The sequence below is a fragment of the Triturus cristatus genome, chromosome 5_2 (assembly GCF_964204655.1).
Source record: "Triturus cristatus chromosome 5_2, aTriCri1.1, whole genome shotgun sequence".
NCBI lineage: Eukaryota > Metazoa > Chordata > Amphibia > Caudata > Salamandridae > Triturus > Triturus cristatus.
This window is the reverse complement of record NC_140588.1, coordinates 460,744,689-460,816,777: the sequence shown is the minus strand read 5'-3', so window position 1 is coordinate 460,816,777 and position 72,089 is coordinate 460,744,689.

Below are 72,089 nucleotides of genomic sequence, written 5' to 3'. Positions count from 1 at the left end.
GGCCTCAAGCTGTTGAGGGGGGGCTTGTAATACTGCTCAGACAGACCAATTTGGAAGAGTATCATGAAGGTGTACATGTCATGGGTCATGTTGATGTTCCTGAGGAGGGAGTCCCAGGTCTGTTTGGCGAGGTGGGAGAACTATCTCCTGCATGCAGTGTTTATGTGGATGTGATGAATGGTGGCCAGGGCAAGGTGGCATGCACGGAATTAGGCCAACGGGGTGGTGGATGACAGACGTCCAAGGTTTGTTTTGGGTCTGGGGTTGTGGACTGCCTCCTGAGTGTGGTTGAGGAGTCTGAAGGTGATCCTGCAGCAGACAGTGAGCCATTCTAGCTATCTCAGGTGGACGGTGATGTGGCTGGGGATGTTGAAGATGAGGTGTGCGGATGCACCCTGGATGTGGACAACTTCTCCTGCAGTCCTGCTGTTGTTCTATGTAGAGGCCGGTGCTGTAGTTGAGCCGGCTGGTGTCATTGACCTGGGGGACGGTCTGTCTTGCCTTGTAGTGGATCTATCTGTGGATCATTTGCAGCATGCTGAGTGTGTTGCAGCATGAGGTACAGATGATGGTGAGTTGCATGGTAATTGTCAGCGATGGGTCCATGATGAACACCAGCTTGCGTGCGTGGCCACTGGGTGCTGGTGCGGTGCCCAGACCAGTGGGACACAAGGATTTGACCCAGCCGTAAGGGTACAATCCTCAGATGATGACCTCAGTCCTGTCCAAGTCCAGCCTCAGGTGGCTGATGTTCAGCCATTCGTCAATGGATCTCATGCCTTCTTGAAGTTTGGATCTGGCAATGGCTGGCTCTTTGGTGAGTTTGAGTAGCAGCTGGGTGTCAATGGCATACGAGATGATGATGAGGTCATGTGCGCATGTGATGGTGGAGAGGGGGGTCATGGAGACATTGAAGATCATCACGCTGAGAGAAGAGCCCTGGGGCATGTGCCACATGACCCCAGTGTACTACATGCTGCAGGGTGGAGGCAGACTCCCTGGGCCTTGCTCGTGAGCTACTTTCTGATTGAATCCTGGGCCCTCCTCTGGATACCAGTGTTGGAGATGTGTGAGCTGACAGTGTGGTAGCACATGGTGTACAATGCCGTTGAGAGGTCAAGGGGGATGGGCTCACCATTGTTGAGCAGGGCAAAGTTGTCGTTGGTGGTGGCAATGATGACGGTTGCAGTGGTGTGATTACTGTGGAAGATGGTCTGGTGCCGGTTGCCTGGAGCTGGTTGCGTGGAGGAAATATGTCAGTTGCTTGTTGAGTGTCTTCCGGATGACATTTGCTGGGTAGGGAAGCAGGGTGATTACCAGGAGATCCTGCGGTACTGCCGTCCGTTGTTTAAGAATGGCCTGGGTCTCTGCATGCCTCCAGCACCCATGGAATGAGGCCAACTCAAAGGAGACATTCAGGACGCGCTGGAAGTGGGCTTCAAGGATGGGGAATAATGTGGTTGAGATGTTGTGTGGGAATGGGCCTGATGGAGAGCCAGAGTGGATGGTGCACCTGAGCCAGGTGGTGTACTTGCTGCTGACGGGAGTCCAGAACCTGAGGGGGGTTTGTCCTGTGGATAATAGTGCTGTCTGCCTCTGTGTGCCAAGGCTGTTGTGTATGGCCATGAGCTAGCAGTGGTACAAAGTTGCAAGGGATGTGATCTTCCTTGTAAGGGTGGGGTGTCTTGGATGGAGATCTGCTGTCAGTTCACTCACAATGCTGATGAGCTCCTTGATGTCGTGTGTTTTGGTGTCTCAGCACTATCTGAAGGATCTCCACTTGTCCTTGCTGATGATATGGTGATGGCTGTGTGTGGTCTTTTCCAGGCCTGTAAGGTAAATGATGGCTCTTTGTGTTGCAAGGTGTGCACAGGAGTCCGGCTAGGTCTGTAGGAGTCCAGTGGGTCTGCCTTGTCCCAGGTGCCTTAACTATTGTTGTGCTTCACAGGAAAGTCTGTCAATGTGGCAAAATTGTTGGATCAGTTGCTGATCCAGTGCATGAGGTTTCAGGGTGTTGCGTTGGTGTTGTTTTGAGTGTCCCACACAGCTTGTCTGTGGTGACTTACATCAAGCATCTTTGGGGGATCGTTAGCACGGTGTGGGGCAGTGTGTTGCTTTTCGGAGATGTCAATTAAAATGTTGATGGACCAATGATGGATGGTGGTGTGGTTCTCCTCCAGCAAGAAGTTACTGGCCCCCAGCCTCATGTAGCCTGTGGAGGGGAGGGCGTGCGTGCAGATGTACTTGTTGATGGCGTAGCGCAATTGTGGATGTAGGCCTGGATATCTGTAGATGAGTGTTACTCTGAGGGTTGCCAGGGAGTTGCTGCAAACCCGGATTTGTGACTCTGAGGGTGTACTTGTGAATCAATTGCAATTCATCCTCCGGGATTGTTGGTGCCGTCCCTGCGGGTGATCTTGTATCCGTCTGAGATGGCAATGAAGAAGTTGTGTGCTGAGGATGCTTATGTCCAGGTTACTGTCATGAAGGTGATGTGTGGCCCTGTTGTGTTGAGGAGGTAACAGAGTCCAATGGCGTGCTGGTGGACGGAGTGGGTGTGGAGTAGGAGGCACATGACCTGGTTGTTCTGACAGGGTCTGGTAGGCAGGGCAGCGCTGTGTAGGCAGTTGGAGTTGCACACTCAGCATGCAAAGGTGTCGTGCGTGCGCTTAGGGGTTGCCTGATAGCAGGCTGATGATTGTCTGGAGGACATTGCTTGGAGGTTGGCTGCAGCATGAGCCTGTTGTGTGATGTGGGTCATGCAAAGACCAGAGGCTCGGGCACTGTGCACGTTGCAGGCTCACACGGTCCTGCCTTTGGCACGGTGTTGGTGCAACAGTGGCACAGACAAGCTGCTGGCTGCGTTAAGAATGGAAGGACAGAATATACATAACGGGGCCCCAGCTGGTACACATGGGAGGCCAGACAGATGGGTCTTGCAGGCGGGGGTGCACACAAACAAGGCATTTTCATGCACACCTTATGGCACTGTAGACATATTCAGGAATACTGGTGACAGACACATGAAGTCATGAGCAACACTCTGAAAATTGAGATCCAGCCAGAAGCCCCCAGATGCATCCTTAATATTTGGGAGCCAATAGACCTGAACCACCATGCCATGCAATGGGTTACACTTGGTTGCATGGTAGCAAAAAGAAATTTAGCGCAGCTCTGGGAGGCAGCACATGCACCCAAAATCATTGACTGGAAAAAAGACCTTGATTGGTGCATGCAACGTGAGAAAACCGTATACATTGCTCGATGCTGCCCCCGTAAGTGGTCCAAAGTGTGGACCCCCTGGAACGCATACCGTGGTAATATCTGTTCCCCCCCCCACACTTATTGGAGGAAGATGTCTCCCTTGAAGTGTAATTCCTACTGTATGAAATGAATGCATTCTTAGGAACTTCTGTTTTGCTGCCGCCTATGGTATGATTCAGTGATACTATGCCATGTTGTCGAATTGGTTTTAATAAAAAGATTTACAAAAAAAAGAATGGGTGGACTGGGGAAGGGAGGAGCATTTTGGAGGCATGTGGGTTGCAGAATCATGGCTCTCGGTGGGGCGGGGCCACAGGTGAGGCAGCAGCAGGCGGAAGGGGTGAGAAACTAGGCAAAAAGTAGCACACAAAGACAAGGAGGTCAGAAAGGCACAGTGCAACAGGTGTATGTAAAGGAAGGAGTGTCAGGTAACTCATGGGTCACTACGAGAATGTATGACCAATCACCAAAAATGACGGGCACAGGGTCAGGCAACAAAATGCGGAGCTGCGCACAGGAGACACACCATCAGCATGTGTTCACGTCCCGTTGTGTGGAGCAACCTGCACAAATACATACACAACAAGGGACTTCATGCACAATAGATATTATTAGCCATGAAGAACTGCATGCATGTTGCAGAAGTAGACATTCACATATGCTCAATATTTGACAAGTATGCCATGGATGACGCATGGAAACTGGGTAGAGAGCTGCAGTGACAGAGATGAGGCACTTTGGATTGTGCTGAACACCTTTATTCCACATACACACACAAAGGGAAATGTATCCATGTGAACAGACTCACATGTCAGTTGACAGAACATGTGGGACATATGCTGGACCCCTCCTTCATTACACGGATGATGTCAATCCCAAAGAACTGGCACACAATTCAAGGGATGAGCCAAACAAATCCTGCTGCACACGGAGAGGCTGCAATTCCCCATAGAGCCTGTTGTTGTGATGTCCCACACTATGTCCACCCGTACCATTCGCAATGTTTCAGAGGCAAGGTTTACACACATTGATGCCTTCATCAGACGCCACACTCCACTACAGATGACAGTCAAGAAGGGTGACTATCATGTCATGGGAGTGATGCTACATGTTATATGCTCCATGGTGAGAAGACATGTATGCATGGTACCACAACATGCACAGAAGAAGGCCCACACATTCCCAACCCGTACCACCACCAAAAAGCCTTGCTGCTATCCTTACCCAAACTGACATTTCCACATGTCCGTGCATGGAACGCTGATTCAGCACACGTTGCAATCCTCATGAGGAATAGCAGGAGGACAAAGATGACACGAGCAGACAACAGGCGCAGAAACCTGGGAATGACAGACACATAAGAAGTCACCTAAAACAATTCTCGCCGCACACATGGACATTTACAAAACATGAACAATGTTGGACACTTGTAAATTTCAAAGAAAGTCTCCCCGCAAAACTGTGTGGCATGACATCATCACTTGAGTGACACATCAGAACTCACATCAAAATCACTTTGCATTCAGTCATCTGGACACACACATTGCAACACATGCCACTCAATGCTACAAGCTTGCACACTCATACCCAGTGACTCACCATTATGAGAAGAAGTTGCATATGAGCTGACTCCGGATATCATCCTCCTCCTCCTCCTCATCACTAGCCTCGTGAGCAAGCCCTCGATCCTCCACGGGTGGATGCTTCCTGCTCATCTGCATCCAGGATGAGTGGCACTGCCTTCTCAACTGCCATGTTGTGCAGCATGCAGCACACAAGGAAGATTCGGCAGACCTTCTCATTTGTGGCACCCTGCTACGCCTCATGATGTAGGCATTGTGTGCTGGTCCTGGAAAACGTGCACAGACATGGGAAATCAGCATGTTAGCAAGACACACCACAAGGGCATTTATTGAGTGGTAATGTTTTCTATTGCGATAGGTTTGTTCCTGTGCCTGTGATGGTACCAAAACCACATGTGTACCATCAATGGACCCAATGACATGGGGCATCCCTCCCAGGGCATAGAAATCACCCTTGACATCTGTCAACTCCTCAGGAGTAGGAAATGTGATGAATTCATCAAGGTGCTCTAACATGGCTATTAAAACATCACGCAGGACACGGCTGAACATTGTCTGTGACATGCCACCAACATCAGCTATGGTGAATTGAAACGTACCTGTGGCAAAAAAATGTAGGGCTACCATCACCTTCATCTTTGGGGTCAGCGCAGTAGGATACCTGTGTCGTTGGAGGTGTGGTGCCAGCCTGTCGGTCAAGTCCTCAATCAACTGTTAAGTGAATCTGTAACGTCGGATGCAGGCACGTTCCCTCATGGCACCCAAGTCTGGCATTGGTCTTGGGACAGGCGGTGTCCTGCAAGACATGTTTGTAAGAATGAAGATTGAGAGTCTGCCAATATCAATGTCAATGAACATAGCACATGCTACACTGCTAATACACATCAGGTAACAATGGAGTCGGGTGTGTGCAATACATCCAGGACACATATGCAAGCTTGCTGGCACTCCTACAAAAAGCCAGATACACCTGTTGATTTTCAAGTCTACATGACATGCCCTGAAATGAGTTGGTGGCCAGTCTGAGTGAAGAGCCACAGATATCACCGGAGTGACACACAACCACAAAGCTGCATTGGAAGGATGTCATCTCATCCACACAGCTGACTGCAAGAGACACGCATAGTTCACAAGGAATGTCAAATGTACATATCAAACACATTGCGATGAAGGGGTACACGTGACAAGAGAAAGACACAGCCATTGAGACAACGCAGACATGTATGACTGGGAAAATATGATGTCCGATGCACACAGACCCTACAGCGGTGGGAATCCACATGTGGCATGGTGTGCGTAGATGTGTCCCATGCCCATCTCCACACAGACCCATGTTGGATGCACCAACAGCTACATGGGTGGGATCGTTGTTGATCTTTAAGAGTCCAGTAGTGGCCAGATCTTTTAGGTGAACTGTAGCATCACGGTTGAGGGCATCTTCACTATGAATGTTGAAATCCCCCAAGAGGAGGAAGTTACAAGTGGCAATAACATGAGGAGAGATAAATTCTAGCGATTGGCTTATGGAACCTAGTAGCGGGCCAGGGGGTCTGTAAACAAGAGGCCCTTTCCAGCTATTTATTTATTTAACATTTCTAAAGTGCATGGTTACGTCTCCGACGTGTCCCCGCGCTGAGACAGACTCGCTAATTAACGACAACACTGGGCATCTCACAAAAAATTTACCAACTAATACATTCCTGTGGCTCTCCCTTACTTTAGTACGCAGAGGAAAAAAGCCATGTTTTTAGCTTTTTCCTAAATTTACCTTCGCACACTTCCATTCTTATAGTTTCCGGGAGCCCGTTCCAATATTTTGCTGCGAGATAAATGAAGGACCTTGCCCCCATTCTTGCACTCCGAGCTCTAGGAATCTTCACTAGCGACCTTCCTTTTGATCGCAGATTGCGGCCTGGGATATATTGAGAGATTAAAGGATGCAGGCATCATGGTCCCTTTTTTGCAAGTTTTTTATGGCAGTAGCACATTTAATTAAAAGGACCCTTTCCTCCACCCTCAATCAATGCAAATCTTTCAGGGCTTTCCTTGTGGAAGCTCTTCTAGGGAGACTCAAAGTGAGCCGTGCAGCCGCATTTTGCACCACCTGTAATTTGGCTAGCCCCCTTTTAGGTGCTCCCAAATACAGTACATTTCTGTAGTCCAGTTGTGCTGTCACCAGGGCATGCACTATGGTTTTCCTTGCATTAGGTGGTAGCAGGTCCAAAATTTTCCTCAAGAATTTTAGGATTCCAAAACATTTACCCACTACTTTCCATATTTGGGCCTCGAAGGACAATTTTGAGTCGAACCATACTCCCAAATTTGTTACTTCCCTTTTGGGAGTAGGGACTTGTCCCATTGTTTCCGGCCACCATGCAGAGGACCATATGTTCGGTTCATTGCCCACTATCATTACCTCTGTTTTACTGCTGTTCAATTTCAGACAATGATCGGACATCCATCCTGCCACTTCTTCTAAGCACCTGGTGAAATTAAGTGCTTTCAGTTCATTATTTCCAGATAATGTCACAATTAACTGAGTATCATCAGCGTATGATACAATAGTAACATGATGTTTTTCCACTAACTCTGCCAGTGGTCCCACATACAGATTAAATAGCGTAGGACTCAAAATTGATCCTTGTTGGACTCCCTGGGGCAGCATGATACTCTTAGAAAGTTGTGACTGCTGTAAAACTTGAAAACTACGTAACGATAGGAAGGATGTCATCCATCATAAAACAGTACCATCTATACCACATTCCTCTAGTCTATGCAGAAGTAGCCCATGTGAGACGGTGTCGAACGCCGCACTCAGGTCCAGCAAGATCATTGCCGTTGTGTGCCCCTCCTCCGCACACCGTCTCATTGTGTCCGTGGCCAGGAGCAGCGCTGATTCTGTCGAGTGGGCTGCTCTGAAGCCAGACTGGGAGGGGTGTAGAAGATCATTCTCCAGGATAAAGTTAGTAAGCTGTTTATTGGCTACTTTTTCTGCGATCTTTGCTGCGAATAGAAGCAACGAAATTGGGCGCAGATTTTCTAAAACTGCTTGGTCTACTGATGTTTTTTTTTTTCAGTGGACGTACTATTGCTTGTTTCCAGCTAGTGGGGACTTCTCCCTTCTGGAAGGAGGTAGTAATAAGCTCATAAACATAAGGCATAATAAGATCTGCTCCCATCAGTAGTTGTTCTGGTCGGGCCGGATCTCGAGGGGAGCCTGATTTAATTCCTTTGGCTATTATTATTAATTCCTCTTGTTCTGGCATTTTAAATTAATTGAACCTGTCCCCTGTGGGATTCCTCTCCTTAGTTTCAGAGCTCATCTCCTGGCATACTTTGGTTGGGAAGGCATTATATATTTTCGCCACTTTCTCTGCAAAGAATTCAGAAATTTTATTGCAGTTTTCCACTGAGGCAGTACCTTCTTCCTTTTGGTTATCATAGGATTTGAGCGACTTTAATATAGCGAACATTTCTTTGGGTGAACTCCTCGCTTTTTCTATTTTCTCCATATAGAATTTACACCTTGTTTTCTTAATTAATGCATGATATTTTTTAATTTCACTTTTATATTGATCTTTGGCCTCGTTACAAAAGTTTTTACACCAAATCTGCTCCAATTTCTTGCACTCTTTCTTAGATTTGGCAAGAATTTCATTATACCAAGGAGCTGATGCCGTCTGTCTCTTAGGACTCCTAGTGGTCCAGGGGGCTATCTCATCTATGGCCCCTGTTACCCACTCCTCAAATTGATCATTGGCTGTATTTATATCCGTTCCTAATGTTGGTTTGTTTTTAGCCAATGCCTGTGAAAAGGAACTGGGATTAAAGCCGGCCCATTTCCTATATATGGCCTTTGCTCCCCGTCCTTCTATCCTTAAACTACTCACATGTACTGAGAATGGGATTAGATAATGATCTGTCCAAGGGATAGGCCACGGTGCTTACACCTCTATTTCCTTTTGGTTAGTAAAAATAGGGTCAAGAATATGGCCCTTTTGGTGCGTTGCTGATTTCACCTGTTGGATAATGTTCATTGCCATCAAATCATTGCATAGGGATTGCACTTTCTTTTTCTCATTATTATCAAAGTTCAAGTTCAAATCCCCTAATATATAGAAGTTTTTATAGCGTAAGGCTGGTTGGACAGTTCTATCTCCTAAACTTGCTATGAATTGGGCAGCTGGGCCTGGTGGACGGTATATTAGAAAGCCTGCTATGGTCATATCATCCATCACTGAGAGTTTAAAAAGGAGTGCTTCACAGTGTTCTATATTTGCTTCCCTAATACTACATTTCAAGGATGCTTTATGAATGATTGCAATTCCTCCCCCTCTTTGCTCCCTATCTTGCCTTAAAATCTCATAGCCCTCTGGGAGAGTATCTATGATATCTGCATCAGAGCTTTCATTAAGCCAGGTCTCTGTTAAAAAACAGTGTCAAGATTTTTATCTTTCAAAATGTCACGAATCTCAAATTTATGTTTGCCCATAGAACGACAATTTAGTAGCATGAGGCACATTTTCCTCTGGGGGATTCCCATTTACTAGATTATAATTACAGTGTGCACATTTTAATACCTTTCTATCAGCATTCATACTGTTTTTGCATTTTAATGGAACATGTTTATCTAGTCTTATTAGATCCTCCCCAGAATATTTAATTCTTTCCTGATGCTCCAAACCAGCAGGGGTTCTGGTCCCGAGGCCCAGTCTGGCGCCGACGGGCACAGACGGGCTTATCATTGGCGCGCCGCCGGCGCGCCCGCTGCGCATCCTGTGTAGCATCCTGTTTTTATGCAGGAAGGCTGAGCCGCTAAAACGTCAACCACCCCTGCAACCGGAAGCTGCCCAATTCCTCCACAACAAACGGAATACTCCCGCGGTGGACCGAGGACGGGCAAACTAATCCCCAAGGTAAATACGATCATACATTTTTAAAAGCACATCATTATTCATTCAAAATATTTAAAACAGGTATTCGAGCTATTCGAGCTATATTGGGGGTGAAGGTCAAGTCTGAAGATAAGGCATTCTATTTTGTCAGTGCATAGCTGCTCTAAAATAGAAACGGATATAGATTCCTTGTAAATTAAGGCTATTCCACCACCTGCTCGTCCAATCCTGTCTAGTTTTTGGATGCGGTATCCATCCGGTAATGCCAAAGCAATAGCGGGTATGAAAGAGGGATTTATCCAAGTTTCCGTGAAGAATCCAATGTCCGGTTCTTTTTCAGTTAAGAGATCCCATATATTGGTAGCATGTTTGGGGTGAGATCTGGCATTAGCTGGGAAGCAGTTCCAGCTAGTGAAATTGGGTGGTGATTGGGCACAGCTATGAGGAATATTCCTAAGTGGCCCGGGGCTCACGCTTGTAACGGACAGTTTAGGAAATAATTTGGAATCAGGGGAAGCAATGCTCTGATATCTGCCGACCTTGCAAGAAAAAGGGCCTTCAGGTAAGCAATGTGAGAGTGCTATGAGCTCCCAAGGGTTGTGTCTAATACTGATCAGCTTGTCTCGCGTATAAGATCACCGCAGACTCACTGCTTTTGAAGTATCTGGGGGCAAACTACCAGGGGTCCTGGCTCCTGGCGACAGCCAGGCGTGGACGGGCGCAGACGGGCTTGCCTTAGGCGCGCCTTTAGCATGCCAGCGGCACACCTGCTGCGCGCGTCAGCTGCACGTCTCGCCAGGCATCGACTGATGTAGTATTTGGCCACGAGACCGCCACCCTCCTTTCCGGTCTCTGCCGGAAGTGCCCCAGGTCGCTTCCGTCAGCACTATCTCCCTCCGCTCAACAGGCAAGGCCAAGTTGGACCGAGGAGAAGTGCTTGGAAGGTGGCGCAAGGTAGGAAATATGAGAGTAAAAGTGCAATTTTTTAAAAGGTATCTTGTCTGTTGCGGTTAAAAAACAAATGGCAAAGTGCAGGGTGATTAAAAATTACCTGTCCTAGGTGATATGAATCACTGTGGTATAGAGAGGCTTGTCTGGCGTTAGAAACCTGCATGCCTACAAGTCTAACTTCTCATCAAGATTACACAGGTCTAACCAAAGTCCACCCCACTTCCGGAGAACCGTGTTGCAAGTAAAAAGCCTGTGAATTGATATAATGCCCCATTCTACTAAAGTGTATTATAACATGACTATTCGTTTAATTAGAGTACATTTCCCTCAATATATTTAGCTTTGTGCTTGGGTCTGTAATTGGTCATCACCCTGTAGGCCCAATAGGTAGAAACCTAGGACATGTACTAACAATTTCTTTTAAATCAGTCCTTATTTGCTACCAAAAAAAGAATTTTTTCTTATGAAAGCAGTTGACAAATGTTTGAGGCACTGAGCCAATCACGTTCTAAAGCTACACCAGAATTTCAGGGGACCACATAGACCACTCTTCCCTTATTTAACTACTTTCTCTAGTCACAGACATTTAGCTGTATTTGCAAGGCGTCTTCTTAGAAAATGCCTTATCTTTGGATACTGTGATTTCCTGCAGTTAAGATATCCTGAAAGCTAATTTTGTAGTAGTCATTTTTATCATATCGTACATGTCAGGCTGACCCGTATATATTTTAAAATATGTTTCCACATTTTGTGAGTGCGGCTCTTTCAATATGATCTTTTCTTCAGCAAGAAATAGAATTAGAGTGGTGCTTCCGGTAACTTTATGAGCTTTAATATAATAGGATGGATAACTCCCAGAGACATACAGATGTTTGTAGCTTAATCATCGCCACACAGAACTCCTCGGATTCCTTAAGGATTTATTGTAGGGTGCATAACTAAGAAATTAATAAGCTTCTACAGTATTTCCTTTGTTGCAAGTAGGGGAAAACCAAGTCTGCAGCATAGTTTCATACCACAATGAAGAGTCATGGTGAAGTGATCTCACTGCTAACTGTATGAGACTGTACAACAACAATGCACGCTGCTTTGCTTGGCCTGAAGCTAACTCCTTTTTAGGTATATCTTTGTTCTTCAGAGAGCGGAAGAATAACATCCTGGCCAGACGGTGAAACAATGCTGTGGGTCTGCCATTACATTTCTCCCTGGTTGTGATAAACTAACAGTTTCGTGTAGGTGTGAATCCCAGAGCTTTGAGCAGTGCTCTTAACCACACTCCCTTTTCGATTGTGTCAACAGAAAATGCCCCTAGGCCTGCTCTTACAGGTACCAGGAAACACATTCTAATCCAGCAATGCTTGCAGAGATGAACATTTGTTTACAGCTACGCTACTACTTCCCTCGTTCCATATGAAAAAGATTGCCATGTTGCATTTACTGAGCTGTGTCATAAGGTATGAGTGACGTGCACTTAAAAATCACCAGACTCTAAGCTTTTGTCAACTTCACAGGCCAACCTTTCAGTCACTGGCTCGCTCAAACAATTTAGAACAAATACATGGGTTTCAACATTGCCACACCCTCTGGATTGCAAACTCTCGAATTTCAGAAATATTGGCAAAAACATTGAAGGGTTTAAAGTCAAACATGGTTTTTGATCTTCTTACCTCAGCTCTAACTTTCAGTCACTGAGATGAGGGAATTCACCAACTAATCCCAGGTTCCTTCAGAACAAAATAAACATACGAGAGTGTGGTTTGCTAGCGGACCTACATCATGTACAATACATCACTAGTGTGACCCTGTAGAATCTAATATCAAAGGTTTCTTCAAAAGACTTAGAAAACATAGGGGCATATCAGCAAGCTGGCGATGACAAATTATTGCAGCTTTAGCGTCCGTTTTCGGACGAAAAGCGTCGATAATTTTATCACTTAATCATCAAGGTCACACTAACGCGTGATTCCTTGCTTTAGCTCCCTTTCCCATAACGCCCACCTTTGCATCTCTAATGAGATGGAAAGTGGGCGTTCCGTCCCAAAATAACTGGAGAAATGTCGCTAACCGACATTTCTCCAATTATCAAGGGAATCGCTAACAGGCATAGCGATAAGAAAAGTAGCATTAACCACAGTTAACTCTACTTTCCTTACGCCTTCTTTCACCCTGACTAAAGTGGATATAATGGCTAAGTATGCCCTGCCTTATCAGCAAACTAAGGCCAAAATGTGTGAGATTATCGCTGGATTTCCAGCGATAATCTCACTTTTGGCTGTTAGCGCGAGGAATTTTATCGCTATTGAGATAAGCGTTGCTGATAGCACGCTATCTCAGCGATAAAATTCCACGTTAGCCGGCGATAATTATCCTAGCGCTAAATGCGCTTAGCGATATTTATCGCCGGCCCTTGCTGATATGCCCCAAAGATATGCCCATTATTAATAAAAACAAACCAGGACAAATAGGACCCCAGAAACTACTGACCAATTGCAAATGGAACATTCCTTGGCAAACTGATAGAAAGATCAGTCTCTTCACCCAGGTATCACAATTCATTGAAGAGAACTCCATAGTTTCTGACTTCCAAATATAATTCAATCCATGGAGTACACAAAAACTGCCCCAATTGCTAAAGTGGAAGGCCTTAAAAACACAGCAGACCACAATTAGGTTGTTGCACTTCTTCTCTTGGATCTTTCAGCTGTCTTCAACACAGTTGATCATGACACTCTAATCCACAGACTTCACTAACCCACATAGAGGGTATCGCTCTTGACTCTACCTTCAAAATAGAACAAATCGCATTCATACTCCTTTCTCATCCAAATCCTACATCATAAAAGCTGGAGTCTCTCAAGATCCATCATCTCACTCATGCTTTTCAGCATTTACATGAAGCCATTACAGGAATGATCAATGAATTTCAGTTCATCTGCTATAACTATCCAGATGACACACAAATACTTTTAAAACTGGAAATCCCCAAAGACATTGGAAACTCAAAAATGTTCAGCCCTTGATCAGTGGATGACATGGAACCATCACAAATTGAGCTCATCTAAAACTGAAATACTCACCTGTGTTGAATGGAAAAATTATGACACACTCTACGCCTGGCTTGACATTCTGCAACCACCTCCTAATGCCCTGGTACTTAATGTATAGCCCACGGGCCACCAGCGGTCTGGCAGACCTTGCTTGGCGGCCTGTGGACCATTTACATTGCTCTGTTCTTGCTTGGGCAAACCCAGCACAGCTGCTCCGTAGAGGGATCCTTCAGAGGGTTTCAGTAAACATAAATGAGGGCCGCTCAAGCACCGCAATATCAACTTTACTGAGCATGCTCCAGTGGCCCTCTTTGTGTTTACTGAAAGCCTCAGTGACTACAAGCATTCGGCACTGGCAGGAAGCAAAGGCCCTTTAACCCCTTCCCCGCTCATGACGGAACCACTCCGTCATGAGCCACGGTTGCGCTGTGCTCATGACGGAGTGGTTCCGTCATGCTACGGCCGTTGGCGGCCGCTCCGCCCACGCGTCGCTAATTCCCCCCCTGTGCGGGCGCTTAGCGCAGTGGGCGGAGACGTGACGGAACCACTCCGTCATGAGCACAGCTCAACCGTGGCTCGTGACGGAGTGGTTCCGTCACGAGCACAGCGCCACCGCGCTGCCCCCAAACCCCCCCCAGCGCCGCAGCGGAATTCCTGCCGCGGTGAAGGGGTTAAAAGAGCCTTTCAGCAAGCTTCCTGCTACCTTAATGAGGAAGACGCCACTTGCAGCCTGCTCCCTCTAATCTGCCAAAAGGACTGCACAGGCAGCAGAGGGACTCCCCTGGACCGGGCCAGTCGGCCCCCCTCCTTACCGACCAGCTTGTTTCACTTCTTTGGCAGCCTGCAAGCCATCCTGCCCTCCTTGTCAAGAAGCCTATCTGCCCTGTGAAATCTGTCTGCAGGTCAGTGTGTGAACGGTTTTTAACTTTTTGTGGGCCTGTTTTACAGTCTGGTGGGTCAGGTTTTACTGTTGCTTTTTCAGATATTAAAAATAATGTTGTATCCCTGATATTTAAAGAACGTTGTGTGCAGCAAGCTTAAATCAATGCAGTCTTATATACCTTGCAAAAACCGTAAACAGCATGTGTTTATTATAAAAAAAATTGTCTAAATTTGTTGTAATGGGACCGCTTTTCAGTTTTCTAATTTACTAAAGGGGGACACTTTTATTTTGGTACTGGGGCCTACTTTGTGTCCTAGTTTGACCCTATGCCTAATGCTCCCATGTCACTCCACGTCTCTTTTTAAAGTGTAAAATCAGCCTTCCGACTCTGTATCCAGTTATTGTTTTAAAATGGTGGTGATTGTGTGTATGTGGGTGTTTTTGTTTTTACTCTACTAGCCCCCCACCCGCAGGCCCATCAGTGCGGCCCTCCGTCACAAACCAGACTGTACTTTTGGCCCCCGAGAAAGAGTTTGTGAGTGCCCATGTGCTAAGGTATCCAAGGAAGTAGGAAAGCTCAGAATTACAATGAACTCTGTTACAAATGGGATTCCTGGGCTGAGATATGCACCCAGGCCAGGCAAGAACCACCACTCTAGTCAGGGCAAGCTAGATACACAATAAGATAACCTGTGCTTACCCTCTGGTAGCTTGGCACAGAGCAGTCAGGCTTAGCTACAAAGGCAATGTGTAAAGTATTTGTGCAACAGACACACACAGCAACACAATGAATACACCACAACAAGACTCCACACAGGTTTAAACTTATAGATCATATTTTTATGAATAAGACAATATCAAAATGACAAAAATCCAAATAATAGAACAGGAGATATGCATTTTTAAAGAATAAACAAAAGACAGTGCTTAGAAGTCAATAGCACTAAAAGGTTTCTTTAGGTGGTGCTAGACTGGCATAAATCCAAGGTTCAGGCTGACCGACATCAAGCACGGTTTGGATAAAGTTCCAAACAGGTCCTGCTGACGTTTTACCTTCTCAAGCTGAGCTGAGAGCCCCATTCGTGAGAGAGACAGTTGCCATAGAGCAAGTAGAGCATCATTAGCGATGACCCTGCAGGAGCAAATAGTCGGCTGGATATTGCGGCTGGCAGATGGGGCCTCGCGGCCACAGGCGCCGATGCTTGCTGTGCGAGGAGACGATGTTGTGGCAACTCGCACTGATCATTCCAGCAAGCAGCCCAGTCCCAATACGAACTGGCCTATTCGCAGTCACGAAAAGTCCAAACGCTTGATTTCAGGGGAACAGGAGCTGTAGGTGATGAAAGCAGCTGTAGAACCCACATCTGATGCCCAGAACTTGAAGGGTTTTTGTAAGCAATGGGGTAACCCAGTATCCCTCAGAACCTGGGCAGTTTTATATACGTGGTATGTCACTACCAGGACATGCAAAGAAAAAGGTACATGTCCTACCTTTTACATACATAGCACCCTGCACTTAGGGTTACTTAGGGCATGCTTTGGGTTGACATATGCAATAAAAGGGGACTTTGAGAATTGGCAAGTTCTTTTGAATGCCAAGTCAAAGTGGCAGTAAACTGCACACAGAGGCACTGCAGTGGAAGGCCTGAGACATGTTTGAAAGGCCACTCCTGTAGTTGACACAATGAGTGCTGCGGGCCCACTAGTAGCATTTGAAGTACAGGCCCTGTATATATGGTATACTACTTTACAAGGGACTTACCAGTACAACAAATGTACCAATCACCTATACGTCTGTGTCGTCATTAGGTGAGAAGCACATGCACTTCAGCACTGGTTGGCAGTTATAAAGTGCTCAGAGTCCTAAGACCAACAAAAAGAATCAGCAAAAAGGAGAGGCAATAGGTTAAAAGCTGAGGGAAAGACAACCCTAAGAATGACAGGTCTAACATACTCCAATCTATCAGCGAATGCCCAAGTGGATAAGTTAACAAGATTAATCTTTATTAACATAAAAACTCTGGAATGCAGCATCCCCCACCTTACATTTTCTAACAAGCTCCAAACTACTGTCTCTCTTGTACTGTCTAAACTTCATTACGCCAATATCCTCTGCCATGGATCAACTTTATCACTATGAAAAGGTTACAAAAAATTCAGAATTCTGCTACCAAACTACACCTACATGTAAATTTACAATCCCATTTATCTCCGCTGCCTTCAGGACCCTAAATTGGTTACCAGTTGCCATAAAACCAATGTACAAGCTGCTTTGTATCACCCACAAAACAATACATGCATTAGGACCACTTTTCATTTAAAAGAAAATCACAAAATACATACAACAATGGACCCTTTTGTCCAAAGTTGTGCCCCACCTCAGAATTCCAGCATACAAGAAAAAGATGGGTTGAACAGCATTTTCTGTTCGAGTAGCCAATCTAGTGAATTAATTACCCCAAATATAAGATCCACGAACAACTATCTTACCTTCAGAAGATTACTTATGCTATATGACCACCATACCCGATCACAAATGTGCAGCTCACAAATGTGCAGCAATAGTATGCAAAAGACACCAGTAGTGCATAGATGTGAGTATGTAAACATGTATAATTAGAATTCTATGTATATATTTAGATAAGTGCAATGTTTTATACAAATGTATACATCAATTATGGACATATATATAAATATAAAGTTTATATATATCTAGATATATAAAATATATATATCTATAATTATATATTTTCATATATAATATATATAATTCTAATATACATATATCTCTAAATAACTCTTTAGTAATATATATAATATATAAGACTAACTCTTTAGTAATATATACCTATATATATATTTTAAATTAAATTTCAGCATTCCAACTTGAATGTCATGTTAAAAACGTATTGAGAATACTTGAGAGGCCTTAATGGAGGTTATACTCAATGTGTAGATTCTTAAATGTAAAATCTGCAGCAGTAAGAGAAGTATCAGTTGACAAAAACACAAAATTATCAAATTGAGCAATCATGCTTAATAACTATGCCAAATTCATGCTAAACCCATTTACTTGGGTAAAAAATGCAAGAACGACAGAATTGTGTAAAGTTTTAACATTTTGAATTTTCTTTGCACTTTAAACATTGTTTTGCACTGTTTTCTATGTTTATTACACAACACGTTGTGTGTGACGTGCTTTAAAGACTTCAGCATTTGAAGATGGTCATGTGACCAAGACTCCGTGTGAGGTTGAAATGCGTCTTTTCCTTTCTCTGCCGAAATAAACTCTATTGAGCAGACCCTAACAGCGTGGTTCCTTCCTTACCATTAAATGATACGAGGTTTGTTGTTCTATGATGGATGGTGGCAGCGTCCGCCTAAGAAGCCCCGATCCGCACGGATGGGCGTCTCTCTAATCCGCCGACTTTTCTTGAGGATCCTCCCTTCTTATAAAAGATGCCTGCCGGCAACTGCCAGTAACGGCTTGCAAACTGACAGGAAAACCCTCCATTTTGCGAAGCAGACATCGGTGAAATCCACGGCCGCACAGGACTGTGTCGAGTCCACGTTAACATCCTCCCATGCAAAGGTAGAACTACCACGAAAGAGGTAACTGAATTTGTAGACTACAAAACAACAAGAACAAGCGACACCAGGGTAGGTTGCAGCACTAGTGCCATTGAGCGCGGTTGGGTGCCGACAACTGAACAATTGAAACAATAATGGCAGGCAAATTTTTAAAGGGCTGGGGGGCTTCTGTAATGTTAATTTTTAAGAAAAAGAAAACCAGCAGTGAAAAAGCCCAACACTGCAAATTCCTCGCCAAGAGCCAATTCAACCACCATTAAACAAAAGGGTAATGTGCTAGAAAGACTACAACAAAAAGAAGTCAGTAGGTGGTGGGAAGTCTCATCACAACAAAATTACTTGGAAGTAAACCACATTCCACGGGGATTACGAATTTTCATAATACCTACACTAGTGGATAAACAATACTAATGCCTGTTCAAAGGTCATGTTACCAATCCTAATTCGAAGTGCCTGGGAGGAAGAAGAAAAATTGATGCTTCAAAATAACAATGTCATAGACAAACTCAAAAAATAAAGTGACCAAGACAAAGTGAAAAAGATGTTACAATCAGTGGATGAGAGAATAACAAAACACAAAAAAGAAGTGATTGAAAGAAAAGAGAGAAAGTTTCAACATGATGAACGTGATTACAAAACAGGTGGTATGCTGACTTTTGCAAGAAAAATTTGACAAAGCTCAAACAGATTTAGCTAAAGAAAAAGCATAGTGATTACTTGATAAAGAAAGATGCGAGTCATGTACTGACCTAAGTTTGGACCAGGAATCCCTCAAGAGCACCTTGGCTGCTCATGCCGAAAAGATGTTTTTTTCCGAGGAATTTTTCCTCTTGCAAAGGGACAACAAACACTCCTTCCATGGGAAAGTAAAAGGAAGGGGCCGAGGCAAAAGAGGCATCAGGGCAAAAGCCAAAGAAGAGGACAGCAGAGAAAAAAAAAACATAATAATGGTGGACAAAAACCAACAACGGTAATTAATCTCTCAGATAAAAAGGTTTCTGTAACTGAGGACGAAGTTTTAAAACTTGGTTTGACTTTCTGTCCAGAAACACCACTTGACTATGCCCAAACTCGCATTGATTTATATAAATTTGCACATAAGCTGAAATTATATAAAGCACACACAGTACTGAAAAGATACACTCAGCAAATAACCTCTTTGTCAAACATCACCTCCAGGTCATCCCTAGCTATAGAAGACAATGACGCTGTACACACACTGCATGGAATAGATGATGCTGAGCAGACTTTCACTCCTGAAACTCCTGGAACACCATGAGAGCCATTTGATCCAATACACCTCATGGAGTTACCAGAATTATTTGGAATAACATAGGGGAAACTGGTGAACCTAAATTCAGAGCACCATCCAAACATGTCCCACAGTTAGCTAGGGATAATATTGATATATTCTGTGATACGGTTGCACAGGATACACTGTAGTTGACCAAACAAACATCAAAGAGAAAAAGAGAAAAAACCTCTCTAAAGGACAGTGGGAGGCAGTATTAACACTGCAAAAGGATGAAATTATGGTCAACAAACCCTCAGACAAAGGGGGAATGTAATCCTAATAAGTAGAACTAAATATGTAAAAGAAGCCCTCCGCCAACCTAATGATAGATCATGTTACATGAGAGTGGAAGGGTAATATCTTAAATGTCTACAAGATAAATATTTTAGCCTACTACAAGGTTGGTATGACAAACAACTCCTATATTGGGTCGAATGACAATTCCTCAAAAATGAGACCCCGATGACACCCACATTCTACCGCCTACTTAAAATTGATAAAAACCCCACCAATTCATCAGGGCATCCAATTATATCATCAAAAAACAGCTTATTTGAAAATCTGTCCATCTTTTTTGATCATATTTTGTTTCCCTATGTGCAAACTCTAAATTTGTACATTAAAGACACTAAAGATTTCTTACAAAAAATTGACAATCTGTATTTGGGTAGTGAATCTTGGATGGTCACCTAGATGTAGAAAGTCTATATACATGCAGAAGACACACTGACCAACTTATGGCATGTAAACATTTACTGAAAGCCAGAAACATCCAAAAGTTGGAACATACATGATTCTTTAAATGATTGAAATTTGTTTGACTGAAAATGTTTTTATGTTTGATAATCAATATCACAAACAGATGCAAGGGACTTCCATGGGTACATCCTTTGCCCCCAGTTATGCCAATCTCCCTTGGTGGGCTGGTGGGAAAAGCAAGCAGTGAATTTTAGTAATGGACCAACAAAATAAGTTTATAGTTGAGGAATAGCAACAATATATTCTTTGAGTGGGAAGGCAATGAAAAATAATTGATTCTATTTTTTTTTTTTCGAAATGAACAAAAATAATTTGAATCTCAAATTTACTATGCAACAAAGTCAAAAGAGTATAGAATTTCTAGATTTAAGACTTACTGCAGAGAATGGAACACTTACCTCTGAACTGCATAGGAAAAGCATGGCAGGAAATTCAGTTTTAGATGCAGCCAGTTGCCACCCTCCCATCCTTAAATGGAGCATTCCCTTTAGTGAATTCCTCAGAGCTACAAGAAATTGCAGTTCTGAAGAAAAGTATCTGAAAACCAAAAGAGCAATGATTGAGAGACTAAAGAGAAGGAACTAACCAGGGTAAGTGTTAAAACAAGCAGAACTAAGGATATTTAACATGAAGAGAGTAGAGGCCCTTTTCCAACCATCACATCATAAGAAAAAGAAAAGCAAAGGTGATAACAATCCTATTAGATTTATCACCAAATTCAGCAGTCAAGCCAATGACCTCTGTCGAATTCTCAAACGTAGATGGGATATCTTGAAACAAAGAGATGCTGGTTCACAGTCATCTGACATCCAGTAAATCTAACTGTTTGAGACTAAATAAGGGCTTCCATAAATGTGGACAGTGAAAAACCTGCAAACATAAGTGAGAATATGAAGGAGGTTACCCTAGAATGCATCAACAAAAAATTGCGGATTCCTACGTTAATTGATTGCAAAACGGAATTTGTGGTTAATGCCATCACATGCCCATGTGGAAAATGGTATGTTGGCTCAACCACTTTACTGGTAAAGAAACACATTCTTGATAACTGGACGGCTATTACCAACAATAACTGTACATACTGCACAGCCAAGCACTTTCAGGAAGCACACCAGAGCAAGTGGACCAAGGCCAGGTATTTCGGCCTGGACTCTGTACAAAAACATCCCAGAGGCTCTGATCGCCTCTCCACCTTACATCAGCTTGACTCCTGATTCATTTTGCAAGCAGGCTCCACTTTTCTGAATGGGATGTATGATGATGAGGAATTACACTCACATCTATAGCAATTTGAAGCCTACAGCCACCTTTCCTCTGCATAAGTCTTTTAGTGTATCTCCAAACAATTTCGCGATCTGTGAAGTGTCAACTGAGAACATTTTTGCATTAGTAAATCTAAGTTTTTGGTAGCTGAATGAATCAACATAAAAACATGTTAGAAACCTTTGATTAACCGTTCTATATTGTTTTTTCGTAACTACAGGTAATTGTTTACAACAGAGAATGCTGAATATTCCTGATTTAGTCACTATTAACTTAAAGAGCACCGTAGCACAGGGATGATCTGCTCGCCGATCACCTCTCCTTTGATTCTTCATTAGCTGTCTAACGTGAATATGTGTGCTACTAAAGCTTGCTTTGAGATGTTAAGTGGATGAATAATTGGGAGGGTTATTGAAGTAGACATCCAAAATTTGATCAAATGCTGTTTGATCGAGCTAATTCAAAGTTGCTCTTGGGGTACTATACCATTATCTCTGAATTTGAATTAAATGTCAGCATTCCTACTTGAATGTCATGTTAAAAACAAATTCAGAAAACTTGAGAGGCCTTGATGGAGGTTATACTCAATGTGTAAATTGTTTAGACTTAAATGTAAAATCTGCAGCAATAAGTGGAGGATCAATTGACAAGAACACAAAATGATGAAATACAACAATAATGATTAATAACTATGCCAAATTCATGCTAAACCCATTTACTTGGGTAAAAAATGCAAGAATGAAAGAATTGCGTAACGTTTTAACATTTTGAATCTTTCTTTGCACTTTATACATTGTTTTGCACTGTTTTCACTGTAAGGACTCTCCTCCCCAAATATCTATATTTTTTAAAGTTAGATATCTCGTGATGAATCAACTGACCTATAACCTTTCCCAACCTTCTGGCCAATATATGGGCCTATAAGGCTCACATTGTTTTAAATCCTTTCCAGTTTCAACATTATGCAGATTGTTGCTTCATCCCATGACTTTGGTAGATCCTGCCTTTTTAAGAAGGCAAAGTTCAATAATTCTGTAAAAACAGGAACCAATCCATCCTTTACAGAGATGTAAATCTCATTAGGTAATGCGTCTGGGACGGTTGCTTTCCCTTTTTTAACTTCCCTATCGTCAATTGTTATCTCAGAGTTTAGCTCATGTCTCTGCTCTTGCAACATAGTTGAGACTATTTTCTACTTAAGGTAGGAATTGGTTTGGTGTCTGAGGGCACTGTGTCCTCTGAGTACAATGGAGGCTTTCTCAATCTCTGGGTCTTCTTTGCTAAGGTTTATCTGGTCCTCTAATTGAATTGCCAAATTCTTGTTTTGGTTTTGTTCTGTTTTGAGCTAGTAGTTTACCACATCCTTCCCCATACTCATAATGCCTCAACTTTCAGTGTATCCACTACCTGGTGATCTAAGAGCAGAGTTTGATCCAGCTTCCATCTCGAGGTAGAGTATGTCTATTCAGTTAATAATTCCATTTCAGGTGCTGATTGTCAGACAAGTGTGCTGGTAGATGTTCCACCTTTCTATCCTTTTTACTTAGTCTACTATCTACTAAGAAAAAAATCTATCCTTGAGGCATGCCCATATTTTTTATTTCTAAAAGTAAGCTTATGCTTTCTAATTCCTTTGGCTTTCCAAACATCAACCAACCCCAAGTCTTCCATATAACTTTTCAACCAAAGCCTCATTTTGGGTAAATTAGATATTTTTCTATTGGGTAGCCTATCTTCCTTTCGATCTATTAACAAGTTGAAATCTCCACCAGAAATATAGGGGCTGTGGTGTCTAAAAGATGGCTATACAGAGAATGCAGAGGGGAAGGGTTGTCTAAATTTGGGCTGTAAACCTGCCAAGACAAATGTTTTCCCAAATATTTTAACCTTCACAGAGACCAATCTCACGTTAGAATCAGTGGTCACCCCTTCTACTGAAACTTTAACTGACTTCTTAAATAAAATAGCCACCCCTTAATTCAGCAGGCCTGGTTAGTACAGGCCATCTTTGCTCCTGTATTATCTCCCCCATTCCCCCCTTATTAAGTGAGTTTCTTGAAGGATTATGATTTCACTATCCACCCACTTTAAGAATTCCAGGATCTTTTCCCTTCTACTTCTGAATCTAAGACCGTTTACATTCCATGTTAAAATGTTAACTGTCATTTAATTTGTTTATATTGACCCTGATGACCCTCTGTGTCTCCTCAGTTCCTGAATTCCTCAAATTCCCACAAATTGGACAATTCTTTTTTTTGTCCCCATATGTTCCCTCACCCGGTGCAAATATATCAAAAATATGAACCTGTGAGCTCCCCATCCCCTCCCTCTCCTAGAGAACCGTCCCTGCTTTCCTACGGTGGATCAAGACCACCCCGTTCGAGATCCCTACTCTCTAGGCATTTTAACTTTATTTATTTTGCTGCATTTTGATCTGTTCTATAAAAGTCTCCACCTCTTTGGGGTCCCTTATGTTGTGCATTTGATTTTTCCACATGCTTTTAGGGAGGCTGGAACTGCATCTGTGCTGTTGCCCCCAGGGACTTTAACTCTCGAATATGCTGCCCTAGTTCCCACTGCCTGTCCTGCGTAGCATTTGAGATATCTGAACAAATTCAGAAAGACCATTCCCCTTTAGTATGTGTGGCAACTTTAGGAGCTTCATTTAGAATTTTCTCTTTTAAAACATACATTTTAAAATTAATTAGCATTCTTTAGGTGTTCTTTCTAATCTTTTCTTTTTATAGGGGTCGTGATGTACCCTCTGTATATCTTCTTCTCGAGTTTTCATCTCCAATCAGGGAATACATTATTTCAGAAGGCCTATGACAAAGCTCTTAACATTCTCCCCTTCCACTCTCCTATGGACCATTCAAGATCCTAAGGTTATTCCTCCTTGCATTATTTTCAAAGGTCTCGATTTTATCTCTCAGGTCTTTTTTGTTTATTTTCAAAGACTGCATCACTTCATCCTCTAATTCCCTACCCAGTTCATCTAGGGAGGCTTCTACTAGCGATACTCGCTCCATCAGAGTATTGATTTTTGCCTCAAGGGCCTCACATGTCCCCTGTATTTTTCCTTGGTCTCTCTCTGGTGTTGCAAACTTCACCCTCATTTCTAAAATGATGGACTCAATCAGTTTTTCCATGCTTTAATGGTCTGTTTGGCCTTGGTGGTATTGCACCTCTTTTTGCATATCAGCTCATAACTCCACTTGTATTTCCTGCCCCTGAGGTGATTCTGGAGCCTATGGTTCTTTTATCACCAAGGGTTGATATTTAATACTGGGAGTAACTTCACCCTCTGTCAAATTCTCCCCGATCATAGTTCATCCTGCTCTTGTGTTAACTGTGTCCAAAAAGGTTTTATCAAGGGAAAGCAAATATACGAGTTGACACATGATGTGTTCAGGGCAATAGATGTGGCCACCCAAGAGACTATTCCCCTATCAGAGCTTACTTTTTATGCAGCAAAGGCCTTTGACAGGGTCAGCTGGCCCTTTCTGCATAAAGTTATTTAGCAATAATAATTGGGGGATCTATTTTTGGATGCAGTGCCATCTCTGTACAAGAACCCAAATGCCAAGATACTGCTAATGACAATCTTACAGAGGATATAGTCATTAAAAGGGACACCCATCAAGGATGCCCATTCTCCCCACAGCTTTTTAACCTTTATATTGGACAGTTAGCTAGTGAAAGTAGAACCAACCAAAATATTACTCCTTTTAAGTATCAGGCCTGGAAGAAAAGAGTTGCCCTTTATGCAGATGACTTAATGGTTTTCACAAAAAAATTACTAGTCTCATTCCCAATAATATCAGATGTTTCAGACCAGTTTGAGAAAATCTCAGGTTATGAAGTATATCAACATATAAATGAAATTATTGAGTGGAACTCCCAAAGTAATAACTCTCTAGTAACAGAGAGGATAAGCTATCTATGCGTTCTGGTATTGAAGGACATTGATGCAGTAGCTCATTTGAATTTTAATAATTTGGTGTCTGAGACTTTGAAGCTATTAAAAATGGGGGGGGGGGTCTTCCGTTTTCATTCATTGGGAGATCCACTATTTTAAAGATGTTAGTTTTACCAAAATTCATGTATATTTTAATCAGTATACCATTAGAATTCAGGTGAGAATGGTTCACAAAACTGCACAGTGAATTGAGCAGCTTTATTTGGGCCTCAAAAGGGATAAGAATATCGCAGAAAAAACTCAGAAGGAAAAAAGAGCATGGAGGGATTGCCAGCCTGGATTTTTATCAGTATTGCAGAGCATTCCAATTCAAGAACGTAAGATCATTACTCATGGAACATCTAGCCTACGCCCGACACTTGCAAACTATGATGCAGATGGAGACTAAAGATGCTATTATCGGCCTGAAAAACTATGGTACTAAAGAAGAAGAACCCTAAAAGTACCATACTACAGCGACCACGCCCCAGTTTGAGCCTCCCCAGGAACCGCAGAATGCCTGAAACACAAACCTTCAATTACCTTGATGGAGGAGGGCATAACAAAATTGGATTAATTGATTGAGGAGAACACTTGTCAACGTGGAACATTTGTCAACAATCACCAATGGTAACTTGTCTAAATTTAAATATTACCAATTGGCAAGGTTTTAATGCTTTGGGAAGGATAAGTCTGGAAATAGTGATCTCAAGGGGAAATTGCAAGAAAGACTAACACAAAAGAAGGAAGTATCAAGATGGTACTGGATGTTGACGCTTGCCGGGGAAGAGGAATTCACTTTGCCCACAGAAGTCTGGGGGAAGGACCTGCCGACGCTGGGCAGGCAAGTACTATGGCAAGTATCAGCGTCAGCTTTGTGGTATACCATAAAATCCGCACCTCTCAGAAAAAAAAATTCATTCACAGTACACAGAGCGTACTGGATGCCAAAAAAGCTGATGAATTTAAGTAACCAAGAGCTGAAGAGCTGTACCAAATGTAGAGAGGAGAAGGTAAATGATATTCATAAGTATCGGCAGTGTCCCCAGCTCCAGACGTACTGGTATGACGTGGGTAAGGTCCTAAATGGAAGTGATGTGTCAAGATGTTGAGGTAAGCATAGAACTAGTCATGTTCAGGGTTATAAGCGATAACTGAATAAGGGTTAAATTAAGTAATAAACAAAATATCTGCTTTTTGTAATAATACTACTGGCTAGATAATAGATTTGCATTAAATAGATACTTCATAGCTCTCCAATGAAATGGGAGTGGCTAGCTTTGGTCCAAAAGGTTAATAAATTGGATTGTAGTAGAGCACAAAGTTGTGGGACTGGTTTCTGGGATATACTGGGACAGAAATACAATTTTGGGGACTAAAGGATTATAATGGATTATGATGGCCAATGATTATGCATCATAGCAATAACCCACAATCAAGGGAACTGCTCTAGTGGTTACAGATGTGAGGTTCTGTAGCGATCCGAACCCGTGAATTTGGTATCGTAGTACTGACACGATTTTGGTGCCAATGAACCGCAAATGATCCATTGCATACATGACAGTGTTTTCGTTACGCAACTAGCATGAATTCACTGAGAAATAGGGCACTCTGTGGTAAAGTCGTGGCATCCATTTTAGTGACGGCATCCATTTTGTTTCTTGCCCTCACATAGTCAATGAACGGACGATGACCCCGGCAGAGTCACCTTGTTAAGGACACGTAAGCTCGAGCCCCGAGAAAGGCTGACGCTGCATGACTAGGCAGAATCAAGCTACCTCCCCTTGCCTGAGGCCAGTCCTGCTGTACTGGTTCTCGTGTCCGTTGTCCTGACTGAAAGGCCGAAGACGGTAGCCATGCCCGTTTATGATCCATAAACACCTCTTATCCTACATTTCAATCCTTTGCACCTGGCTCTGCTCCTTACCTTCTGGGCTTTTACAATGGGGAGGTTACGATTTTTACGATGGGGAGGATCGGGCAACGAATGGAAAACTGTCGAGAGGACCTGATCGAATACCGAAAACCTGCGACTAATTATTGTTTGATGTAGGGGTGGGCGGAATTTGCGGAATTAACCTTCGCAAATTATCGCGAAAATGTTTAAAATTATCGCAAACAAGCAGAAATATCGCGAAGATGCGGAAGTTTTTTTCCGGCATGTTCGCGAGATTTTCTGCATGGTTGCGGGTCGCCAACTTACCCATGTGGTTGCTTGCGGGCGCGGCCATCTTGTTTTGAGTTGTTCTCGCGGTGCATGATCGCGAGAAGAAAGACGTGATCGCGCGACGCATGACGTCACTGCGGGCGCGAACTGTCGCGAGACAGCGCAAATGGCTAAAAACAATACAACATCTCATGGAGAACGCGACCGGATCAAGAAAACTTGTCGGCGAACGCAGGGATTCAGGTAAGGTGATCGCGCGCGCACGAGAATGTATTATTTTACAGCGTGAGCAAGAAACAAATTATCGCCAAGCTGCGGAAACCGGAATTTTTGACATTTTCGCGCTCTCCGCGGAACGCGAAAATGTCAAATTATCGCAATTTCCGCGAACGGAACGAAATTTTCGCCGAGGCCTAGTTTGATGTCAAATTTACTGTTTGTTTGGGATACCGGGTTGGGCATGAGAAATATTCGTGTAATGTAGCCTAAAGACATTTTTGCGTATATTTAAAGAGTAACCCACTTAATGCAATTCGAACAGTCTCGTAGATTCTGCCTCTGTGTGGTTCCTATGATTTCTGTGTCCCTGCAGTAAATAAACCTTGGTCTTTGACGCCGCCATCGAGAAGCCCGTGTCTCTGTTTATTTGTGCACCGGGAAAGGAGGAACTCAGGGGTCTTCGGGTGTTGTTTCCCTGACACCTCTGGACTCTTAAAAGTCCAGAACCTCAAATTGGCGCCCAACGTGGGGCGACGTCATCCGGTACTGGTCCAAAGCCTGAAAAGTTCGAGAAGTTTCGTGTGAAGATTCCGGAGGGAGGTACCCCGCTTCATCGATCCCTGCATGTCGTAAAAGTGGCCCGACGATCTCTTCCACGAGGGTTCCCGTTCCCAGACGGCTACAGAGGACCGCTGCCCTGACTGTCGCCCTGTCTTGGACCCGAGGTGCAGACCTTAGTACGGCGAGACGTAGACGGGTTCTCCTTGGTGACGTCTTCCACATTTCAGTTAAGTATTAAGTGGGTTACGCTCAGTTTGGTTGTTCCTTGTTGCTCTGGTTTAATTCGTAGATTATCATTGGTTGCTCTTGTTTAGATAATCTTTGTTTTGGTATTGGTTCATTTTGGTAGGCCTAAGTTCTCTGCGCATTTTGGTTGGAATGCGGCTAATAATATTGTCGCTGCCCCGGCACATTTCCAGAGAGTGTGGATACACATCCCTTGGAAACGGGCCGAAGTGTTAGCCGTAAAACAAGCATTACCAGACCCACGTAAAAATCCTGCTGGTTATTACAAAGAGTTAACGCAAACAGTTCAAGCGTGCCTCATGAATTTGGCAGACATTGAAATGTTATTTGGTAATGTAGTGCCACAGCCTATATGGGCCAAAATTCGGCAAGAAAACCACCCAGTCGCCTTAGGAGGTGATTGGGCAGCTATTATAGCGGCAGATGCACAACAAGTTGGCGGTGCTAAACCTGAACCTCTGATTGCTGCTTTACCTGGCAGAATAATTACTCTGATGAAAACGCTGATGCCAGCGTTACGAGTCAATTGGGATACATTATCGGCATGCAAGCAAAAGAAGGACGAAAGCGTCTCTGACTTCTTTACTAGATTTGAAGAGACCTTCGTAGACCACAGTGGGCAAGATATGAGTACTGAGGGAGGCCAGAGATTGTTTGTCGACAAGTTCGTGTTTAATTTACTACCTGAGCTTAGTAACAAGTTAAAGGATTCTGAGAGTGCATGGGCAGTGTCGACGACAGCACAAATACTTGCAACTGCTCAGTATTACGAGAATAGAGAGAAAGAAGAGAAGGAAAAGTCAGAAAAGAAGACAAAAGATTTAAAAACTAAAGTTCTTTTACAACAGGCGTACCCGCCTCGTTCGAATCAGTCAGATTCACAGCAGCGACCCCAGTTTCAGCAACAGCCACAAATCCAGCAAGGGACGTCCCAAAGATTTAATTATGGTTTTCCCCGACAACAGTTAGCATGGAATCAGTGTGCCTATTGTAAAAAGGAGGGCCATTATAAGAACGAGTGTCCAGTACTGCACGCACAGACCAGTGGTGTTCCAGCTCAGAGAAATAGTGGTGAGTTTATGCAAGCTCCTAGAGGCAGAGGACGTGGTACAATGACTCCACAGGCTGATCGCTCATCAAATTATTTCGATCAGCGAAATGTACAATCTACGCAACTGGGTAGATCTTCACAGTATCATGTTGAGGATTACTATGAAAATAATGAAGAGATTCAGAAAAACGAGTACTAGGACAGCCACAGGCAAAGAGAGGGAGTAGTATCAGTTCCAGTTGATCAGAGTGGACCTTATGTCGCAGTAGTTACATCAGGCGTGGTCGAACCGTTTCTGTTGGATACTGGTGCGGCAAAAAGTTCAATTATGCATGCGAAACTCCCTGGCGCACCTTTGTCTGGCTTAACGAACACTTCAGTAGGTTTCTCAGGCGCCCCTGTTCACAATCCTGTTTCTAGTCCTTTGTCAATTTCTGTTGGGCCATGCGAACTAGAAGCACCCCTCATTCTAACAACCGGTTGTAATGAGAATCTGCTTGGTTTAGATCTGTTGAAACGCCTGCATGCGACACTGTACTGTTCTCCTTCGGGAGTACAGCTGACATTGGGTAAGAGAGTCATTTCTCCAATGTACATGTCGATGGATAAGCTCCCACCGGAGCTGCGTTCTCTCCCTGATACTATTTGGGCGACTGGTCCTAATGATGTAGGCCTCTTGGAAATTCCCCCTTATGTGTTAAGTCTGAAAGCTAATGTTAAATTCCCACGAATCCCACAGTATCGGATTTCGAATGAAGGTGAACGAGCACTCTTATTGATCGTGAAAGACTTAATACAGAAAGATGTGATAGAGGAAACCAGAGGAAATGTCTGCAATAGTCCCGTTCTGCCGATTTTGAAACGCACTGACCCTTCCAAACCTCCAATCTACAGATTTGTGATTGACCTCAGAGAGGTTAACAAAATAGTGATTCCACAGTTTCCTGTGGTTCCAGATATCACTGCATTATTGACGTTGATTCCTGCCTCAGCTACATGGTTTACAGTGATCGACTTGAAAAATGCCTTTTTTAGCATTCCGATAGCCAAGGAAAGTAGAGACATTTTTGGTTTCTCCTTAGGTGGTCGCAGTTTCAGGTTCAAGTGCGCTACACAAGGTTATTGTGAAAGCCCTTCAATTTACAGCCAAGCATTAAAAGGTCAACTAGATGCTCTTGTACTTCCTCCTGGTGTGGCTCTAATCCAATACGTAGATGATCTTTTACTGGCTGCTGATGACAAGGAAACTTGCAAAACAGCTACAATTTCTTTATTACGTCATTTATCAGACTTACATCACAAGGTTTCACCTTCTAAACTGCAATATTGTTGCCAAGAAGTGACCTACTTAGGTCATCTTTTGTCAAAGGAGGGAAGAAGGTTGACCCCAGAGAGAATCAAAGCAATCTCACAGATGACTGTACCAAGCACACAAAGAGAAGTGCGTGCGTTTTTGGGTATTACGTCATACTGTAGGCAATGGATCCCAAATTTTTCTCTCATGGCGAAACCATTGGTAGCCCTGACTGGAAAAGGTGTTCCGAGCCCTTTGCCATGGTCTGATGAATGTCAACAGAGTTTCTCTGACTTACGTGATGCGCTGTGTTCAGCTCCTGTGTTGGGTACTCCTGACTACAGTAAGCCGTTTACTTTATATGTCCATGAAAGAGAAGGTTGTGCATTGAGTGTATTAACGCAACAATTTGGTGACAAACAGCGGCCTTGTGCATATTTCTCATCCACATTAGATCCGGTAGCCAGAGCGTTGCCAAGTTGTTTGAGAGCTACAGCAGCAGCTGCAGTGTCTATTCGACAGTCTGCTGGACTAGTCATGAACAACATGTTAGTAGTCATGGTTCCACATGCTGTGGATACACTCATGAATCGAACGAAAACTCAGCACCTCACCAGTGCTAGACTATCAGGCTATGAGCTGACGCTTTTGGCAAGTCATATTCAGATCAAGCGATGCAACATATTGAATCCAGCAACACTGTTGCCGACTACTCAGGAGTCGAGTGATTCAGAGCCCCATGATTGTTGTTTCAGAACTGAGGAAGAAACAAAAGGTAGGATTGATTTAAAAGACACTCCGTTACTAGATCCAGACGGCACTTTATATGTCGATGGATCTTGTTATAAGCTACAGAATGGTGATGTGACGGCCGCGTATGCAGTTACGACTTTGAGTACGATTGTTGAGACTGCAAGAGTAAGTCAGAATTCTGCCCAAGCTGCAGAATTAATTGCACTAACAAGAGCGTGTGTTTTAGCTGAGGGAAAGAGAGTGAATGTGTTTACTGATAGCCAATATGCCTTCGGCGTTGCCCACAATTTTGGGCGTCTCTGGAGAGAAAGAGGTTTTCTCACGTCCCATGGGACTAAGATCCAACATTGGCAGTTAGTCAGCGATCTATTGGAATCCCTGACTCTACCGAATGAAGTTGCAATTGTGAAGTGCAGTGCACATCGGAAGATTACGGATGATGTTGGCCATGGGAATGCGTTTGCTGATGAGGTCGCCAAAGAGACGGCCAAGAACATGACGAGCCGAATGTATGTTGCAACGTCTGCAAGATGGATTGCTGAATCAGGGATGTGTGAGAATACGATTGAAAGTGTGAAGGCAATCCAGAATGAAGCAACTGAAAATGAGAAGAATGAATGGAAGGAGAAAACGGGTAAAATGGATTCAAGTGGATGTTGGGTCGATTTGTCTGAGCAGCAGCGTTGGATGTTACCTGATGCGTATGTACTTGCAGTAGTTACGATGGCGCATGGAGCGGCACACATCAGTTCGAAAGGGATCTGTAAAATGTTAGCTCCAGTATGGAAGAACGATGGAATTACTAAGTGTGCAGAAAGAGTGGTGAAAAATTGTATGGTATGCCTGATGCATAATCCTGGCAAGGGAACCCCAACCCCAACTGGCCATTTTGCTTCCCCTTCTTGTCCCTTTGAAGTGATTCAGTTGGATTATATCCACATGGATAGATGTAACAATCTCAAATACGTCCTAGTGGTAGTCTGTGCCTTCTCAAGATGGATTGAGGCATATCCGTTAAAGGACAACACTGCTATGTCCACTGCCAAAATCCTCCTAAAAGAATACTTCCCCAGGTATGGTATGCCACGGATTGTTTGGTCGGACAATGGAAGTGAGTTTGTAGGGAAAGTTATGAAGAGTGTGTGTGCGGGTCTGGGTATTTCCCAAAAATACCACAGTGCGAATCACCCACAATCAGCGGGTTTGGTTGAAGGGTACAATGGCACCCTGAAGCTGAAACTTGCGAAAATTCAAGCTTCCACTGGTCTCTCTTGGCCAGACGCACTGCCTTTAGCTTTACTGTCCACCAGAGCGACTGTACACTCTCGAGTAGGGCTTAGCCCATATGAGATTGTGTTCGCCCGCCCCGCTAATGTTTGGGGAGTCCCTAGGCCAAAGGAATTCAAACAGATTGAATACCCAATGTTGATTGATTACCTTCATGATCTGACTGCTAAATTGAGCCTTATTCATCAACAGGTATTCGAATCCTTGCCTAAACTGCCGGAGAGTCCAGGCCACACGTTGAAACCAGGCGACCAAGTGGTAGTTCGGAACTTTGAACGTACTCGGAACCTCCAGCGAAGATTCGTGGGTCCGTTCCAAGTCCTCCTCACAACAAGAACTGCAGTACGCCTAGCTGGAAGGAAAAATTGGGTGCACGCCAGCCATACGAAGCGTGTCCCTCTTCCACTCCCTTATGATAACTGGGTTAGACAGGGAATTGGTGCATCCGAGACAGAACCTGTTCCTAGGCACATCCCTTTCAGTGATGCAGAGTACATAACGGACCACCCACGAACGGAAACACAGAACTTTGACACCCCAGCAGGAACCGCTCCTTTGAATCCCGAACCGAGTACTGTACAAAGTGAACATTTGTCACCTGTGGAGTCGAACATTTCCGCACCTGTAGACCAGCTATTTCAAGACCAGACAAGACCCGGAAAGTACAGATATAATCTACGTTCTCATGTTATGAACTAATGACATTGCATAATTACCCTTCTGTTTGAAAACTGTTTTGATCTTACTGCATTCCATTCAGTCAGGAAGTTTGCTCAAAATTTTTATCTTTTTGTTTTTTTATTGTTTCTCTCACCTTGCCATCTGGGTTACCGTAGGGTCGTAACGTGTGCCTTGTTTTAATTTGCAGGGAATCAGACACTAGGTCGGTTTCTTCTGTTTGTCTTGGGAACTCCCAGGATAAACAGAGGCAAGTTTTTAACAGGTACAAACCATCCGTTGCGAACGGTTATAGAAGATGGAGCTTCCTGAATTACGACGGGTTAATGTCATAAATGTGCACAAGACAAAGCTATATGACATATTGTATAGCAAATGTTTTCTAATGCAATGTACTCTGACACTTCTAATTGTTTTAATAACTTTGGTAGGCGGAATTATTTTTGGTATTCAGTTGATCTTTACACCTGTTGCATCTACAGTATCTCCCCATGCTCCTGTTTCTCCGACTGTTGTTTCTCTTCATTCTTTCCATCCTTTTCCTGCCCACAAGCAAGCTCAATGCTCTGAGTATATAAATAACACTTTCATTCAACTCTTGCACCAACATCAACTAGTGGTTAATACAACAAACTGCTGGGTGTGTGGTTTGATACCACATACCATGGACAAGGGCATCCCCTATCTGGTCCTGCCTTTTAGTTATAATGGATCATTCTGGGCATTCCAGACCATGTTCGCTTATGCCCTAGAGACCTATCCTCCACGACCTCCGCGTTCCACCCGGTATAACTCTGCTTATAGAGCCTTGGTAAAAGGAATCACTGACATGGTGAGAGATGTCAATAATACTCCGTTCATTCCCAAGGATGAATTGCGAGTTTACATGGGTTGGAATGTTACGGAATATGGCATTACTCTGGGTGAGAACAAACGTAAGAGCTCAACTCCGATCTGGGTCGTACCCCACCAAGGTCAAGTCTGTTTGCAAGGAAGTGGGAGGAACCCGAAAGCTCGACTAGGGAAGAGTGACTGTATCGAAACATATGTTTTTCCGTCACAGTCTTCCCCGGCATTCTTAGCTGCTAAGGGTACCTATTTTGTTTGCCAAGACAGAGCATACACATGGCTGCCTGCTGACTTCTCAGGCTCATGTTACATCGCTCAACTGTTACCTCCGACATATACTGCTGCACCGAACTATCACAAAACTAGAGTTGTGAGAGGCGTTTTCAGTAAAGAAGATACTGCTGGCCAAGAATCAGGAGACTTTTTCAAGGGTTTCCTCCCATTCTGGGGGCCTATGGCCAACAGTAGAAACTTACGTCAACTAACATGGGTAGTTGAATCCACTATCACTGAAACGGCGGGTGCTCTTAGTAACCTGACAGCTGAGCTTCAAGCGGATCGCCTCATGACGTTACAGAACCGTATGGTCCTTGACGTGTTACTTGCAGATCGAGGTGGAGTATGTAAGATGATCCAATCAAGTTGCTGCGTTTTTATTCCAGATAATGCGCCAACAGTATACAAGGCCATCTCTAAGTTACATAAGATTTCTGACTCTATTCATGTAGAGGAAGGTGACTGGTCATTAATGGGATGGTTCTGGAGCCTGTTGTCTGCGTGGGGATGGAAGGTTCTGATAGTCACTGGTGTTGCATTAGTATTTTTATTTTCGTGCTGTCTCATTGTTCAGTGTGGTCCTGCCTTATGTAATCTCTGCATTTCTACATGCGTAAGAAGACCACCTGTTTTTAGAGATACGCCACGGGATAGAGTAATGCTCCAACAACATATCAGTGACCTGATGAACATAGAGATGGACTCTGACTTAGAGTGAGTTATTGCCTATGTAAGGGCAAAAGGACGGTCTGAGGTTCTGTAGCGATCCGAACCCGTGAATTCGGTATCGTAGTACTGACACGATTTTGGTGCCAATGAACCGCAAATGATCCATTGCATACATGACAGTGTTTTCGCTACGCAACTAGCATGAATTCACTGAGAAATAGGGCACTCTGTGGTAAAGTCGTGGCATCCATTTTAGTTACGGCATCCATTTTGTTTCTTGCCCTCACATAGTCAATGAACGGACGATGACCCCGGCAGAGTCACCTTGTTAAGGACACGTAAGCTCGAGCCCCGAGAAAGGCTGACGCTGCATGACTAGGCAGAATCAAGCTACCTCCCCTTGCCTGAGGCCAGTCCTGCTGTACTGGTTCTCGTGTCCGTTGTCCTGACTGAAAGGCCGAAGACGGTAGCCATGCCCGTTTATGATCCATAAACACCTCTTATCCTACATTTCAATCCTTTGCACCTGGCTCTGCTCCTTACCTTCTGGGCTTTTACAATGGGGAGGTTACGATTTTTATGATGGGGAGGATCGGGCAACGAATGGAAAACTGTCGAGAGGACCTGATCGAATACCGAAAACCTGCGACTAATTATTGTTTGATGTCAAATTTACTGTTTGTTTGGGATACCGGGTTGGGCATGAGAAATATTCGTGTAATGTAGCCTAAAGACATTTTTGCGTATATTTAAAGAGTAACCCACTTAATGCAATTCGAACAGTCTCGTAGATTCTGCCTCTGTGTGGTTCCTATGATTTCTGTGTCCCTGCAGTAAATAAACCTTGGTCTTTGACACCGCCATCGAGAAGCCCGTGTCTCTGTTTATTTGTGCACCGGGATAGGAGGAACTCAGGGGTCTTCGGGTGTTGTTTCCCTGACACCTCTGGACTCTTAAAAGTCCAGAACCTCAAATGTAGATTTGCCCCTTTACGTATTGGGATAGGAAGATAGGGGACCCGTTGGAATGAAGGATCTTTCCTCCACTCCCAGAGTCTGGAGGAAGATCCAAGCTGGGAGAAAATGGGACCGCTGAAATCTCCTAATTTGTTTATTGCACAAATGAGGACAAAAAGAAAAAACTTTCAAAGCTCGAAAACTACTGAACGGATTTACACCAAATCACCAAAAACATGTTTTCTGGACAAACATCTACCTTTCTGACAAATTTGGTGTAATTCCATTCAGCAGTTCGGGCTGTAGTAGTAGAAATTTCACCATTGACTTAACATGGGAAAAGCGTGTTTTGGGACCCCCGTTTTGTCTCGGCACCCGCTTGACGAATCACCATGAAACATATATATATATATATATTACCTACTGGCGGTCGCCAGTAGGTAGTTATAGTTAGGACCCCTTTTCCATAGGAAATCCGCAACATTCTATTTTGAATAACTTTGGTGCCGGTTGACGAATCCTCACGAATTTCTCAAAATAGGTGGGGCGCTACGCTCCGCTCCTACCCTGAAAGTCTCGGGGGGATTCGTCAAGCGGGGGCTGAGATAAAAGGGGGGTCCCAAAACGCGTTTTCACCATGCATTTTTCCATAGGACCTTTAGAACGAGCTACAGCCCGAACGGCTGAACAGAATTACTCGAAATTTGGCAGAGAGGTAGTCCCTAGGTCAAGGAAGTGCCTTTTGTAGGTTTGGTGTAAATCTGTTCAGTAGATTCTGAGAAAATAGCCTTTAAATCAATATATATATCTGAGCCCGCTTACGGTACGCTTACCGTACGCTTACGGTAAGCGTACGGTGGCGTGCGCGAGCGCGATTCTGATTGGCTCTTAGATCTTAGTAAACATTCGAATCGGCCGAAACCAGGAAGCGGCGGCCGCCATTTTGTGTATTTCACTCTGAAAAAAAGAGTGAAAACAAGAAAAGGGGGCAATGAGGAGAGTTACAGACCCCCTAACATTTGTAAGGGGGGTCAAAGAAGGACAGAAAAGTACAAAAAAAACATTTATTGATTTTTTAAAAAATCACGGGGTACGCGTACGGTAAGCGTACGGTAAAAAAAAAAAAAAAAAAAAAAAATGAAATGCAGAATTAAGAGTTTAGATATTAGGGAGCTCTAAAAAGAGCTCTTGTGTTTATGAAGTCATTTTTTTAAGTGGTACTTACAAGTAAGTACCGATGCAGAGTCTAAGGTTCAAAAGGAAGACTCTGTTCCCTTCATCATTGAAGTGCACACCATCTCCTCTATAAATGTCTTGCATGTCATAACGCAAGTTGTTGTGGTAAATGGCACCCATACCATAGTCACGGAGGAAAGCAGAAACAGATTTGTTGACGTGCTTTCTTGCTTTGTCAATCTGCGGACAGAAATGATTGGACCAGTTCCATTTTTGCCTTTGGCATATGTTGGAAAACACAAAGGCAGTTTTAGGGAAAAGTGAAAACAGTTGTGCAAAGGTGTCCTTCATAAGCATTTCCAGACCTACCCCAGTCAAAGTGCCTAGGTCATTGCCACCACAGTGCACTATTATGAGGTCAGGGTGTTGGATTTGCATGAAGGATTTCACCAATGGCATCAACTGGTGCCACTTTAACCCTCTCTGACCAATCCATTTAATGTCTACATTTGGCAAAGCAAGGTCTCTCACCATATCTGTTTTCTCTGCAAACTTTTCACTCCAGAAGACATAGCTGTGCCCTACAATCCACACTGTGAACATCTTCAAAGGAGAACTGGATGCACTCAGGAGGTGTCTTTCAGTAGAATGGCAATATGAAAAGAAAGACAGTTTGGAAATGGAGGCATACATATTTTTTTCAAAACAAAAAGAACTGATTGGCTGTTTCATACCATTCTAGAATAAAAACTAGGCTGTATGTGTAAATTAATAGAAGCATGTTTTGTATTGGTACAGAAAAATGTGTTACCAAAGAACAGTACTATGGATTTGCTGTTAGGTTTGAAAAGTCAAGCACTCTTGCTCTGTGGAATTGAAACATTGTGTGGCGAACTTCTGACCTAACTCCACACAGCAGTGTTCCATGAGCTGTTGCTATGGTAGCAGGCAGAAGTCAAGTTGGGGGAAGGGTACTAGGCAGAAGTCAAGTTGGGGTCAGGGTACTTTTGGAAAAGGGTTGGTTTTCAACCAATAGAAATGTGTGATTACATTTGAAAAAAAGGGGGAAGCACTGAGATTTGAAACTTACATGTATATGTGTGGAAAAATAGAGGGAAAGTTTGCCATTATCTGGTTCTGCTGAGAGGAGAGAGGTGAACACAACAGAGATCCTGGTCTGATAATCTGCTGTTTGAGTGCCACATTTCTTTCACAACTAACTAATTTTAAAGGTGAGTTATGAGTTTGAGAGGGGATGTATGTGGTAACTTAAGAAATGAATAATAGAAATGGAAATTCTTTTTGTTGAAGTTGCGTTTATCATTTTCTGTTTTGGGAGAAATTTAAATGTGAGGAACATGTAAAATAATATGGACTATGTTTTCACAATAAATTAAGGTGTACTGGAAAAAAAAAGAATAGTTTAAGGGTTTGAGGTTGGACTCAGTAATGCAAATACATTCAGCATCACTAAGGGTGGTTGCCCTTGCTGGAATGTAGGCAGCCACCCAGGTTACACATGGTGGTGTTCTGAAAAAGCAGTTTGGACATGTGCATTTAAGAAAATCAAAAAAGTGGTTTCATAATGTGTCAGTCTGTAAAAGTGATTTTCACTTGCCAGAAAAAAAAGAGCAGTAAGTGTGCTTTCAAATTGGCAAAGAAATTTCGTTTTGGGACTAATGTGAAAACATGACTCTGTGTGCAAAGAGGAATTACAGGCAGAGATTTATTGCGTATTGCTGTGGTGATTTCACAGTTGCATTAGTAGGAAAAAGGGGGAGCGATTTTTGGGGGAAGAAGCAGACTCTTAGCACACACCCATCTGCTTGCCATGTATAATCATGCACAGTATTTACAAGCCAGTGGGGTTTTTAGGTTTCAGCCTGTAATGCAAATACATTCAGCATCACTAAGGCTGGTTGCCCTTGCTGGAGTGTAGGCAGCCACCCAGGTTACACATGGTGGTGGTCTGAAAAAGAAGTTTGGACATGTGCATTTAAGAAAATCAAAAAAGTGGTTTCATAATGTGTCAGTCTGTAAAAGTGATTTTCACTTGCCCAAAAAAAAAGAGCAGTAAGTGTGCTTTCAAATTGGCAAAGAAATTTCGTTTTGGGACTAATGTGAAAACATGACTCTGTGTGCAAAGAGGAATTATAGGCAGAGATTTATTGCGTTTTTTTTTGGTGATTTCACAGTTGCATTAGTAGGAAAAAGGGGGAGCGATTTTTTGGGGGAAGAAGCAGACTCTTAGCACACACCCATGTGCTTGCCATGTATAATCATGCACAGTATTTACAAGCGAGTGGGGTTTTCAGGTTTCAGTCTGTAATGCAAATACATTCAGCATCACTAAGGCTGGTTGCCCTTGCTGGAGTGTAGGCAGCCACCCAGGTTACACATGGTGGTAGTCTGAAAAAGAAGTTTGGACATGTGCATTTAAGAAAATCAAAAAAGTGGTTTCATAATGTGTCAGTCTGTAAAAGTGATTTTCACTTGCCAAAAAAAAAGAGCAGTAAGTGTGCTATCAAATTGGCAAAGAAATTTCGTTTTGGGACTAATGTGAAAACATGACTCTGTGCAAAGAGGAATTATAGGCAGAGATTTATTGCGTTTTTATCTGGTGATTTCACAGTTGCATTAGATGGAAAGGGGGAGCGATTTTTTGGGGGAAGAAGCAGACTCTTAGCACACACCCATGTGCTTGCCATGTATAATCATGCACAGTATTTACAAGCGAGTGGGGTTTTCAGGTTTCAGTCTGTAATGCAAATACATTCAGCATCACTAAGGCTGGTTGCCCTTGCTGGAGTGTAGGCAGCCACCCAGGTTACACATGGTGGTAGTCTGAAAAAGAAGTTTGGACATGTGCATTTAAGAAAATCAAAAAAGTGGTTTCATAATGTGTCAGTCTGTAAAAGTGATTTTCACTTGCCAAAAAAAAAGAGCAGTAAGTGTGCTATCAAATTGGCAAAGAAATTTCGTGTTGTGCCTAATGTGCAAACATGACTCTGTGTGCAAAGAGGAATTATAGGCAGAGATTTATTGTGTTTTGCTCTGGTGATTTCACTGTTGCATTAGATGGAAAGGGGGAGCGATTTTTTGGGGGAAGAAGCAGACTCTTAGCACACACCCATGTGCTTGCCATGTATAATCATGCACAGTATTTACAAGCGAGTGGGGTTTTCAGGTTTCAGTCTGTAATGCAAATACATTCAGCATCACTAAGGCTGGTTGCCCTTGCTGGAGTGTAGGCAGCCACCCAGGTTACACATGGTGGTGGTCTGAAAAAGCAGTTTGGACATGTGCATTTAAGAAAATCCAAAAAGTGGTTTCATAATGTGTCAGTCTGTAAAAGTGATTTTCACTTGCCAAAAAAAAAGAGCAGTAAGTGTGGTTTCAAATTGGCAAAGAAATTTCGTTTTGGGACTAATGTGAAAACATGACTCTGTGTGCAAAGAGGAATTATAGGCAGAGATTTATTGCGTTTTGCTCTGGTGATTTCACAGTTGCATTAGATGGAAAGGGGGAGCGATTTTTTGGGGGAAGAAGCAGACTCTTAGCACACACCCATGTGCTTGCCATGTATAATCATGCACAGTATTTACAAGCGAGTGGGGTTTTCAGGTTTCAGTCTGTAATGCAAAAACATTCAGCATCACTAAGGCTGGTTGCCCTTGCTGGAGTGTACTGTATTATAAAATGTTTTAAAAATATTAATACTTTTTTCTTTTTTTTCAGATTCATATAGAAAATTTTCGAAAACTAGAACCATTTTTAAAGCTATTTTTAAAAAAAACAAATGAATAAATATTTTTTTAAGTGAGTATGGTAAGTCAATAATAATAATTGTAGTCTCTCAAGGACCTTGTAATGTGATAATTGATTTTTAGTGTTTTTTTTTAAAAATAAAAAAAAAGTACGCGCACCGTACGCGTACGGTAAAAAAAAAAAAAAAAGTTTTTAAAAACATATGTAAAAAAAAGATGAAAGATAAGGTTGGCTCTTAAAAGAACCGTTGTGTTCATGCAGGGACAGAGGAAAGAAAGAATGGGAAAATTATTCAAAGCGACAAGTGTGCTGATCTATTTTGTTGTTCACTAGGGAAACACTGGTCTCCCTATGGCAAATTAGATCTTGACAAAAGGCGCATCGAATATCAACACTTCGAAATCGAGGGTTCATTTCCAGAGGGCCAGAAAAAGGAGATTCTCCCCCCACAGATGAAGGGCTCACCTGACCTGCAGAAGAAGGAGTCAGCTCTGCAGATGATGGTCCAGGCTGAGCTGCTGTGGATGTACTTGCTTGTCTTTCTGAAGAGTTACCTCCAAAAAGATGACCATGTGTCCTTTTGTGTACATCCTTGAGGTGTCTCTTCATGGTGTGATTCCCAAAGGAATACTTCCTGTCAGGATTACCTCTAGAAAGTACACGCTGACACAGCCTGCAAGTTACTAAGGGTGCATTCACCTTTTGCTGGCCTTCAGGAAAAGTAAAATAATCCCATACATAAGAGGGCTTTTGTTTCCTCGATCTCTGCCTCAAGACAGTGCTGCTAGTGCTAGCCTCACTCTCAGAAGAGCTCTGCTGTTCTGCCATCGTATCCCAAAGACAAACCAGCTCCTTCTCCTAAGGGATCACAAGCAGAAATGAGGGGAATGGGTGTGGTGTAGGAGAGTTCTAGAACTGAAAGTAGTTTCAACCAATCAAAAGTTGTGTTTCATGATCACATGACCTACCGTACGCTTACGGTACGCTTACGGTACGCTTACGGCAAAAGTGAGCATGCGCGTAAAAAAGACACGCGCTTGCGCGCATGCGCATAACAGACACTACCCGACACTTCCGCGTAACGTGCACGTGTAGCGCACACGCGTACGCGTCCCACGCGGAGTACGCGCGGCTACGCAAATTGCGTAACTATACGCAAGCAGCGTGGATAAATTACGGACGTAGCGTAAACCGTACGCTTACCGTGAGCTTACGGTACGCGTACTAAAAAAATAATAAAAAAAATAGAAAAAAAGTACTGCAAATAAATTTTACATGTTTATTTTAAAAAATATATTAAAAAAACATATTAAAGAATTTTAAAAATTTAATCATAGTCTTTATAAAAGGTAAGATAATTAAAATAAAAATATGTTAGAAAAAATAGAAGAAAAAAAAAAATTAGCATTTAAAAAACCTTGCAAATTCACTGAAAAAACCATGGGTTTCACACACGTTATAGTTAGGACTTAGCATTTAAAAAACCTTAGAAATTCAGTGAAAAAACCATAGGTTTCACACACGTTATAGTTAGGAATTAGGATTCAAAAAACCTTAGAAATTCAGTGAAAAAAAACATAGGTTTCACACATGTTATAGTTAGCTGGACATTTTACTCGTAAAAAACCATTGAAATTGCCACGTTATAGTTAGTTCAGCTAACTATAACTCGCGCGCCCGCAATGCACTGCTGATGACGTCACATATTACATCACTCATGACATGGTCAGTGACATCACTCATGACATCACTGATGACATCTCAAATGACATCACTGATGACATCATCCTTGTGATAGAGTGGTAGACCTCCTCTTACCCTAATATAACCTTTGATACACACATACAAAAATAGAGACTAAAATTTACAAAAGAATGGACATACCAATAACAGTTACAACAACCTCTTCAGTAATTCTAAGATCCACATACACATCCATTCATTCACCAACAGTTCAATACAGTCACTCATACATGTACTTACTTATCATATGTACTCATACACCTATACATCCTGTTACACAATGCCACTTATCCATAGAGCTACTCACACACATAGTCACCCATGCTAATAAAGAATAAAACATACATTTACTTGCATATACAGTTATTCACACACCACCACACTTACTTCTACGGAAACTTACACATACTTAGTCTTTTAAACAATCACTTATAGAAACACATACTTATTCATACAGGAACTCTTCCAATGTCTCACTCTCACATATACTCACTTATTTACACCAATAGTCACATATACTAGTTTAAAACATATGTAGTTACTCATAAAGACACTATTGAGACAGTCATTCACTCACTAACACACCCATACACACACTCATCCACCCATACAGTCCTGCACACATGCTGTCTTCAACATATACAAAGAGTGAGCCACTCATTCATGCACCTATGCACTACGTAATACCCGCCACCGAACCATGAAGACACTCAGACTGATACTCAAAAAACCAACTAATAACCCATATAGACACCCATGTAGCTACTCACCAACCCATGCAGCCACATATACACAAAGTGAGAGACTGATACAGATATTTCCATATTTAAACATTACTCACTAAGCCATGTATTCACTATGATACACTTAATCAGTCAGCTACACAATCAATTTTTCAAAAACAAATCATCCATTTAGACACTTATATACCCATTTATTCTTCCATCGACCTTGACATATACATAAATAAAACATATTTAATTTTCAGAAAAACACACATTCACTGGATGATGTCATCAGTGATGTCATTCGAGATGTCATCAGTGATGTCATGAGTGATGTCACTGACCATGTCATGAGTGATGTAATATGTGACGTCATCAGCAGTGCATTGCGGGCGCGCGAGTTATAGTTAGCTGAACTAACTATAACGTGGCAATTTCAATGGTTTTTTACGAGTAAAATGTCCAGCGAACTATAACATGTGTGAAACCTATGGTTTTTTTCACTGAATTTCTAAGGTTTTTTAAATCCTAATTCCTAACTATAACGTGTGTGAAACCTATGGTTTTTTCACTGAATTTCTAAGGTTTTTTAAATGCTAAGTCCTAACTATAACGTGTGTGAAACCCATGGTTTTTTCAGTGAATATATATATATATATATATATATATATATATATTCACTTTAAAAACCATAGGTTTCAGGGACATTATAGTTAGTTGCACACTTCACTCGTACAAAACCATAGAAATGTGGCCATTATAGTTAGTAGAGCTAACTGTAACTCGCGCCCCCGCAATGCACTGCTGATGACGTCATATATTACATCACTCATGATATGGTCAGTGACATCACTGATGACATCACTGATGACATCTCAAATGATATCACTGAAGACATCACTGATGACATCATCCAGTGAATGTGTTTTTTTGTAAGCTTTAAATATATTTTATAAATGTTAATGCCAAGGTGTATTGAAGAATAAGTTGGTGTATGAGTGTCTGGGTGGAGGATTTAATATGTGTGTGACTGACTATATATGTTAGTGATTAAATGTCTCTTACTGAATGCATGGGTTAGTGATTAAACTGTGAAAGTCTGTATCAGTCTCACAGTTGTTGTATAAGCTGCTGCTTGGGTTAATGATTAGGTACATGACTGTCTATATGGCTTACTTATTGGTAGCATAAGTATTAGTATGGGTGGCTCAGTGTTTGTGTGTGTAGGTGGGTGAGCGGTGTGTAACTTTCTGCCAACATGTGTGAGTGGCTAATTTACTATGTGTATGGGTTCAATACTGCATGTTGAAATAGCTGTTTTGGTGAGTGTGTGTGTGTTTCACTGTGTTGGAGAGTGAATGTATATCTCACTGGTATATGTGTGAGTAACTACATATGTGAAAGGCAGTATATGTGAGTGTTGGAGTATACAAATGACTGTGTGATAGTGAGTAATTGTGAGAGTAGTTGTACAAATGAGTGTTTTCTTGGGTAAGTGATTGTATAAGAGAGTCAGTATATGTTACTATTTAAATGAATAGGTTAGATACTGAATGTATAACTGCATAGGTGAGTAAACGGCAGGGTATATATGTTTTACATGACTAGCTATGTGTGTCAATATCTCTATGGATGAGTGATGGTGTATGAGTACATATAATAGTTCTATATTGATGAGTGACTTCATGTATGAGTTACTGTATGTGTGAATGAATGAATGTGTGTGTATAACTAGGAAGTAGTCAGTGGGTATATAGTAACTGCTATTGATTTGTCTATGGTTTAGAAAATGGTAGTCAGTATTTTAGAGGGGGTGCATCAAAGGTTATATTAGGGTGTGAAGAGGTGCAGCAAATTTTCACATGGATGATGTCATCAGTGATGTCATCAGTGATGTCATTTGAGATGTCATCAGTGATGTCACTGACCATGTCATGAGTGATGTAATCTGTGATGTCATCAGCAGTGCATTGCGAGGGCGTGAGGGCCTTTTACTGGTGTAAAATAGGATGACTACCTACAGTCTGAAAGGAAGCCCAGCCCAGAATCACATCTGAAGACCAACACATGTCATAGAGCTACTGATCATGCACCTCCGACACCCAAGAAGGCTACAAAACCCACTGTCACCACCCTCAGGACCTCCCGCCCGGACGAGTTCCCCCTACTACTACCGAGGCAGCGGACAACTGGACAGTGGACCTTCAAACAAAGGCATGGCCCCTCAGCAACACAAAAGCTGAATGTTGCGAGATGTGGCAACCAAACATGTGTGAAGGACGGAAGTCACCCAACAATAACAATGCCCACAATACCAAGTGTAGCAGTGATGTGCCGGACAAACTTCACTATGCAGAGCTCAAACCTCTCCATGTGTACATATACTGCTGGTGCTTGTAGTGTTGTGGACAGTGGACACAACCATGTTACCTCAGGCAGTGAGGAAGATCTCGTCATGTACCTGTATCGTCATCCCCTGTAAGCAGAAGCGCAGTGGGCTGGTCCAACATACGCCACTCCAGCGTCGAAGTGTGAATAAATAGGTCGGGACTCTGGGCGTGGTTCACTTGTGTGAAAGCCAACGCGTCTGCCAGAGCAGCGGCCCTTACCCTGCCACGTAGCTGCTGCCATATCCGCCAGCCTCCTCGAGACAGGCCCCCTGCGAACACAGCAGCACAGCACCGCAGACTTATGTCTGTACAGACTACTGCCTTTGAACTACACTGCGGACAGCAGGGCTCACAATTCAGATGGAGTGGCGATTGCAGATGACGCAGTCCAGTAGGCAAGAGACATTCCTCCCAGTGCAGCCCGCCCACACCCCGCATCATCGCTGGCTGCGCACACGCTGAGCGCCACACCTACCACTAGCTCTATACAGCTCAAGTCAACGCCATGTGGCTGTGGGCCCTTCCTGACCACTGCCTCCGGTCTACACTGCAGTCAGCAGTGTTCGCAATTCAAGATTAGTACCGATGCAAATTGTGTAAGAGACTATATTCAGTTCTGAAAACCAAATGCTCCCAATCTGTGCAGCTAAAGTCAACGCCACGTGGCTGTGGGCCTTTGCCGACCACTGCCTCCGGCCTACACTGTGGTCAGCAGGGCTCACAATTCAAATTCAGTCTTGATTCATTAATTTCAGAGTCCAGTAGGCAACTAACTATAACGTCCCCGAAACCTACACATTTCAACAATGTATTCCATAAATATTTCATCTTTTGTTACATACACTGTGGTCAGCAGAGCTCACAATTTACATTGAGACGTAATTTATTAATTGCAGACAGAAAGAATTGTACTCTATGTCCTCGGATTTTGTCAAGAGGAAGTGACAAAAGGCATTCCTCGATGTCTGTGCTGACTACCGCCTTCCATCTGCATTGCAGACTGCAGGGCTCAGAATTCAGTTTGAGTTGCGATTGCAGATGACGCAGTCCAGTAGGCAACAGATATTGCTACCAGTGCGGCCTGCCCAGACCAGGCATCATCGCAGGCTGCGCACAAGCTGAGCGCCAGAGGTACCACTAACTCAGTGCACCACAAGTCAACGCCACGTGGTCTTATTAAGGCAGAATTCATTAGACAAAAGACATTGCTACCAGTGCGGCCTGTCCGGATCACGCATCATCGCAGGGTGCGTAAACGCTGAGTGCTTCAGGTGCCACTAACTCACTGCACCACAAGTCATCGCTGGCTGCACACACGCTGAATTGTCAATAACTTTGCAGTTCTACTGAACGCCACATGGCTGTGGGCCCTTGCTGACCACTGCCTCTGGCCTACACTGTAGTCAGCACGGCTCACAAATAAAATTGAGTGTTTATTCATTAATTACAGAGTCCAGTAGGCAACTAATTACAACGTCTTCAAAACCTAAATAATATCCTTTTAGTATCCTTGCTTCAAGAACTTTTTTGATATCAATTATAGCTTTAGTACAATCACGAAATTCATCTTGCAAGTCGGAATGGCAGTCTACACTGCGGCCAGCAGAGCTCACAGTTCGAATTCAGTCTTCATTCATGAATTTCAGCGTCCAGTAGGCAACTAACTATAACGTCCCCGAAACCTACACATTTCAACAAAGAATTTCATACATATTTCATCTTTTGTTACCTACACTGTGGTCAGCAGAGCTCACAATTTACAATGAGAAATGATTTATTAATTGCAGACAGAATTGTACTCTATGTCCTCGGATTTTGTCAAGAGGAAGTGACAAAAAGCATTTCTCGATGTCTGTGCTGACTACTGCCTTCCATCTACATTGCGGATATCAGGGCTCACAATTCACATCGAGTTGCAATTGCAGATGATGCAGTCCAGTATGTAAGAGACATTGCTCCCAGTGTGGCCCAACCAGACCACGCATCATCGCTGGCTGCGCACACGCTGAATGCTTCTAATGCCCCCATCTCAGTGCAGCACAACTCATGGACCCTTTATGATACAATATTTTGTGTAAAATTTCACATCTGGAGCCCCTACCTCAGTGTATCACAAGTCATGGACCCTTTATAATAGAATCTTTTGTGTATTATTTCACATCTGGTGCCCCTACCTTAGTGCAGCACAAATCATTGACCCTTTATGATTGAATCTCTGTGTCTGATCCAATGATTACTGTTCTACTTGTTGCCAACACCAACCATTCCTGGAGGGCTGGCTTACACTCACCCCACACACATCCAGCACAGACGTCGCTGGACATGTGACCCTGGTAATAAAACGGAGTCGAGCGCACATGCCCGTACCCAGTTCCACTACCTATCTGTGTCCATGTGTTCATTATATTTACAACATGCTGCCCCTCGGCCCTACCACATTACATTGTGCTCTGGACATCGTATGCAACCAACTTACCTTTGACAGTGGGAGAAAACTTTGGTTATGTAACTTTGTCTCGGTCATTGTACAAGTACGTACGTAGAGACTGGATGAGTCGAGTACTGCAGGGAGAGTGTATAGTGAATTTATAAGTGCGTGGCGTGGGGATTGGTGGAGTGATTGTATAAGTACATATGTTGGTGCAGCCTAACTCCGACAACCAGCTTGTCTGTAATTGGCTGCCCTCCATGTCCCAATAACTGCATTTTGGACTTTGCATGGCCCAGTATTGCTACAGCTGCAATACTCCACTGAATGTGCAATAAACATTCACATCCACACAGATGTGTCATGTCCATCATCTTTCTTGTGTGGAACTATGGATGAATGTAGGGTCAGTGATTCCCCGTACCTTCCATGTGAGCCATGTTGTGGGACTTGGCTCACAGAGTGACACATTGACGACTACGACCCGGGTGACAGCAGTACTACAACAAGAACACGCGCATGCCATTGTTGGCAGATTTTTTAAGCATTCTCAAGCCCAAACACAACCAAAAAGTAGCCCAAACTAGCGCAATTTTGCTACTTTAAGGAAGGAGGGGCAGGGACATCGTCAAGCAGGGGGTGAATGCATTGGAATTGATGTTGCAGCAGGCTGCCAAGTAAATATTTGTCTAATAAAGCGCTTTAACACACTAGTTTTCTGGAGCGCTGTATATATATTTATAATCTGGCAACTAGCACAAACCAAAATTTTACCGCACAACCGTGAAAAATATAGCCCAATTGTGCGTGATCTAGCCTAATCTGGCAACAGTGCCGCATCAGTTGATTCCTCATACAGCTCACGATGGAGCCACACCCATAGCTCCGGTGTCATTCTTCGCAGCCTCACACAGGACTGGTATATGCCAGGCCAGACCACTCTGCTTCAGCTTACAGGGAAGGACAACAATGCTACATGGCCCAGATTTTCATTGTAGTGATCTGCTGGTCACAGGTCTAGTTGTCAGTATGCTACAGCCACTCCCTCATGGCTGGTATACACCCACACCACACCCACCCAGCACAGGCGTCTCAGGGCACGTGACCCTACCAATAAAAAATGACCAGGCACACGTGCTCTACACCATTTTAGAGTTGCTCCCACCGCATGCACTGTGATGGCCCGTCTCGGTGGTCTGGACACCTCAAGTAGGCCTGAGCCACCGAACTGGGAGGCCTACCACCACGTGCGTGGCCTCACTGGTCACTGAGTTAGTGGCACCGCAAGGACTGAGCAGGTGTGCAACCGGCGATGATGATAGGTGCACTAGTATGTCCTCTGCCATGGCAAAATCAAGATGCAGCACCAAATGTGAGACCAGTTGGCCTGCGGAGCGGGACTGCATGATGTGGAGGGTGCCCTCTCTGTGAAAAGGTGAGCAGTGAGGCCTGGGTGCGAAAGGCAAATATGTCTGGGTGGCACGAGTGGATGGGGTGCAGCAGCCTGGGTGCGCAGCGGCACGCAGTCACCTCCGGGCAGAGGGAGTGCATGGGGTGCCGCAGCCTGGGTGCCCAGCGGCTGTCATACACCTCTGGGCAGTGGGAGTAGATGGAGTGCAGCAGCTTGGGTATTCAGCAGCGAGTAGACACCTCTGGTCAGTGGAAGTGGATGTGGTACACTAGCCTGGATACACAAAGGCGGAACAGCAATTTAGGCATGCACAGTTGTATGTACTCATCCATTACTGATTCCATACTATGTTTCAGATGACTAAGCTTGAGGACTGCCCTATATCCTGGCATGTGGTTGGAGACACACCGGTGGCAGAAAGGTGAACTTTAAGGATTTTCTCCACAGTGTCAACACTCACTCTCCCTCTCTTCCTTTCTGTCACTCACAATATTTCTCTCTCTCTCACTCTCTATCTTTTCCTTTCTCTTTCTCTCTCTCACTCTCTATCTCTCTTTCTCTGTCTCTTCCTCTCTCTCACTCTTTCTCTCTCTCTGTTTCATTCTCTCACTCTTTCTCTCTCTCACTCTTTCTCTCTCTCTGTTTCATTCTCTCACTCTTTCTCTCTCTCTTCCTCTCTCTCACTCTTTCTCTCTCTCTGTTTCTCTCTCACACTCTTTTTCTCTCTCTTCCGCTCTCTCACTCTTTGTCTTTGTCTTCCTCTCACTCACTCATTCTTTCTTTTTCTCTCTCTTCCTCTCACTCTCACTGTTTCACTCTTTCTCTCTGTATTCCTCTCACTCTTTCTTTCCTTTTCTCTCTGTCTTCCTCTCACTCTTTCTTTCTCTCTCTATCTCTCTTTCTCTCTCCTTTCATGGATGCATGACGCACAATCCTATCTTGCTTTTTGTCTTGCAGGCCTGCGATGATACGTGGCCCTCCTGCAATCAACAGTCAACCTGAATTGTGAGCTCTGCTTCGCCGCGTGTACACAACGGGTGAGGAGCTTTCTTCGGCACATGGTGGACCCTTTTCAACACACGCCGGTGGTGTAAGGTGAGCAGAGAGGCTTGTTTGCGCAGCAGAGGGCAGTCAACTCCGGGCAGTGTGAGTCAATGGGGTGCAGCAGCCTGGGTGCGCAGCGGCATGCAGTCACCTCCGGGCAGTGGGAGTGCATGGAATGCAGCAGCCTGGGTACACAGCAGCTGTCATACACCTCTGGGCAGTGGGAGTGGATGGGGTGCAACAGCCTGGGTGTACAGCAGCGAGTAGACACCTCTGAGCAGTGGAAGTGGATGGGGTACACTAGCCTGGATTCACAAAGGTGGGACAGCGATTTAGGCATGCACAGTTGTATGTACTCATCCATTACTGATTCCATACTATGTTTCAGATGACGAAGCTTGAGGGCTGCCCTATATCCCGGCACGTGGTTGGAGACACACCGGTGCAGAAAGGTGAGCTGTGAGGATTTTCTCCACAGTGTCAACACTCACTCTCCCTCTCTATCTCTTCCTTTCTGTCACTCACACTCTTTCTCTCTTTCTCACTCCCTATCTCTTCCTTTCTCTCCTCCATACTCTTTTTCTCTTTCTCTGTCTCTTCCTCTCTGTCTCATTCTTTTTTTCTCTCTCTTCCTCTCTCTCACTCTTTCTCTCTCTCTTCCTCTCTCTCACACTGTTTTTCTCTCTCTCTTTTCCTTGTATCTTACTCTTTCTCTCTCTCACTCTTTCTCTGTCTTCCTCTCTCTCTCTCACTCTTTCTCTGTCTTCCTCTCTCTCACTCTTTCTCTAACTCTCTTCCTGTCTCTCACACTGTTTCTCTCTTCCTTGTATCTCACTCTGTCTTTCTCATTCTCTCTCTTTCTTTCTTTGTCTTCCTCTCTCTCTCACTCTTTCTTTGTTCCTCTCTTTCTCCCTCACTCTTTCCCTCTTTCTCCTTTGCTGGATGCATGACGCACCATCTCATCTTTCTTTTTGTCTTGCAGGCTGTGATTCACAAATGGTCCAGCGATGACACGACATGGCTGTACATAGCTTTATTTGTTGTTGTTTTGTTTTAATATTTTTTTTATATGTAAATCCATACATGATTAAGATTCTTATTCTCCAACCTCACAAGCATCTTCATATTAACATTTTTAGAACATTACCCACTTTGTGGGGGGTGGGGGTGAGGGAGGATGGTGAACAAGGGGCAGCTGGCGGGGGGTGTCGGAGCAGTGTTGGGTGTCCGACCTGCATGATCATTGGCTCCATTGCATCTGTTGTCAGAGACGTGCTGGCTCGTAGATGAAGAGGTGCGAGCCGACTGACTGGCTCGTAGAGACAGAGCTGCGGCCCGTCAGTTCGCAGAGGGAGAGCTGTGGGCCGGCTCACAGAGGAACAGCTACGGGCCGACTGGCATAGGGAAAGGTGCGGGCCGTCGGCTTGCAAAGGGATAGCTGCGGAACAGTGATGTGGGGAGAGGGAGCGTGAAGAGCGTATCTCACAGAGAGAGAGAGAGACCTGCGGTATATTTCCAGTCTTGGCTTCACAGATACAACTGCGGGCCCGAGAACTCGCACCCGAAGAGCTGTGAGCTGACAAGTGGTTCGCAGAGCGAGACTTGTGGGCCCAAGAATGTTGTTGGAGGTATGCTGTTGATTGTGGAAATGGGTGCGTTACCTGCTAATGTAGGGAGACACAGCGTGAAAGCGGTATCTCATACAGACAGAGCTCCGGTATATTAAATTGCACCTGGGACCTTTTTTTTATATTTTCACTCGATGCGAGGCACAAGATGGCTGCTAACACTTCTTGGTTTGAAATGTTAACAGCCAATCAGAAGCAAGCTCGTACTTGGGAGTTAGGCACCATTCAGATATATATATATATTTTCCTTTAATATCTCAAAAACTACTGAACGAATTTAAACCATTTCAACAAAAGCACGCTTTCTGGACCAAGACCTTTCTCCCTGCCAACTTTGGTGTAATTCCATTTAGCAGTTTGACCTATAGCCTTGTCTAAAGTTTCCTATGGAAAATGCATTGCGAAAACACTTTTTTGGACCCCTAAACTTTCAAGATACGAGCTGATCAAAAAAAAGAAACTTTCTGGAAAATGTAGTAAAGATTCATCAACCAACGCCAAAGTTATAAGCACATGGAGGGCTCCAGGAGGGTGTCTGTGCAACCCCCCTCCCAACATGAGTGAAGCCCCGGGTCTGCGGGGACCCCAGTAGGCCCCCGCAGCCCCACCGAGCCCCCGCTAATATTTTTTAAGAAATGCCCCCCGGGACCAAGCCCACCCCGGGGTCTCATTAAAATAAAACGCGACCCTAGCACGAATTGCACCGATATATATACATTTTTTTTTAAATGCTTTCTTTGGCCCTGAGGGTCCTTCTGAGACCCCCTGAGCAGGCCTAGGGGGTCAGGGTGTTTCTACCCTGCCCCCATCTCTTATTTTATACCTTTGTTTCTCTGTTTTCTGGTGACTTGCTTCTAGCGAGTCACAAGATGGCTGCCAACACTTCCTGGTTTGGAGTGTTGACAGCCAATCACAGTGAAGCCCGTGCACAGGACTTAGGCTCTGCCCAGATATCAAAACTTTTATTTTTCTAATTTCTCAGCAGCTACTTAACGTATTTACACCATTTAAAAAAGAGGTTGCTTTCTGATCCAAGCAATACCTTTTTGCCAAATTTGGAGTAACTCAGTTCGGTAGTTTTGGCTCTAGCCTTGCACAAAGTTTCCTATGGGAAATTGATTTTTTGACTCTTATTCTTTGAATTACTCAAAAACTAATGAATGGATTTACACCATTTAAAAAAAGGTCGCTTTCTGAACCAAGCTCTACCTTTCTGCCAAATTTTTTGGGTAATTTCATTCAGCAGTTCGGGCTGTAGCTTGTCGCAAAATTTCCTATAGAAATTAACATGGGGAAAGGACCCCCCTTTTTTCTCAGCCCCTGCTTGACTAATCACCCCCAAACCTTTAGGATAGCAGGTGACCTGGATTGACTTTTTTTTTTAGAATTTCGCAAAGATTCGTCAAACAACGCCAAAGTTATTAACTAATCAAAAAATGCTTTTCCTATGGAAACTAGGTTGTAACAATAAATACCTACTGGCGATTACAGTAGGTAATTATATTGCCACACTCCGCTTGTACTTCTCCTTGGTTGAGAAAAACAGACGACGAACCCAGTTTTAGTGCGATTTCAGGTGATTATTCTCAGTGAGCCACCATTGCTGCCATGACGCGTTTCTGCCAAAATCAGCCTTGATCACATGACGCGCATTCAGAGCCAAAGTGAAATATTTACAGTGGTAGTAACCACCAGCACACGTGATGCAGCATGGTAATGGGCATGCACAAAATACTTTACCACATGGTTTGTATACAGTTTGTTTGTGCAATATACCAGCAATAAATAGTAAAATACATAAATATACAATTGTATCAATGCAAAGACAACAATAAATCTAAAATACATAGAAGCTGTGATTTTAAAAATATTTCTGCCACAGTATAGCATCCAATAAGATATATTCTTTCTCAATTACATCAATGACATCATCTACTAACTTCTGTGATATCATGATTGAATAAACAGAGTGCAAAAAATGATTATACATGGTTAAATCCATTAATCCAAACCCTAAATATCCAGGATGTCCTGCTAAGATGTAAATGTATTTATCATTGCTGTTGAATAATATATTGCAAAGCAAATCCACATTACTACTAATGCTGCAAATCTTATTTAAAGTGCCTATATATAAAGTGCAGAGTGCCAGACAAAGTGCTAATACATATAAAATCTATACATTCTATATAAAAGTCCTCATAAAAATCCTTCATATAAATACCCAATAAATATATAAAAATATGTTAGTGAATTAAAATGTTCTACTAAAAGCATAATGCCAGACCCGGAGTGCTGAGTAGAATAATGCAAGGACAAAACAATCAGTAATAAAAATCCTCGCTCGAGTTATGTCCATTAGGATTTTTTGTATCGAGGTCAAGGATGTGTCTAGTTTCGAGGCATCGAAGTTTGGTCTCCTGTCCGCCTCCCAGTCTGGACAGTGGTATGGAGTCAATTGAAAAATATCTAAAATCCTGGAGGTTGTTTGCATGCATTTCTTTAAAGTGCCTTGCAAAAGGGTACGTGTGGTCACTGTTGGTAATTGCCCTCATGTGCTGCAGTATGCGTTTGTGGGCTTGCAACTTGGTGCTGCCCACATACTGCAGTCCACAAGGGCAAGTCAACATGTAGACCACATACTCTGTTTTACATGTCAGAAATGTTGTTATCTTGATTGGATCCTTAGTAAATGGGGAAAAATAAGATGTTGTATTTACCCCATATTTACAGGCCCGACAACCGTCACATTTAAAGAATCCTTTCCTGACAGACAATTTTTCGAGCTTTTTACCTATGGGCTGTTGACTATTGAGTCCCTCATGGATTTAGATTTTCTGAAAGTGATACCCGGTTTCATAGGTAGAGAATTTCCAATAATAGGGTCACTACGTACAATGGACCAATTTTTGTTGATAATTCTACGTAGGGTATTTTGCTGCTTTCAGATCCTGGTCATTGCTGCATGTACATCGTATCCTCAGCATCTCACCATATGGTGTACTATGGATGAGATGCTGAGGATGATGGCTGGTGGGATGCATCAGACTATTGCCTGCCGTGCGGTTACGGAAGAGTTTAGTTTCAGTTTCATCATCTTTAATGTATACTTCCACATCCATGAAACATACAGAATGGTCACTGATTGTAGCTGTGAAGTGCAAGTTTATATTGTTTTTGTTTAGACTTTGCACAAATTCACGAGCTGATTCTGATGTACCATGCCATATCACAAATAAGTCATCGATATAGTGTAGCCAGATTTTTACCTGAGTACCAATGACCGTTTTGAACTCTCTTTTCAAAATTACTTCTTCCCACCAACCCATATGTAAGCAGGAGCAGCTAGGGGAAAATCAAGCCCCCATAGCTACTCCTCTTATCTGCTGCAGGATCTGGTTCTGGAATAAAAAATAGTTGTTGTTTAAGCAGTACGTGATCATAGCAATAAGCATTTTATTATGTTGGACCAGATGTAAGGGTCTGCTGTCTAAATAGTGTTGTGTCGCTCTAATCCCGTTTTTGTAGTGTATGCTTGTATATAAAGACGTAACATCTAAACACATTAATAAGCAGTCAGGTTCCCATACTATCTATGCCAATTGTCTTAGGAAGTCCCCAGTATCTTGCACAAAGGATGGAAGATTTTTTACAAAGTCTTATAAAAAGAAATCGATATACTTTGTAGTATTTTCCAAAAAGCCCCCTATTGCTGAAATTCTAGGTCTACCTGCTGGGGTAGTGGCATTTTTGTGTAGTTTAGGGATGAAATACATGATAGGCATTACAGGGGGTTCATTCTTTAAAAACCTGTATTCATTCATGCTGATAAGTCCAGTACTTCTCCAAGCATCTGCAGCTGTTGAGTTGCTACTCCCATTCATTTGAACCAAATGAGCAAAAAGATTTTTTTTGATAATACAAAATAATGTGTGAAAACGTTCATTTGCCACCAAAATGACAAGGGAAGGGATCATAGCCATGGCATGACAGTAACAAATGGACTGAGCAATGTGGAGAGAGACAAAGGAGAGACAGCAAAGTGGAGAAGAATGACAAAAATGGAAGAAGAAAAGAAACCAAGTGAGGAAGAAAGGGAAGGTAGAGGAGAGAGGATAGATTGATAGAGATGCAGAGAGATGGAGGGAGGGAGTGGGGAAGAGATTAGGAAGAAGGAGAGATGGAAGGCAGTGGAGAGAAGTGCATAAATTGTTAAAGATAGAGACAAAGTGGAGAAGGGGGAGGCAGGAAAGTGGTGATAGAGAATGTGGTGTAATGGTCAGAGCTTCCGACTTTAGAACTTGATGACCAGCTTTGAGATTTGCATCGGCTCAACATTCCGTGATTCTGGGCATATCACTGACCCAGTGCCTTAAACAAACAAAAGTGAATGGCGAAGGAAATGATGAAGAGGAGTGGGACGTAGACGAGTATGTCAAACATTTCCTGGTCTACGAGAAATAAGGAAGGATGGTTACTGCTCATATACACTATCCTAATTCTCTCCCTCACTATAGGGCTTTTTTTTAGAGGTTGCTGACATTCCAGGAGGTAATGCTAAATGTAGACTACAATCCACCAGTGGAATTTGCTTCATCAAAGGGATGGAATGGTAAAGGAAATTCCACCTGTGAATTCTCCTTTGGTTTAAGCGCTGCCTCCAGGCACATGAGGACTTTCCGTTACTGTCTGCAACAAACCAATAATGATGACACATAAGAATATAACATTAAGTATAGTACAAAGAAATTCATGGGGTAGATGGTTATGAAAGTGGCTGACAAGAGAGAGAAAGACAGTGGAAAAAGGAGAGGTTTGCAAGACAGAGAAATGAAATAAAACTTAAAGGATAGATACAAAATGACAGGGGAATAAGGGCATGAGAGATATACAAATAACTAAAAAAGAGTCCATGGGGGAGTCAGGAGTGGGAGAGATTTATAGATAGGGAGAACGAGAGACGTGCACCCAGCAAGTAAGGAAGGGGTATTGAGAGAATGAAAGGCATTTGAGTTAATTCATGCAGCTCTTTCAGATTCAGATCAAGTCTCTACCCACAAAACAAAAGACATCAAATACTAAGTAGTATGCAATCCCCAAGAACATCACTTGCAAAGATGCTCCTGACTGACAACCAAAAGAGGAAGACCCCTGGTTTCTTGAAGTTGAACAGAAACTTCCAGACACAATGGATGCGGATTGTTCTCTGACTCATGGCCTAATATAATACAGGTTATTCAGGGATCTTTGGGGGAAGCGCAGGCTAAGGGACCGATAAGTGATTAACACATTCAGGCACCCAAAGTAGAGAAATGTATAGGCCTGAAGCTCAGATGAGAGAGGTTAGTTGTAGTGGAATAATGGTATGTTTAGTAATGCATCTAGTCTTGGCCAATACTACCAACCCCTATCGCTTAGAACGCTTAATTTATCAGAGATTTCTCTCAAAATGACTCCCAATACTAAGCAATGTTTCATGAAAGGCCATTATCAACAAATACGTGCCGCTTTTTCTTTTGTTGCCCGAGCCTAATTGTGTTCTCAATCCAACCCTGGCTACAAGGTGTGTTTTTTCCTTCCACACACACTGAACTCAGCAACTGGGTGTCCCTTCCCCCTGGGGTTTTAAATCTTCAGTGTGGTGTATTTTACTCAGCCTCACATTGCATTAAAAAAAATTACTCCCAGTAATAGTATCACCTGCTGTTCACAGCTCTTATAAACGGTGGATGTGCAGTACATGACACTGTATGTTATTACAAATAGGTTCTTATTTACCTCATGATGTTTCATCTAAATATAATGTACACAGCTCTAGACCTCAGCTCTTCTAATAAAAATGCTGACACGTTTCCAGGGAGAAAAAAATTTGAACGCAACAAAGTATTGACGTCTACCTGCTTATACAAGCTTCTCATTCAGAAGAAAGTGCAAGGCCATCCCACCCCATCCCATCCTACCACTTGATGTCACAGCATAGCAATAGCCACTAAAAGGTGGAGCGGTCCTACCCCTCACCCGGACATGCTTCATGGAAATCACAGTCAGTATTATCCAGAGACCCATTCTGTTCAATTCTTTGGAAGAGCCACATGCCACAGTAAGAATAAAGGATTAATTTAATGTCTTAAATTGGGAAAGGTTTGAGGCAAATATTGTCGGAAAGTTGAACCAAAACAGTTAGGACAGTGCCATGTTTTTACCAAAATGGCCCTTTTACTTTTTGTGAGGTGATAGACCTGGCTTTTCCAGCGGGTTTATCTCCAGACTTTTTGCTTTTTGGCCTTCTGCTTCTGACCTGTTTTTGTTGGTTTTATGACTCTGGGCACTTTACCACTGTTGGTCAGTGCTAAAGTGCAATGCTCTCCCTGTGAATTGTATTTATGGATTGGTGATTCCATGATCGGCATATTTGATTTACTGGTAAGTCCCTAGTACTGTGTGTTCCCAGGGCCTGTAAATCAAATTCTGCTAGTGGGCCTGCAGCACTGATTGTGCCACCCACATGAGCAGCATGTAAAGGTAACTCAGACCTGCCACTGCAGTGTCTGTGCGCAGTTTGAAACTGCCTTGTCGACCTGGCAAGTGCACCCACTTGCCAAGCCCTAACCTTCCCTTTTCTTACATGTGAGTCACCCCCAAGATAGGCCCAAGGTACTCCTGTGGGTGGGGTGAAGTGTATGTGAAAGGTAGCACATGACCCGATGTGTATGGCATGTCCTGATAGTGAAATAATGCCAATTTCGTTTTTCACTATTGAAAGGCTATCTGTCCCATATGATAGAATGGGAGTTTATTTATAAAATCTTATAAATATAGCTTCCCATTGGGACAAGATAGAAAGATCGCATTTAGTATGCCGGAACTCAGAATATAAAAATGCATCTTTTAGTAAAGATGATTTTTATATTGTGTGTTTGAAACTACCACTTTTAGAAAGTGGGTATTTTCTTGCTTAGCCATCCTGTGTGCCTCTGCTGGTTTCTGGCTTTGGAGTGACAGGGACTGGGGATGTGCATTCTCTCAGACAGCCACGGAGATTGATGTGTGTCCTGCCTTTCCTGAATGAGTCAGGACTGGGTTGAATAGACCTGGGTAGCTTTCAGAGTAGTGGGAGGGGAATTCTTTCACACCTGAATGGGCCTGGTCTGCTTTGGACAATGCTGTCTCTACCTCCTGCCAGGAAGCTGGGCCAGAGAGGACAAAACTGGTTTTGGCTGGGAAAAGAATGTCTCTGTCACCAGAGGACAAAATAATTTGTGCTGTAAAAAGTGGGGCCCAGACCTCTAAACTTTATATCACTGTGGACTTCAGGAAGAAACCTCTGCCAAGGAGAAGAGCTGGAAGAAACTGGGGGAGGAGTTTTGCCCCTTTGCTGTGTGCTGTCTGGGGTTGGCCTGCAGCAGTTATTTATGCCAAGGAGAGGAACGGTGTGTGTATCCTTCTTGAGAAAGTATCTCCAAGTGCTTGGAAGTGAAGCTTGCTTGTTCAAGAGGTCTCAGGAACAGCAAAGACTTCACCATTCTTCTGGGTACTGTCTCTGGAACCGCTTGTTTCAGCCACCGAAGAAGAAAGGAGCAGCTGACTCTGTCACTGAGTCTGTCGCAGGGTTCTGTGTAATGAAGGCACTGCAGAAGGCCCCGCTGCACTTCACACCGCACTGACGCCGCCTGGATGATCAGCACCGATCCGTTGCTTGCACCGTGTCCTGTGGGCACCGCACTCCACCTGCCTCTCCTCATCCTGCCTGGACATCACTGACACCGTCACTGCACAACCTGATAATCAACTGGCTCCATCATCTGCACCACCACCTGCCAGCACCGCATCAAGCACCGCCTCACCCTGCACCAGAAGCCTTGGTCTCACCAACGCCGCCTGGACAATCGTCATTGAGCAGCTGCCTACACCGCATCGTAAGGGCACTGCACCCTGCACCACTTCCATTTTTGCAACGCAACCTCAATGGTTGCCCCGGCCTACCGGCACCAATGGGTCAGCCGCAACAAGAAAGGTACTGTTCACAAGTCTGTCAATGCTTTAGCTGGCCCGTACCGATGCGGTTGGCAGGAACTGTTAGACTCTGTTGTTTTCAGCATTGATGTAGCCCCAGACGGAGCTACCGACTCGGAAGAACTGTGGTTTGTGGATATTTCTACAATTTTAAGGTTTTCTTGCAAGTAACTATTTTTACAGTATTGTATTGTGGATTTTGTCGTTTTTGTTCTTGTGAGGTTTATATAAAGATTTGCTTATTTTTCTAAACTGGTGTGATGTCCATTTTTAGTGTTTTCACTGTGTTACTGTATGCATGCTCAAATGCTTTACACACTGCCTACAAGACACCCCCATTTCTAACATGAGGCGATGTACCTTCAGTGCAAGATGACATGCAAAACAGTGCTACAGTCCCTTACAGATGGTTACAGGCACTATACAAGTAGAAATAACACAATAAAAAGCCTTTAGAAAAGCAAGACTTCTTTCTAAGTCACATTAAAACATACACAGTATACGTAGAGTAGACAGGTTGGGAGAGCGCTGAAGTGTTTGCCCAGTGCGTAAGGTGAGGAAATGGCAATTTTCAAATGAACCTATTTTTTTAATGAGCAATAATACTGATGTGAAATAAAACAATAGTACTTGTTCGTGGTCATACTTTCTGTGTCATTAAAAAAGCAAACTTAATGTTGTGATGTGAGGTGATGTTCATGCCATAACAATCTGGACGTGTTTTTCTGAGTTATGGAAACATTGCTTTCTACTAAAATATCAAGCATGTTTTATGAGCTCAGTCAGCTTTGGTATCACACTGATGTATATTACACTTGTATGTATGCTTGCATTTTTTATAGAACGTGAGGACCTCCTATAAACAATGCGTGACGTGTGATAAGAGGGATAACGGATTGAATTAATGTTGTCAAACTTATTTCTCTGAGAGTACTAAACCTTGATGTGACATCATAATTTAATGGTAGTCTTTTGGGTAATGACATCATGCCAAATCGTTTATTTGTTATTAGTTGATGTAGTGTAGTGTTGATGTAGCAACGTGTAGTTTCTATGTATTAACTAAATGCAAATGTAGTTTTTATGAAGTGAGGCTATCCCAGCAAAAGAAAAATGTATATATTTATATGATACGAAACAACGTTAAAAGCGTAATATATATATATATATATATATATATATATATATGTTTTTTTTTTTTTTCTTCAACAAATTGCCCTCGAGTTCAGGAGCGCAAACAACTGGCAACACACCATCCGGTTTTTTTCAGACACCTCGCTCTTGTCACTCCGGGTCACTGATTAGACCTGACGCGTTTCAAGGATTTCCCTCTTTATGAAAGGTCAATATGCAAATTAGGCACACCGGAAGTTCTGCAAGCACATTTTAACTATACTGCTGAGTGCATTTCGTTTTAGTGCATGCTGGTACTTTTAGTCCCATTAAGAACAGTCATTCGCCTTTGAGTAAGTCCCATGTGCATTAACCTGCACTGTAATTATATTCGCCCTGAGTGGGCCCCAGACCTCAGAGAGCAAGTAATTCACCTTGTTGTCTGTGCTGCATATCACACCCGAGAACAGTTCCAAGCTTTCAGCCTCCTCGAACTCCAAGGATGGTGCTGCTCCTCACGGCCGGGCCACCGTGTCCTTTTTGTATTCAACAAATTCCCTCGAGCTCAGGAGCGCACACAACTGGCAACACACCATCCGTTTTTTTTCAGGCACCTCGCTCTTGTCACTCCGGGGCACTGATTAGACCTGACGCGTTTTAAGGATTTCCTTGCACCAATGAGCTGTCCCCCAATGTCTTATGGGATTTGAAGTGCAGTGATTCTACCTATCAGCCTATCAGGAAGCAGATAATGGAATATAGGTGTGGCTAAGAAACGCTGAGTATTTGGGGAACCAGCTTGTGAAGAAGGAATCTTAATCTGAAACGCGTCGGCTACATCCCGTTATGTGAGGGGGTCTGAGAGGAATCACTGCAACCAGAGTGCGTTCTCACCTGTGGGCAACTTCTGGAGCATCATGTACTCACGGTGGCCCAGCCGTGGAGAACGCACCACAGCATATCAATAGCAGGCTGCGGGGCTTGAAATCTTGTCAAGCTCCAATGGGGGAAGCAGCACCAAGCAATTAAGACCTCTCACACTACGGGGCCCATCCGAGGGCTTGATTTGGGGACCCTTTGAACTCAGCACCCATTCGGGTAGAATCACTGCACTTCAAATCCCATAAGACAACTTCTGGAGCATCATATTTATATTATATATATATATTATATATATATATATATATATATATATATATATATATATATATATATATATATATATATATATATATATATATATATTGAACTACAAATGTATTTGCTGAAGTGATGCGACGACAAGATGTAACTTCCTTTAACATATTTTTATAACAATTTTCCTTGGGCGGGCTCCTAAATGTGAAGTATGTGTCGTTTTTCATTGAATTGTGTCATCTGGAGGGATAAACTGAAGACTTGTCATTGAGAGCAGACAGTTTTAGTGTGAAAATTACATGAATACACTGTGCATTTTAGACTGGACAGGAGTCAGAAGAGTTAGCGCTTCCCAGCTCTTGCCTCGAAATAGTTTTGTCTGTTGACCGCCTTTTCAGAGTTGCTCTTAAAGGTTAAAATCTTATGGGTTTAAATCTAAATAAATGATGTTGTTTTTGGGTGGGTTTGTATTGGGATGTGTTGGGGGTCCTGTATGTTTGCATGTGCCTGTGTGGCTTTTGCGTTTGCCCTTCCATGTGTGTGTGGTTCTTTGATTGTGTGTGTGTGATAGTATAATGGTGCATGTGGGTGTTTTGGCATGTGTATGTTTTTGTGGTGTGTGTGTGCTTGTAGTATGTGTGCTTGTGGCGTGTGTTTGTAGCATGTGTTTGACCCACAAATACCAGCAGGGTGGACCCGGAGGGGGAATTGCCATCATCCACAAGAACACCATCAGGTTCATTACCTCCAAAGACCCCCCTCACCCAACATGGAACATGTCAACTTCCAACCTCAAGCCAATGCCAGGGGAACAACCCCCAGGACCCTGAACTCCTTTTTGCAACACTGTGTCAAAATCATCTCTTCCTCACCTTGGAATCCAGACACTACCTCTTCCCCTGTGCCCTCAACTCCCACATCAAAGTTCCTTCAGACACCAGCTCGGCCACCCTGCTAGAGTCCATGGACAACCTGGGCCTCAGGTAGATCATCGCCAACCACATGCACATCGCCGGACACACCCTCAACCCCACCTTCATGTCCAGCGGCAGGATTCAGTTCAGCCACATAACCAAGCTCACCTGGATGGTCCACTATATTTTTCCATTTCACAATCGTTGTCAACCAACTAGCCACTGTCACTCCACTCCCCACCGCCTGCTGCAGCTGGAACACCATCATCCCAATGGGTGACCACCGTCAACACTAACACCCTTCAGACACCCAACCCAACAACATCAATCAAGCAGCTGCATAACTACTCGAATGAATCACCACTAGCGCCAACTCCATCAGATCCATAAAAACTTTCAGCAACAGAAGAACCAACAAGCATGCTAACTGGCTCACCCCCAAACTCAAAGCAGAAAAACACAAATGCAAACCTCTGGAGAGACGCTGGCACACCAGCAGAGACCCAGGTGACCACATAGCCTTAAAAACGGCCCTCAAATCCTACCACCATACCGTCAGAGAAGCTAAGAAAGCAGCACTCACCACTCGCCCTCAATACACCACCTGCACCAAGGAACTATTCTACATTGTTAGACAATTCTCCTCCACAGACGCCATCAAAAACACCATCCAGCCCTCCCAGTCCCACTGCAACTCAATTGCCAACTTCTTCCACACCAAGATTGCCAACATCTACTAAAACTTTGAAACCCCAACAGCCTAAGCTGGACCTCCCTGCTCCTCCCAACAAGCTCCCGCCCTACTTCCTGACCAACTGGACATCTCTCTGCATCGAAACCACTACATCCATCATGTCCGCAATCCACTCCAGAGCTCCCACTGACCCCTACCGTCTCCACACCGTCAACCTAAGACACAAACAATTGGACCCCTGCTCACCAGCATCATCAATGCAGCACTCAGCTCTACCATCTTCCCGGAAACTTGAAAGCACCCCAAAGTTAATTCCCTCTTGAAGAAGCCTTCAGCAAACCCATCTTACTTCAAGAACTACTGCTCCGTCGCTTCTAACCTTCCTGGCCAAGGTACTGGAGGAAGTCATCAACCACCAACTCACATATTACCTGGAATCCAACCACCTGCTCGACCCCTCCACCTGAACCACAGCACAGAAACCACCCTTATAGCCACCACGGATGATGTAAGAACTATCCTTGACCTCGGCGAGTCAGCAGCCCTGATCCTCCTCAACCTGTCAGCAGCATTCAACACCATCTCTCCCAACTTCCTCATCCAAAGACTTCACCACATTGGTATCTCTGGCAATGCCCTCAATCTGCTATCCTCTTTTTTCACCGGACACATTCGGAAAATTCACCTCCCGCGTATACCTCTGATCCCAAGAGCATCATCTGCAGCATACCCCAGGACTCCTCACTCACCCCCACATTGTTCAATGTCTACATGACTCCGCTGGCACCCATCGCTAGCAGTCATGGTCTCAACATCATCTTCTACACCAATGACACCCAGCTCATATTCCTCACCTGGACACCACCAGAACAAACTTCCAGAACGCAATGACTAATGTCGCCGACTGCATGAGAGCCAACAGCCTCAAACTCAACACAGAGAAAACCAACGTTCTCACTGTGCGATGACTCCTGGTGGACCTCAGCCCTCGGACCAGCTCCCACCCTCACCACCTATGCGTGCAACCTCAGAATCATCCTCAACAGCGAACCCTCCATGAGACATCAGATCATCTTGGTTGCCTCTACTTGCTTTAACACCCTCCGACTGCTCCAGAAAGTCTTCAAATGGATCCCAACTGACACCAGAAAAAATGTCACTCAAGCCCTCATCACCAGTCAACTTGAATACAGAAACACCCTTTACACCAGAAACAACACCCTCGTCTTCAAGCGCCTCCAAACAATCCAGAACGCAGCAGCAAGAAACATCCTAGATCTGCCCAGATGAGCCCACATCACCCCCACCACCATAGCCAGCACTGGCTCCCCATCCAGAAGAGATGCCACTTCAAGCTGCTCACACATACCTATAAAGCCCTCCACAGCATGGGACCAGAATACCTGAATAACCGCCTGACCATCCACCAGCCCACCAGGCAACTATGGTCTGCCACCCTGGCCCTTGCCACTTTCCCCTACATCCTGCGTACCTGAACCAGAGGACACTCCTTCTCCCACCTCACAGCCAAATATTAGAACGCCTCCCTATCTACTTCCGAACTTCCACCTCCCTCACCAACTTTAGGAGTAGCCTCATGACATGGCTGTTCAAGTAGCTCCATCTTACACAACCACCTAGAGGTCCCTAGGGTGATTAGTGTGCTCTACAAATCTCTAATTGATTGATTTGTGGCTTGTGTGTGTGTGTTTGTGGCATATGTTGTGCAAGTGCATCTGTCCAGGAACTTCTAGCAATCCTGCTCCAGTGATCCTGACTGCATGGTGCACGCAGCCAGACCAGAAGTAAACACAGCCATTGACTTTCATCTGTCAGGTGGAGAGTGGGTACAGTGAGGAGAAAATCCAGTGATACCACGTGCACAGCCAGGGTAGCCTCTCCTATAGACTCCATTGATCAAGTCTTGTCCTTCAAAGAACCCACAGGGTTAAGGACCCTGTGGCCAGATTTCCATCCCAGGCACTATCCGGTGTGACATACCTCTATCTACAACAGCGTCATTAAGGGGAAGAGTGAAATTACCTCTCCAGGTAAAGGGGTGTGTGTGTGTCTAGTGGAGAAGGTAGAAAGGGCTCTTCTTCTCAGCTGAGAGAGGACATGGTGCTGAACTCCTAAAGGCTTTCAATGGGCCAGGATCAAGCCACAGCCTTCTTTCCTTTTCTCCAGAGCCCCTCCCTCACTGTTGCTGGTAGATGTTTGATTAGAGCTGCTGATGCAGACTGCAGTTAAAGAGACCAGTATTAATGATCATTACCTGACTAGCATGTTTACCTGTTCACAGAGATCAAAGGGCATAGTTCAACCGCGGTTCAGGTTAATTGCACACTAGGCCAATGCTCTTATGATGGCAACTTTTAATTAATTATTAGGATGGGTGGGCCCTGGACTGAGGTTCGCAACCCTGCACAGTGTGCCTCTTTATCCTATTTAAGAAACCCCGGGAGGTGGTGGTCCCTGGGGCTTAAATCATCCTTAGGAGGGGGGCCCTTTCACCCCCTAGTTTTCTTCCTTATGCCCCCAGGACCTGGCCCACCCACGGGCTATACAGTGAACAAGCACAGGAGACTTGTAATTTCACAGTAAAAAAAGATTTGTAATGCTCTTTTGCACTGGCGAGGTCGCAGGGAGACCTCAAGATCAAAGATAGCGGGGCCGATTCACAGAACTAACTTAAGACAAAATCCTAAACTTCCTACTTTTGGTATTCACAGAAGTTAGGATTTTGTCTTAAGTTTGTCTTAAGACAAACTTAAGCCAGACTTAAGACAGACTTAAGATAGACTTAAGACAAACTTAAGACAAACTTAAGACTGACTTAAGACAGACTTAAGACAAACTCAAGACAAACTTAAGACAGACTTAAGACAAACTTAAGACAAAATCCTAACTTCTGTGAATACCAAAAGTAGTAAGTTTAGGATTTTGTCTTAAGTTAGTTCTGTGAATCGGGCCCAGCGAGTCAGGTTCCTCCCAACACACCCCCTTTTCCTTTTTTTAAATATTTTATTTGGGACTTGGCTGAAACCGAGTCTCAAGATGGCTGCCAAACACTTCCTCCAATGACATATGTTATGACATATGATAGAAATAGTATCATTAACTAGCAGTATAGAAAGAATAGAAATCTAACTTATGCATTAGCTTAGTATCTATCTTTAAGTCTCAGAAATGTTTACGAAGCACTTACTCTCACTGGATGAGGTCCTCAGTGGTGTTGTTTAAGATGTCATCAGTGATGTCACTGACCATGTCATGAGTAACGTAATATGTGAGCTCATAAACACTGCATTGGAGGCAGAAGTTATAAAGTCGCTGAGGTAACTATAATTGCTGAATTTCACTGGTTTTGTACCTGTGAAATCTGATCCTACCGATAAGGTCCCTGTAACCTTTGTTTTTTTCAGTAAATTTCTAAGGTTTTTAATTCTGTTTCCTAACAATAAAGTCCCTGTAAGCTTTGTTTTTTTCTAGTAAATTTCAACTTTTTTATTGTCGATTCCTAACTATAACGTCGCTGTAACTTTTGTTTTTTTAAGTGGATTTCTTTGTTTTTTAAATGTTATTTCCTATCTATAACGTCCCTGTAACCTTTGTTTTTTTTCATGAATGTCTAATGTTTTTTAATTTTATTTCCTACCTGTAACCTTTGTAAGTGGCTGTATTGGACAGTGAATGGGTGTGTGAGTGGCTGTATGGATCTGTGAGTGGATGTGTGAGTGGTTTTGTAGGTGTGTGAGTGGCTGTGTGGGTCTGTGAGTGACTGCATTAGTGGTTTTGTTGGTGAGTGAGTGTGTGAGTGGCTGTATGGGTGTGTGAGTGGCTGTGTGGGTCTCTGGGTGTATGTGAGAGTGGCTGAGTGGGTGTGTCATTAGCTGTGTGAGTGGCTGGTCTAGAACAGAACCTCACTTGCCCCTTCATCCAACAAGTTTACACAATATGTCTACCCAACTGGAGTACTTTCTACGAGATAACTAGGAGGTGCTACCATGTTGGGTAATAGCTAGCCTATTCTACACTTCAGTTGTATAATGGACCACAAGGAAATGTCTCCACTGACCTTGTGTGCATGTAATTTCAGCAGTGTGATTGTTCCTCCAAGTCTTGATACACATATCTATGATAACATGAATCCTTGTCAAGAAACATAACAAAACTACAAAGAGGAGAATCTCCACCAAACAGAGGTACTTTCTCTTAATTATAAGAAGTGCTTGTTCGTTTGGTGGAAATGTCCTGTTGTTCCTCTGGAGCAAGTAAACATCACCAAAATTGGTGGGAAATGTGCTTCGGAGGCTTTTGATTAACTGTGCATCAACATGTGAAAAAGTGGGAAGATATTTGCATACTGCTAAGGAAAACGGGATGGGCCAAATGAGCAGAGCTTGCAGATGATTTTGGGCGTTTGCATACTCAGGGTAATTAAAAGGGAAAAAACATGCTCTATCTTTTTTGCAGATGATTTTGGGCATTTGCATACTCTGGGTAATTAAAAAGAAAATAATTCTCTATCTTTTCTTTAACTATACAAGCGGAGGGGCTGATTTTGGCTCCAGGGATCCCATCCCCATGGCAGAGCCACAACTTAATGGGGGTAGGGGGCTATGCAGCCCCCCTCCGTGGGCCGATTTTGGCCCTAGGGACCAGATTCCACAGGGCCTGGCCTCTTTATCATGGATGCCCTGGAGCCCACTCAGGGCACCTAGTGTGTAAAGTTGGGGACCGTGGGGGGGGCTCAATGCCCCATCAGTCCCTGCTGGCTCACCGCCTCCAGCTGGAGTTAGCATTGCTCCCACATGCTGGGAACAGCAATAAATGCTGCTCCCTGCATGTGGGAGCAATTCTTTTGTCTGTTTGCCTGCCCGTTTGTCAACTGGCAGTAAATCCGATGAAAAGTCAGATCCCATCGAGCCGGAACAGTTTTCCTGCTCCCACCCAATGAGAACGGACTTAAGAGATACACTTGCATGGCAGGAGCTGTCAAAGCTCTCGAGCTCCTGCCAAGAAAAAGCAAAATGTTATCTCCTGAGGGTGGGCACCTCAGGAGATAGGGAGCCAGTCCTGGAGGGTGGCAGTCCCCAAGTCTATCAGTAGCTCAGGGGCATGTGACCCCTCCTTTCTGATTGAAGGGCCTGCCCCAGGGAGGTGGTGGCCCGGGGCAATTTTGAATACAGAAGGTGAATCCACACGGCCAACCTCTTATTTAGCTCTCATGCCCGGGGGAGGTGGTAGTCCCCTTAACCTTTTAAGGCCTATGGAAGGGGGCCACGTGGCTCCCTCCTATTACTGCATAAAACTCTGGGGAGGTGGTAGTCCCCAAGGCTCCAACTGGCCTTGGGGAGGGAGGCCGCCTGTGCCCCCTCCCCATTTCTTAATAAAATACATGCCCTCTAGACCTGGCACACCCAGGGCCCGAAAAAGAAACAAGTACAGTAGACCATGCTTGTATTTAAAAAACTTTGCAAATCTGTTGTGGGTTCCATGGGAGACCGCAGCACCAGGCCGAAGGGTTCAGGGTATCCCCACACTGCCTCCTATTTTTCAAACATTTTTGTTTGGGACTCGGCTGAGTCCGAGTCCCAAGATGGCTGCCAACAGTTCCTGGTTGAAGTGTTGGCAGCCGATCAGATGTTTGCATGAGATTATGGGTATTTTTGGAGGGTTTTCGCCTCTAGATATACAATTTCTTTTCTTTAATATCTCCAAAACTGAACAGATTTACACCAAATCACAAATAAAGGGCTCTTTCTGGACCAAGAGCTAGCTTTCAACCAAATTTGATGTAATTCCGTTCAGCGGTATGGGCTATAGTTGTGTCTAAAATCTTAAAAGGAATTAGCATGGGAAATACACTTTTTTGAAACCACTTTTTCTTGACCCCCCAGTTGCCGGATTACCACGAAACTTTCCATCTACAAAAAGGCACAGTCAAAGCCTGTTTGTTGAAAATTTTGTGTTGTTTCCTGCCAAACGGCACCAAGTTAATAGGCATGTCAAAAAACGATTTTCCTATCGAAACTATATCCTAACTATAACTGCCTACTGGCAACCTCTACTAGGTAATGTGTGTGTGTGTGTGTGTGTATGTAGATGAGTAAATCAATATGTCAATAACATATAAGGTGATGAATGTATGCTTATGGGTTTATTTATTTTTACAATCCAAACCAAAAAGACTTTATTCATATAACAACTTATCCATAAAAGTAAAACATATGCAAACATTAAAATCACAATAGATAATTTGATAACATATCAAATTCATAGTATTGCAGGCAATGGAGAGATTAGCAGTATAAAATAATTACAAGGGCAAAATCAAAAATATGTATTGGTAGAAGCAAAGTGCAAGTGTACTTCGGGGAAAAAGCATAGATTTGCGGGCCCTACAGCTATTCGCACGAAACTACCAGCACACATGATCAATTTATCATTTTCCAATTGTAATATACAGTTAAGAGCATCAGTTAATTTAATAGGGGACAATTTATTTAAAAATGGGATTAACAGCCATTGTGCATATCGCATGTAGTATTTACATAAAAATAAAAAGTGACATAGTTTGTCCACTATGACCATCACATGGGCATGGCAGGGAATCAAGTTTTGCTGTATACCCAAGGGGGAAGCAGAGCAGATGTCTTATAGTCCCAACTCTTAAACGAAAGAGAAGTCCCCTCTCCCAATGTGACATCGCTAAAGTGATGTAGCTAGGAAAACAGTTTTCAGTTTGCTCAATGGGTATGAATTTAGCAATAGTTTATTTATTTGATTCCCTCTCTAATCTTTCAGAGCTATAAAGTGCAGCTAGTGCTGACCTAAGAACTTTTTTTGTCAACTGTCTCAGCTGTGTTTGGGTTAAAAAAAATCCATCAAAGTTCACACTCCTAATAACTCCGGCAAGCCATGGAATATCCATCCCTTTCTTGCAACTGATACAATCCTCTATTATCTCCCATGTAAGGGTTGCTGCTGGGTTTTTCATTATGGCTAGCCAGAACAATGCAGGGCGTGCCCTTATAAAATCTTCAATGTATCCTAGTTTTAATTCACTATGGCATATGTATTGGGGGGTGAAGATTGGTGCACCCAAAAGATTTCTGCAGAATCTATTTTCCTCCATTTGGACCCTAGATCGTTTAGCAATTCCCCAAACCTCAGCCCCATAGGTGGCTATTGGTATGCTCTGTGACTCAAAAATCTTTAAAATTGCTGGGATTGCTCCTGATCTTTTTAGGCGAGGGAGGCTGAGAATAGAATTAAAGGCCTATTTTTCTATAATAACACATATGTGTCACAGTGTGTAAATATGGTTATAGGAAATGTGTCTATAAGTGCTTCACTGTTGAAACTTAGGGCAACAAAGCAAAAAAATTAAATACTTGAGTTTGTA